Source organism: Lactuca serriola, chromosome 3, assembly GCF_051521515.1.
Source record: "Lactuca serriola cultivar US96UC23 chromosome 3, Lser_US96UC23_V15, whole genome shotgun sequence".
Classification (NCBI taxonomy): Eukaryota; Viridiplantae; Streptophyta; class Magnoliopsida; order Asterales; family Asteraceae; genus Lactuca; species Lactuca serriola.
In genome coordinates, this window is record NC_136410.1 from 126310831 (window position 1) to 126382919 (window position 72089).

Consider the following 72089-nt stretch of genomic DNA (forward strand, 5'->3'; position numbering starts at 1 on the left):
TTGTGGCCCCGTACTTTTATATATCTTAAACTTAGTTTCATTCTCGTCCAGATTTTTCATAAGGTGTCTTAGTAATAAAATTAAAAGGAACCATACAGGGTATATGGACTATCATTTTTATTTTTTGGTCTATATGAATTAAGGTAAGATAGAATTTTCTAACATACTTCTTACTATATTTATTTTCTAACATGTAATAGGTTAAAATCTTGTTTTTTGTTTTGATAAAACAAAAAATAGCGAAAACATCATTTCCACACTTTAGTTAAGATTATATTCACAATTTAATACAAATCCATAGTTGAATACTTGAATACACCCATCCACATAATCACTCAAAGTTTAATACAAAAACATTATGAAAATTAATATATATATATATATATATATATATATATATATATATATATATATATATATATATATATAAGCAAATGAATACAAAAATTCATACATTTATCATTAACATTTTAACACAAAAAACTTATACATTCATACTAGGGATGAGCATCGGAACCGGGTACCCGTTTTTGGAACTGGAACCGCCTCGAAACTGCCGGTTTTGAAAAGGGAACCGCCTTAAGCGGTTCCGGTTCTGGTTCTCATTTTTTCAGAACCATACCGGCTGGGTATCCGCCGGAACCAGTTTATATATATATATATATATATATATATATATATATATATATATATATATATATATAAATGTGTGTTACTTTGACGGATTTAAAATATATTGGTCTAATTTTGTCCATCTTTGGTCCGAATTAATTTCATTTGGATCGAACTAAATTGCGGTTTTTGTCGACAACTTGATTCAGCAATTTCTAGTCCTCATCTATCTGGTATTTCATCAATTTTAGAAAGATAATGTGACTGAGTTACCCGCTCCCGGAACCGGAACCGCCGGTTCCGGGACTGGTTCCAAACATTTAAGAACTGCCTAGAACGGTTCTGGTTCTAACTTTCTAGGAACCGCCGGTTCCGGTTCCGGTTCCCACCAAATGAGGCGGGTACCCGCCTATGCTCATCCCTAATTCATACACCAATCACAACCTAATACATAAAATATATACATTAACAATTACATTCATGACTTAAAATATACTATATTTTATTGATGCACTTTATCAAACACTTTGTGTACACAATACACATCATTTCCATAATCGACACACACATTTGATTTGACCACATTCACAACCAAGGTTATAAATGGCGTGAGGCGTGGCGTGGCAGCAAGGCCAAGCCTCAAGCTTAACGAGCATGGCGAGCCATGACGTTTTTCAAGGCGTGATGTAAGGCGGCGATTTTGTATTAATTTAATATACCACATAAATATAAATTTATATTAAATATAACTACTTTTTAGAAGAGTTAGATCAATAACTAATAACAAAAAGTTAACAAAAACCACAATACTTGTATCTTCGATTTGAAAAGACATAACAAAGAGTAAAAAACTATGTCTCAAACGAAAAAACACGCGCCATAACACGCCATGGCGCGCCATATCACGCCTTGCCACACGCCGTGCCTAACAGCGACGTTATGAAGCTTTTCGTAACGGTGAAGCCACGCCTCACGCCATGGCGCGCCTTTTAGAACATTATTCACAACACAATAAAGAAAAAAATATTCATTAACATCTACAAACTTACCATATTTCTCAGAGGCATTACATCATGTGTATCACACCCATGAAATCCATAAGCATCATATACATTATATCTAACTAGATCTAAGAGTTTCATCCTCTCAGGCTATGTGAAATCTCATATTCATTTAAAATATGAGGTCGCCATAGAGGATGGAGGAGGAGGACGTAGTAGGGTTGTGGTAGTGGAGGAAAGAAATGACATTATAGAAAAAGGAGGAGGCCATGGTAGGGAAATGTTAATGGACGAAAATGATAGTTAGGAAAGTGATGGTAGAGAAAAGAAACAATATTGGGGCCAACTTTAGCGGTGGTAGTAGCCGCAGTAGGTTGGGACGATGGTGTTAGGGTTTAAGTTTGAGTTCTTGGAGGTTGGTGAGAATGTTTAAGTGAAACAAGATCTAGATATGATTTTAGATATAATGTTATGGTTTTACATTTACCATAATTCCCCTAATTGTTTTTTTATCATTGATCAAAAGTTCTAAAAAGTTCAAAGGCTAATGTTAGTTATTCTAATTGTTTCACTTTGTTCCTCTCTCTCTCTCTCTCTCTCTCTATATATATATATATATATATATATATATATATATATATATATATATATATATATATATAAACACTGGTGTGTAGTGTATGAACGTTATGTTATTTTTTTAGTTAAAAAGATTGTATTGTAGTTTTAGGTTTAAATAGAAAATAAGTTGTTATTTTTGGTTAAAAGTGGTATGTTGTTTTCAGAAAAAAAAAAAACATAATATAATGTCGTTTTGGATCTAAAGTAAAAGCTTTTTGAATTAAAAATAAAAATATATATATATATATATATATATATATATATATATATATATATATATATATATATATATATATCTATTTCAAGATTATTTATTGTCATTTTCTTTCAAATAAATTATTAATCAACTTTTTTGTGTGTTGGTTCATGTTTTTTTTTTTTAGAAAAAACATCAATTTTGGTCCTTGTTTTTCTTTTCAGATCTGAAGTTTAGTCCCTAAATATCAAAAATTTCACAGATGGTCTCTATGCTTTCAAAATTTTTAATGTTTGGTCCTTATTGCTCACTTTGTTAAGTTTTGTTCGTTAACTGAAGGACATTTTCGTCATTTCACTACCACATGGACTATTTATGATGTTTTTTGTTATTTAAAAAAATAAAAATAAATAAATACAATTATTTAATATATAAAGGGTCCTCTCTCTCTCTCTCTCTCTCTCTCTCTCTCTCTCTCTCTCCTAAACCTAATAGCATCAACGATTTCATAACCACTTCTCAACCGAACAACCTTCGCCTTCCTCCTCTATTATCACACATCCTGATCAGCATATACCCACCACTCGTCTCCTTAACACCAACATCAATATCTCTACCACCATGTCCATTATTCTCGTCCCCAAACACATACAACAACAAAGAAGCATCAAAGCAGTTAGATTCCTTACATATTTGTTAAATTTGGAAGAGTTCAAAGCTAACATTCTTAAAGAAATTGGCAGATCTAGGTTCTTTAATTAACTCAAAAATAGAGAATAGAGAAAGGAGAAGCTGAAGTGGAAATGCGAATGTGGAAAGGGAAGATGAAAGATTCAGATCACGATCCATCAAAGGTTTATGGCGACTATTTTATGGGTGAAAAAAAAGCAAGTGAAACAGGGGTGAGTTTTGTCGATTTCTTTACACATGGGTTAAAATAAGATGAACATAGAAGATGAAGGTTTCGAACACAGAGAATCCAAAATAATGTTGATTTCTTCACTACATGTCTCTCTATGTTTATGTGTTTTGATTTTTAGTGTGTATGCATGTGTTTTGTTGTATGTGAGAGAGATGGGGAGAGTGAAGGGGTGGTTGCTGGTGGTAGGTTCTTTCTATGATGGTGGTTGGTCTCCATCTGAGCTTGTTCGATTTCATGGATTATGATTGAGGGAGAAAGGTGGTCGATTAGGTATAAATGTTGTCACCAACGTGTTCACTCGTTTATTTGGTCTATATATCCACCCCTTCCCCTTACCTTGCCCTTTCATTCATGTTTCAATTTCTGTTTCCCCACCTAGGATTTGTTAGGAAACTAATGATTCCACCCTACAATGTTTGTTGATATTGGGTGATAGGAATGACGATTTTTCTAAAGGAATTGGGTTAAAGTTGGATCCGAGTAATAATATAATTGGATTAGGAGCTAGGTCAAGAAGGTATGTAATGCTTGTTGAAGATGGTGTTGTGAAGGTTTTGAAGATCTTAAGCATGACGAGGGGGTGTACCAGTGGAGAGAGAGAGAGAGAGAGAGAGAGAGAGAGAGAGAGAGAGAGAGATGGTGGGACCCATTATATATTAAATAATTATATTTAATTTTTATTAAAATAAGACAAACTTCATAAATACTCCATGTAGTAGTGAAATGACGAAAATTGTCTTTAGTTAACGGTCAAAACTTAACAAAATGAGCAATAAGAACCAAACATCAAAAGTTCTGAAAGCATAGGATGCATCAGTGAAATTTTTTATACTTAGAGACTAAACTTCAAATCTAAAGAAAAACACAAGAACCAAAAATGATTTTTTTATGATGATAATTTACTGTATAATTTATAGTATAATGTTTAACTTTAAGTTTTATACTTTATATTTGATTGGTAATTATTGAGAGCTTTAATTTTCAATTAGCATTCAAGTTTTTAATTATAATTTATTATATAATGTGATAAGGAGGTTTAAATTAATGCAACTAAAACAAAATTCATAAGTTATATATGAATAAAAACAAATTATACATTTTCGAACACTTTAAATATTATATAGTATCTTGGTGGGTACATCCATATATCGATATGTCCTATTAATATATCATATGTCGTTTAATCGATACATATTGTAACAAAATATAATTATAAGTAGTTGATTGTACTTTAATCATCGAATAATGTTTTTAACAACATTTAAATTTTAAATTGCCACGGAAAGGATTTGAAATTGGGAGGTTAGCTTTAGAATTTTTCTTAGTATTTTTTTGATAGATTTGGAATGAAATTTGAAATCTTTATTTTTTGAAATTTATTAATCTAGGTTAGTTTGTAATTAAAAACCTTTTAAATGGATTTATTTTTATTGGCAAAATTACACTTCTTGCAGAAATTTGAAGTATTTTTTATTTGATAAATATATATTATAAACAGTTGTAAAATAATGTCGTTACCTTTTTATTGATTGTCTTTAGGATGTTCGTTTGGATTGATCGGTTTGATCTGATCCAATCAAGTGAATCCAAATTGATTTCGGTTTTCAAAATATGGATCTGAATAGTTCAAACCAAAATTCAAAGTCGATCCGATCCGATCCAATTACAATCAGGTTGGATCGTTTTTATAATTCGGTTTTTAAAAACCGAAACATTTTAAAACGACATATAAATAATATATTACACAAGCAGCAAAAACAAATTATTTAGTTGTGATTTGAAATTTATAAACAACTAATAAGAAGATATATTATAGTTAAATATTTTATAGGTAGAAAACTTTTGAGAGAAAATGCATATTAATATTTTTTATAGGGTGAAATGTTTTGAACTTATTTGAAAAAATAAATTACAAAATTAATAAATAACTATAGTTATAAATTATAAATAGATAAATAATAAATGTTTATTCTGTTTTTTTGAATTATTCGATTCTTATTTTATAAACCAAAACCAATCCGAAATCCAAAACAATAATTCGGTTTTGTTGAAAACCAATCCAAAAATCCGAATATCCGAACCAAATAGTCTAATCCAAATTGTCTAATTTGATAATTCGGTTTTATCCGAATAGTGAACAGCCCTAATTGTCTTTTTCAAAACTCTTTAATAGTTTTTCATTTACATAATGTTCTATATAGTTTGAGTATAAAAACATTATAACTTAATCAATTTTTGTTTACATAATGTTCTATATAGTTTTTTCCCCTTCAAAAAATGACATATCTATATTTTAAAGTATGTTTCTTGAGGTGATAATTAATTTTCGCCAAGGTTTTTTATTTAATTTATACATAGAAATTCAATAAGTTTTGCTATAAGATTATAAAGTAGAAAAGTTACAAGCTATACGGTATCATAGAAAAACGATATAAAATTTCATTCTATTCTTATATATTAACAAAAATATATCAAATAACATAATAAATAAATCATCTTAAAATCTTATCCTCTTTATAAATGAATGTTTTTTTTTACCACATATCAATCTCTTATGGGTTTTGACATTTGTCATTTTGTGGTATTTTTGAAATAAATATTATCCACTTGTCATTTTTTGGTTTGTTTCAACTTTTAAAATTAAAGTATTATACTTATATATGTAAAGTATTAAATATCATATATATGATATTAAATTGTAATAAATACGTTTCTTTCTTTTTTATTTTAAAGTTATACATTAAAAATAATTTATGTTTACACTTTAATGTTTAATCTTTTTTTAAATCAACCCGTATAATACACGTGTCTCACACCTAATATTCTAATAAATAAATAGGTTTATTCTCTTATTGACAAATATCATAATAGAACAAATTACTAAAATAGTCCCTGTGGTTTGGCTAAAGTTGCGCGTTTGGTCCCTATGTTTTGTTTTGCACTCGGACCATCCCCACGTTTTTTTAACTCCCCGCCTGGTCCCTGGGTCCGTTAGTCGTCAATTCCAAACGTTAAGTCCCCCCACGTGCTTCGCACATGAGGGGTATTTTCGTCATTTTATATACAAAATCTATTAGAACACCCTAAACCCTAATTCTTTCTATTTTCAAATACGCCCTTTCTTCGTCTCTTTCATTTCCTCTTCTGTGAAGAGTCGATCAACCCTAATGGAAAAAACCTGCAAGTGTGGTCAAGTTGGTGTGATACAAAGATCGACTACCAAGAAAAACCCTGGAAGACTTTTCTATTGTTGTACTGGGAAGGTAAGGGCAATTTTTTCTTAAGTATATCTATATATCACATACCTTTAACACACAACAAATTACTCAAAATGCAGGGAGCAAAATGTGGTTTCATAGATTGGGTTGATGAGGACAACTTTAATGGTGAAAAAACTGAAAAAAGTATCTCCCCTGATTTGCAGAAGTCATTGGATGAGCTTCAACATGAGAATATGGCTTTGAGGCTGTTATTAGTGTTCAATTGGGTTTTTTTGTGTCAATTTTAATTTACAAGCTTTAATTTATGCTATCAATGTACTTATCTTTTGTTTCATCAGGGCAGTAATGTAATTGAATGACAATGTATAAATGACTAGAATTGTCTATTGGAATGCAATTTTCTTTTGGAATGGAATTGATTGTTTTATAATGGAATGGAATTTAGTGGTTTGTAATGGAATGGAATTGAGTGGTTTGTACTGGAATGCAATTGACTGTTTTATAATGGAATGGAATGGAATTTAGTGGTTTGTAATGGAATGGAATTGAGTGGTTTGTACTGGAATGCAATTGACTGTTTTATAATGGAATGGAATGGAATTGACTGTTTTACAATGGAATGGAATTGAATGGTTTGTAATGGAATGCAATTGACTGGTTTTCTATTGGAATGGAATTGAATTGAATTGAATGGTATTGAATTAGAATGGAATTGAATTGAATGATTGATGGAATTGAATTGAATGATTGAATAGAATTGAATGATTGAATAGAATTGAATTGAATGGAATTAAATTAAAACAAAAACATAGCAACAGATTATAGCACTAATTGTTCATACCGTAATTGAAAATAGAGATACATTACAAGTCATACCATACATAGACAATAGGCCCCAAAAGTTATACCATAATTGTTCATAACACAGACACAAAACATAATGACAAATATAACAAACACAAAAGATCATAACACCATAATTGGTTCATAACATAGACACAAAATATGATAACACAATCATAACTTAAGCAATACTTTTCCCTTTCTTCCCAGCCTTCCTTGTCCTGCTTGAAATTCCATCACATGCACTCTGAGTTCCACTTTGCCTACCACTACCTACACTTTGAGCTTTCTTCCCAAAATTCCCTTTCTTGCTTGAAGTACCATCACCTGAACTTTGATCTTTCTTCCCATCCTTCCCTTTCTTGATTGAAGTACCATCACCTACACTTTTAGCTTTATTCCCAACCTTCCCTTTCTTGCTTGAACTAGCATCACATGCACTTTGACCTTTGCAGCTTCTTTTATTATGACCAAGCTTTTTGCATTTGAACATGTCACACTCTTGTCCTTCCTTGATGCCATACCACCCTTCACCATATCTTCTAATTCAACAGCTGACTTCCTTCTTTTCTTCCTTGGTCTTCCAATGGGGACATGATGAGTTGGAGGAAGCAAAGTGGTTGGACATGGAAACTTTTCCCACATCCTTCTTCCATTAATTGGTTCATTCTTGAAAGAATACATTTCCTTCCAAGTTTTTAACCAGTAAGTAGAATGAACCCATTCTTCAGGTTATTTTTTCTCATGTCCCATATAGCAACAAGAGCATGTTTACAGGGTATACCCGTGAGTTCCCATCTTCTACAAGAACATGTGTGTTGAACCATGTCTACCACACATTGGTCCATCCATGGACCACTCACCTAATATTTTCCATTCCCACAAAACTTACCCACACATTGAGCTGCATCAGATTTGTTTCTTTCAAGCACACGTGTTGCAGTTGGAGTTAATGGTCCAATAGCCTTATCAATTACCTTTTGGACACTCACAATCCTTAACATAAGGTACTCTCTAATGCACTCAAGGCATGTGATAATTGGTTGGTCGCGTGCTTTCTTAATTTGATTATTTATGGTCTCACACAAGTTATTCAGAAGCCCATCACAATGAGCCCTCCCTAAAATATAAATAAAAATTTATGCGATAAAGTGAATCATTTGGTAATAGTTAACCCAACAAAATTAAACAAACCTGTGAAGTGTGCCCTAGACCAATGTTGAGGTGGAATAGCTTTGACCCATTCGTAGCAGTCATTGTTTAGCTTTCATAACTCTTCCATAGCATGGTTGAATTCTTGTATTGTTGTTGTACTTGCATAGTTCCACAACATGTCCTGAAACACCTTTCCCCTCTACGTTTTATTCATGTTTTCATGAATGTGTTGCAGACAAAACCTGTGTTCTGCACGCGGATACAATGTACCAATTGCTTGCAACAAGCCCTGTACAAAAAGTAATCAACATTAGATGTAATGTATACAATGTGCAATAAGAACCAAGTCCATTGAAATTACTTACATTCTGTCTGTCAGATATAAAGGTAAAGTTGGAATTAGCTTGCAAATCAATGTCATCACCCAATCACCTTAAGAACCAATTCCATGAATTTATATTCTCAGCCTCTACGACATCATATCCAAATGATATGTACAATTATTTCCATCAAGACCCTAAACATAGTGAAAGAGTTAGTAATTTAAATAAAATGGAATAAAATGACACAATATATGTGTTTACATCTTACCACTACCGTGAGTATCATTCCAGGATAAGGCCCTTTCATAAAAGTCCCATCCAAACCAAAGTAATCTCTTTTACCAGCTAGAAAACCTTTCTTTAATGGCCATAGACAGATGTAGATCAGTTTGAAAGTTCTAGTCTCGTAGTGTAGTATATTGCCCTGTATAATCACCCCTTACTTGATTCAATGCTTCTGTTTTAGCCCTAAATACCTTCATCTTCAAAATATCTACCTGGTATTCACGTTGAAGTTGTTCTTGTAAAGCTCGTGTAGGGACTGTAGGGTTACTTTCAATCTGTTGCACTATTTTCTTTGCCAAAAACTTGTAGGTACAAGCTTTCACATTTCTTATTTGTAGACATCTATGCTCTTTTTCATAGATCTTGATCTTCCAGTCAACATCTTGTTCCCACTTGCTAGCATAAAGTACCCATGGACACTTGTTTTCTTCACTTTCTTTATTGCTTTGACTGGGCCCACATGGATCAGGTTGACCAAGGTCTGGGATAGTACCTTTATAAATTGCTCTCACTTTGTTTTTGTATTTTTTATGAAGTCTAGTTCCCTTATTGTCTCCACAGCATGTTGTCTTATTGCATCTTTCAATTCTTTAGATGAGGTGAATTTTTGGTACACATAGAATGGATCACTAACTCTTGATTCACTGTTTTCCATTGCCCTTCGGATTGCCTTAATTGATTTTCTTCTCCTGTTGCTCCCACCTTCATCAGATGATGACTCATATACGGATACCTCATTGTTTACAACCTTAATATCATCAATTTCCCTTGTTTCTGTTTCCTTGAAATTTGACCCTTCAAGATCACCCACCCACTCTATATCTTCATCAATATTAAAAAAAAAATCATTCTTGTCTATCTCAGGTTCATCTAGGAGGTTATCTAAGTCTACTAAGAACTCACTATCATCACTATCACCACTATCACCACTATCATCAACATCATCTCTATTGTCACTTTCATGAGTAATCCCTCCAGGTTCTTCATTTAGAATTTCGTCAAATTCACCAAATATACCTTGTGTTTCACATTGGGCATCAATTTGGTCACTTTCAGTTTCTTTTGTTGGCACAACATCTGGTTTACTTGATCCAATACAATCCACTGTTTCAGTTTCCTTCCATTCTAAAAATAGCCTTCTACTACATGAAGGTTGATCAACGATTTCTTCTATCCTAACTTTACTAGGGGTAGATGACATTGTATATGTATGCAACACTATTTTACCATGTTCAACATAAACTTCAATCAGTTTATGTTTACCCACGTATGTACCCAAATGGTTAATGTCACTATCACTAGCCAATGCAAACAACCTAAAGTCCAAATCTGAAAAGGGTCTTTTGAAGTGGTAATAAAGCAACTTACCCTCCTCAACATAGCCTAGGGTCTCCATCATCTCATCAATATCGTGTACACAAAACTCATCAATGTCCAATAGATCAACGTATCTTTCTTTGCCCTTGACGTACCTCATTCCAGGAAACTTCGTAAACTCTCCACCATAGAATAATCTGATGGAGCAGATAGTTGGATGACCAACTGTAAAAGAGAAAGCTTCAACTTATTAGCTTGAAATTTGTAAGTGATAAATTTAACTTTTGAAAATAAGGGGTTATCGTAATGTTTTTCAACGTCTATTTCTTCCATGTTTGCTCTAATCCTCCAACCCACCATTTTTACTTCGATGATTCTTGCAAAATTTTGAGGAGTTAGGGTTTCTACTCGGTTTTGATGAGTTACAGATTAAGTGAGAGAGAGTGTGTGTGAGAGGGAGGTGATCGTAAAATGATCGGAATGAAGAAATGATTAGCATTACATTTAGGCGCCATGTATAAAATAACGAAAATACCCTTCATGTGCGAAGCATGTGGGGGGACTTAACGTTTGGAATTGACGACTAACGGACCCAGGGACCAGGCGGGTAATAAAAAGAAAACGTGGGGATGGTCCGAGTGCAAAACAAAACATAGGGACCAAACGCGTAACTTTAGCCAAACCACAGGGACTATTTCAGTAATTTGTTCATCATAATATTAGAACTCCTCATTAATATTATATGCCACCTATCATGCCACTTGTCAACCTATTAATTATCAATTTCAAATTTCAAATTTTAAATATCCCACTCTAATTACATTAAATTAATAATTGATTCTCCACTTTAAATTTCAAATTTTAAAATTTTTCATTTTAATTATACTAAATTAATAAAACCAGATTAAAAAAAATAAAATTAATACAAATTCTAAGGTGATATAACTTCTCGTATTTGTTTAAATCAACGTTTATAATTTTATATAACTAAAAAAATATCTCTTAAGTAATAATTTATTTAAAATAACTGATTAATAATTTTAATTTTTTAACATGAAAATTTAATTAATTTTATAACTGTGGTTCTCACGGGTTATAAACTAGTCGTATAATATATAAATAAAATCATCACTTTGACATTTATTATAAAATTATATAAAAATATTGAAATAACAAATAAAGTTAGAAAAATAAGCAATTTATAGTCAATCTTCAAATTCTAATAAAAAATAGATTTAATCTCCTTTTATCATGTGTTATCTTATTATGTCTACTAATTAATATTATGTCAATTGTCAACTTATTGATTCTCCATTTTAAATTTCACACTCTAATTACATTAAATTAATTAAATTAATAACATTAGAATAAAAATTAAAATAAAATTAATACAAATTATAAGGTCATGTATTTATTTAAATCAATAATTATAATTTTACACAACTAAAAAATATCTCTTAGTTAATAATTTATTTAATATAATTGATTAATAATTTCCCACTCTAATCCTAATTGTTTTGTAACAATCAATCCATATTTTGAAGAATATTTTACTTCAAAATAATAAAAATGGTCCGCTTATAGAAAGAACTAATAACTATGTCGGTAGATAAAACGCAAGTAAACATTAATATAAAATCAAATAAAAAACATTATATTGTTGCAATTCAATGGTATCATTGGTGATACATGATAGTAGTAAAAAGACAGCAATGAATTCTCTTTGTGCTATATGAAATTGACAACATGATGTATCTTTTGACTTCAAACAAAATTAACCTCTTGTCTGCAAAAAACAAATGACTTGCGATGCATTGGTATGAGATAGCCGTTTACTTGCAACCCCATATCTAACCCATCGTTTAATTGTTTTTTTGCCTTCAACCTCGAAACTTTAAATCAATAACTATCCAAAATATAATGTCAGCATCAAATTTCAAAACAAACAATGCAATCAAAATAAATTCAACGAATAATTAATAGGATAATGCACGTTCTATATAGGCCTGATAGCTGCAGGCGGGAGAGTTAAAATAGAGATGAATGGTATTTTATGGAGGAGATTGTGGGTATAATCAACTTATTAAAATATGAATTTTGAAATTTGGAGACATATGAGGAAAACATATATTCATTCCTTAATACACTGTAACATACAATTCATTGATTTTTATTGATAAATACCGTAACAGATCATTTATTGATTTTCTGTGATACAATATAATTTAATGGGAGAGTTGAATGAGATGACATGCTTAATTGGCATTCAATGGATTACACTCTATCATTATGGGATGCCATATTAGCATTCAATGGATATGAAGTTTAATGACCATTGAACTCTTCAATGGAAAAATGAAAACATTTTAACAATTAAATATATATTCCATTGTAGGAAAATTAATATAAAATTGTATAGTAAGTAAAATAATAATATGTCAATCCATTAAACCGTAATGAATTTAATGCATTGTGGATGCTCTAATGATATGTTGTTTTTGCATATGTAATCTGTACATTAAGTTTGTCACACCCTGACTAATGGCGGAAATGCCGGGGTTGCGACTTAAACATTTGGATCATAGTCAACAACATATAATGATATAATAACAAAATTTATTCGACATTACATTCATCCGAAGTATGAATATGACAAAACACACTGTTTAATAGTCCAAAAGCGTTATACGCAGATTTCAGTTTCTTACAACATAAAAGAGACAAAAGGCTACTATAGAGCCAACAATTTATTTTCAACGTCAAACCCATCATCCTCACACGTGGTGAGAGTTCTTCTGGCCACCTTGAACACCTAGAGACACATACATTTTGAAAATACGTCAACAATCATGTTGGTGAACTTTATAGGTTTTCTTTTGACTCCGATGATTTTTATAATTCAAAATAATGTTTCCAAAGACCGGTAAATTATAAAGCATATTTTTCTATTCAGCCACTTTTTAAACAATAAATATTAGTTATTTTCATGACGATTTTTATTCTCTGGGTCTTGTCCGTTACGAAAAATTATATCGTAAGGAGAACTATATAACGTCCTAACACTCGACACTCTCGGTCCCAAATTGGGAGAATTGACTCAATCTAGATCTATACATCTTCGAGTAAAAATCTTCAATATATTAATTTGCCCATAACCGACACTATTCGTCGCTCCTCCACAAATCGCATAAGCGCAATAAACAAGCTGCACAGACACAATACAAATAAATATAGAGGAATCGAGATCGTTACTAACGTTTAAAAGTAGTCGTATAGTAACGAAGAAAGAAACACTTGACGCCTGTTGCCTCGTCAGACGAAGTTGTAGCTAGCAACCACAGACGGAAAATAACCATTCGTATAAATCTTTCCATAAGAATTAGATCTACACCAAAGTTCTTTATTATAAATCTATGCCGTGTACATAGACCTACAGTATATGATTCCTCATGGATTAACGGTTATAGAGCTAGGTGTCGATTCCAAGATCGGATCCTTACAAGGGAAAAACACACCATCAACAAACTCTCTCCTCCACCCCTTTCGATACATTCCTCCCACAAGCACACACGAGATACACAATCCGCGAAATACATGACAATAAAAATCCACCGCTTCCAATGATCGCCAACGCGAGTCTTTATTTATGATTTTATTTTTATCTAGTGCATTTAGTTAAATATTAAATTTAACTTAGCTTTCAAATAAAGAGACGGTATTGACTCAAATAATTTCAATCTACCAACCGATAGGAAAGACGTTCCTTTAGCATAGTCGAGTACTTCATACGTGTCGGTGTTACGTCGGTTGACCGGTTGTCGTTTTAATCGAATATTTTTGTATTTTTAATATTTACTTAATGTTGAAACGTATTATTTTCGTTTGTAAGTAAACTTTAGTCTTAAAAATACAAACACATATTTATCAACAAGATTTTGTAGTATACCATAATATATAACTACTTGTGGTTTATTCTCATACTCTTGATATCATTTTATAATTCATTTGCATATTTTTATTTTATCATCTCGTTTAATTCTTTACTATAAATACTTGATGAGAAATAAACTTAATGTCCTAATATACACAAGTCATATGGTTATACCTATCATGACAAGTTAAATTATCAAAATTTTGACATAAGTTCTTAACGATACTTTTATTTGTCCCGACAAATAATATAACACTAGATTACTCTTATCTAACTTTTTGTTTATACAAGTGGTTGTAAATAAGTGTAACATTTTATAAAATTTTTGTGTATGACCATTACTAACCACCACCTTTATTACAAACGTCATTTGTAAAAAAAATAGTATATGTAATAAACATTGACTCTAACAATTTTTGCATCTAGTACTAACTGTGTATGCATGTAACATATAAACTTTTTGCCATTTTATTATATCAAAATACCCAAGTATGTGTCTCCCCCTAAATAAAAAAATGTAAAAACGGGGCCATAAAGACTTACATTTGGAGCGTGATTTTCGGTTCGGTTTGGTTTGACTTCCCGGAAATTTCTTGTCGTAACTCTTCACCAACTCTTGGAAGAGGACCCGGAACTACTCCATCCCGCTGAAATGATGATTATGGGACTGTTTCTGGGTCGAAAAGGTAAGAAAATACGAAGTGTTTCCACCGTTTTGGTGGTTCTCGACAGCAAAAAGGTGGCAGGGGCTGTTTTGGCAGCCTCTTTGCCTCCTAAATTTTCTGTTTTTGAAGCTGTTTCGCACAAGGGACAGAGCAGCAGGTAGGGGCGAAACAGTGGGTGTTTGGGTTTATTTTGACAGCAAAGACATGGAAAAATTGATAGCTTTGTTGTTCTATTTTCTTTCTGGAGAAACAGGTGCACAACACCTCCGAATAGAGGTGTTCTTGGGGATCACGATGCAGAAAAGAAAGAACAGGTAGGCTAAGGTGTTTTGGTGAGTTTGGGGATGAAATGTGTAAAGGAAAAGAATTATAACATAGCTGGGTATTTATGCTTCAAGATGGATTTGGCTCATGGAGGAAAGTTAGAAGTTTTGTCATACATTCATCATGCATTTGTACTAGTAACTTACATGAGTGGAGAAATATGTGAAGGAGAAAAGAAAGAAGAAAGAAAACGTGAGGTGAATGTGTTTGTGTGTTAAAGTCTCTCATCTACATTGTACTTCAAAGTGAGACTTTAAAGCAACCTCTTTTAATGAGTGGTACTTGCTTCATAATGAGAATTTGAAGCATTTGTGGTTGGAAGGCCTTAATTACGTGAATAAGAAGAGGTAGACTCTTAGGAGTTGACTTGGCTTTCAATGCTAGTTCTAAAGATATTAAGAGTTAATTGTATGTACTAGTTCTTAAATTGGTGTAGTGTCATAAATGGATTCTTGGGTTTTTATGGATAACTTTTGAGACATCTAACCATATACACACATACATACATCTCATACTTATTTATTTTGTTATATTTTTGTCATATAATAATCAAGTCCGCTTATTATTACATATAACATTTATAAGGACTTAGATATTTTTATAAATATAACTCTTTCACTACATAAACATAATTGTATGTATCTTATTGATTTTATTAGCATATAACTAGTCACATTCCAATAATAATATATATTAAACGATTTTTATTATTATAAATATACACTTATTTTTATAAGAACATCATACATTAAGTCCTCCATCACAATTAGTTACGGTTGTCATTCGACGGACATCGACCTAATTTTTACGATTGTTACAAAGTTCTAGAGTTGAATGAGGTGACATGTTTAATTGACATTCAATGGATTACACTCTATTATTATGGGATGCCATGTTAGCATTCAATGGATATGAAGTTCAATGACCATTGAACTCTTCAATGGAAAAATGGAAACATTTTAACTATTAAATATATATTCCATTGTAGGAAAATTAATATAAAATTGTATAGTAAGTAAAATTATAATATGTCAATCCATTAAACTCTAGTAAATTTAATGCATTGTGGATGCTCTAATAATATGTTGTTTTTGCATATGTAATCTGTACATTAAGTTCTATAGTTTATACCTCTTAAACTTAGAAATTCTTCTTCTCTTTCTTCTTTACGATAATTTGTAGTCTTTTATAGAAAAAAAAGATTTGTTAAAAACTACTAATCCAATTCATTTCTAAACATAAAATTAAACAGATTAATCAAACTAAAATTTTTAAAGCAAAAATAAAAACTTATTTATTCATTGATAACTTAAATTTTTAGCTTTATTCACTTCAATCCGATAATTCAAAATTTATATTTTCCAACACCAATAACTCAAATAATAAATCACTTATCAATTCTAAATAATTTAAGACAAACAATTTAAATATTTATCTATTATTCCCATCCTTATCAAAATCTACAAACATCTATATGTTTTTTTTGGGTAACCATGATATATATCCGACCATTTAATATTTATCTCCCAACAAAATTTCTGTTAAAAAAACGACATATATATGTATATAACCCATGCAAACAAGAATTGACAACACCAATAATTTATGATCTCTTACTATTTGAATATCTATAAGATTGATGAGTCATGGGGGTATATGACCAGTCGACCAGACTGACAACGTCCATGAAGCCAAGCCCATCGTTTTCAATGCAGACACATCTGTGGGTCAAACAATTCAGCCTAAAAAACATCATCATTTCCTTATAATTACACACCTCAAATCCCATCTCATCATCTTTATTCACTTCCCTTTTCATACTCCTAATTTTCCAGATGCAGCACCCCTCTCATCAACCACAAGGTCTTCTTCAAGATCTCTTGATCACTTCGACCACATTTAATCCTAATGAAGAAGATGATTCGTTATTAGCGTCCTCTTCTTCTTCTTCTTCTTCTTCTTCATTCATGCAGCTCATCTCATCCTCTCTACAACCCACTAATTTTCCATGCTTCGAAGAAACTATCTTTCCCACGCTACCAAATCTCGACAACGAATTCACACAAATCTACGGATTCGAATACAATGATATACCAACGTCAATGGTTTCAGTCCAAGAAACGTGCCCAACGCTGGTGGATTCTGATAACATGGTTCATGATAAGCGTGAAGTCCAGTATGTTTTTAGTGAGGAAAAGAAGAGCAAATCTAAGAAGGTTGAAGGGCAGCCTTCCAAGAATTTAATGGCAGAAAGACGAAGAAGAAAACGGTTGAATGATCGTCTTTCAATGCTCAGATCAATTGTTCCTAAAATTAGCAAGGTAACAACAAGCTACATCCATGATCTGGATTATTATTTTTTTCATAAATAGATAAGTTTTTACTAATGTTCTTGAGATATAAAAAAAAAGAACAGATGGATAGGACATCAATACTTGGGGATACGATAGAGTATATGAAAGATCTACTCGAAAAGATTCATAACTTGAATCCTGATTCGAATAGCTTGAACTTGATGGGAGTCTCACAACTATCACAAGCTAAGTATCCAACAAAGGTGCTATTTTTATCCATATATATATATATATATATATATATATATATATATATATATATATATATATAATGCATAACGAACATACATTAATTTCTTGAAAAAAATATGTTCGTAGTTTGAAGTAGAGAGGAGAAACGTGGATACCCGTATTGAGATCTGTTGTTCAACAAAGCCGGGATTGGTTTTGTCAACGGTGAACACACTTGAAACATTAGGTCTAGACGTTCAACAATGTGTCATGAGTTCTTTCGGTGATTTTTCTGTTCAAGCTTCTTGTTTTGAGGTACATATTCTCATTATTTTTTTTGTTCATATTTGTGTGTTGTTTCGTTATAATATAAAACATGATATATATATAGGCACAGAAAAGTCGGGAGATGACGAGTTCGGAAGAAATTGAGCAAATATTATTCAGAAATGCAGGATATGGAGGAAGATGTCTCTAAAGAAGCATGGATATATGAAAAATAAAATCTTCAAGTTCTACTCTTGTTTATTAGCATGAAAATGTTTTTGCAGAATCTTGGGTGTTTTCCATCTTTGCAATTATTAATTTACTTATGAACAGCACATAGTACTCCACTCCAGATTCCAAAAAAAGTTAATATAAAGACATAATATTCCCTTTATAATAAAGGTACAAAGATGCAAATTTCAGCGGAAGAATTGAATTTGCAATTTACAAGAGACATGAATGTTTTATGGGGCCTACCCATGAAGAGAAAGAATGTTGTCAGGTTATAATTTTATATGAAAAATGTTTAGTTTTTAATTATTGATGTACCGGGTATACAGCACATATTAATTAATATATATATGAAGTGGTACGTATGTTGACTAGAAACTGCATAGGGTACAGATGACTTATGTGTCAAGATACAGTGTAATAAAAGCATATATTCAATCAACAATTCCAAAAAGCAACTGCAATCTAATAACATGCACTAATACACACAAGAGAGGTTTTACTTGTTTTTAGTAAAATTTTCTATTTTTTAGTCAGGCAAGATCCATAAGGAATGGAGATCTAGTACTATACATGGTACAAATTCGTAAGAAGAAAGGAGATACCCTAAGTTGTGGAAACTAGAGATATTAAACTACTTAGTCTTACAATGAAGCTTTGAGAGAGAGGGTTATGGAGATCATGATAAGACATGATACATTAGCAACTCAAAACTAATCCGGCTTCATACATGTGAGGTCAATGACAAAGGCGATCCACCTACTTATAGAGGTCTTATGGAGAAGTTTAGAGAAAGAAATATGGATTTGTGGTTAACTAAATACGTCCGAACTACGCTTGGAGACATAAAAATTATCCTTGTTGGAATTGGGATCCATCATGGTTTGGGAGTTAACCTTTACATCTTCGCTCATGGACAACGTATCTCACAAGATACATGGGGAGGTACCATGGTTTATGCTTTGTGTGGACGATATTGTTTTGATTGTATGGCTAAAACTGAGCTGAATTCCAGTTTGGAAATCTAGAAAGCTTCATTGACAGACAAGGTGCTTATGATTAACACAACTAAGACCAATTATCCATGGTGCTATTTTAGTGAGGAAATGAAAAAGAATAGAAGTGTGTATCATTAAGCAAGTCCTATAATTGAAGGAAAAGTACATGGGTTTTATAATTGATAAAGATGGGGTATTAAAGATGATATCACTTTCCATATAAATGAAGGATTGATCAAGTAGAGAGAAGCCATTGGAATTTTATATGATAAAAGGTTCCGGTTGAAACTTAAAAGAAAATTGTGTATGGTAGTTGCAGTGGCGAGTCTAGAACGTAAATCCACACGTTTCACTATTTAAATGAAATCGATAGAAATGAAAAAAAAACTATTTGTGGTTCTGGAGGCTGTGGAGGAAAGAAGGGGGAGTACGCGACAACCGGAGGCTATGGCGAAGGAGCGGCTGCCAGCGGTGGTAAGTCGCAAGTGGCAACCGACATAACTGATTGGCTGATGATCGATTGTAATGTTATCAGATAGTGGATTAATGATTGTGAAGCGATAGTTGAGGCTCAGAGAAGGAAATGACGTTGGGATCGACTACCGACTACTGATTAATGATTATGGTTCAATGATTATTATTATTATTATTATTTTAAATTTAATTTGTAATGGACTATTCATATTATATTATTCCCTCAAAAGTCTTGGACTATTAAAATTTAGAATATAAGTTTCATTTGTTTTTTTTTCTTGCCAAAGATATTAGGGTAATTCACTTCAATTATTTAAGATAGGTTATAAATTTAATAATATATTACTTGTTATATATATATATATATATATATATATATATATATATATATATATATATATATATATATATATATAAAAGGTGGGTCAAGTGACTCACCTTGGTTATGTATATTCGCCACTGGGTAGTTGTAAGAACAACTATGTTGTATGCACCTGAATGTTAGCTAACGAAGAAAGAGCACAATAGAAAAGTGGAAGTAATGGTAATGAAAATGTTTTGGTGGATTTATGGTAGAACCCTATTGAACTGACCAAGTTCCAAAATCATAAATCAAAAACTCGCTAGGAATGGAAACAATCAACGAGAAATTAAAAGAACAAAGATTATGGTGGTTTGTACATGTATGTAGGAGACAAGAGTGGAAACAATCAACGAGAAATTATCAGAACAAAGATTATGGTGGTTTGTACATGTATGTAGGAGACAAGAGTGGAAACAATCAGCGAGAAATTAAAAGAACAAAGATTGTGGTGGTTTGTACATGTATGTAGGAGACAACCGAATGTTATGTTCATAATGATGGGGATGATTATTATGGACGACAACAAGAGGAAAGGATGCTCGCAAAGAAAGTGGATATATATATATATATATATATATATATATATATATATATATATATATATTGTTATTAGAATTGAATGAGTTAGATCTTAACGAGGACAAGACCTTTGATAATAGGGCATAGAGGTATAAGATCATGGTAGTAAACTAGTATAGGAGTAGTTATTTGAGTTTAAACTCTGTGTGTACTTATAGACCTTTCAGGATGTCCTTTCTTTATGTTGGATATGAGTCTACCTTTTATTCCTTCTTTATTGTCTACTTGTAATTGCAAGTATTTGTTCCAACCTTTCGGCTAGTGTTTTTTTCACCATGCACTATTGTTAAAATTTTCTTACATTGTTTGTACATCTATCCCTTCCAAGATGACCTTTGTTTATGTTTGAATCTCTATAAGTGAGCCGTTCCTTCATGTCTTACTATATTACTATATGGGGTATTTGTTAGTATTTAGTTAGTTATTCTTATATTTTCTTATACGCTTAATGGTGGGCTAGCATTTAATATGAATGTGATCTCATTATATGTGCAAGTGTTTTGTCTTTTTCTTTTTATATTTTTCAAGGTTTTTTTAGAGACAGCTTTGACTACCCATCATATTCCCTCAATCCTTACCACATTCTTATGAGACTTGGGTTTTTTTTTTTTTTTTTTTTTTTTTTTTTTTTTTTTTATTGTTTGTTATTGCTTTTGTTATTTATACATGCTTTAAACAAATAAAGTTCACCATTTTATTGCTAAAATATTTTATAACTATCTTTATCCAAAAAGAAATGTCTTTTCTCTTAAAGTTATAAATGTGAATAATACTTTCTAGTTTCTTGATTGGTAAATCACTATATGTCTACATTCGTATTGCAACCGTCCTTGTTCAAAGTTTTATGTTTAGAATCAAATGGAAAGAATATTGGAGACTCTATGTTATGATTTGACAACTGATGGTCCTCACAAATTATTGATTGGAAAATATATAAACATAGTTGAGTTTCTATTTACTAAATAAACTTAAAATGACAAAAATACTTATTAATATATTAAAACTAAAGAGTCTCGTTTAACTTGGACACCATAATTGGACAACCTAAGATCAAAGTACCACATTAGTGGATTCTCCACTTGTGCTTTTTCTTGAAGAATCTTCCTTATTTCATGTGGGGGTGAAAGTTGTCTTTGTTAAAAATCAAGGATGTAACTAGCCGTGTCTATGAGAATCAAACTCTTAGATATTATCGGTAGTATAACATAATCATTTTCCTTTTCTGATAATTTAAACATGTAGTATAGATGTCATGTGTTTTGTAACATCCATCTACATTGGTAAAATAACAAGAATCCATTTTATAAATTCATGTAAGTTACTTCATTATATCCTAGAAAAAATGTAATATTATATATATATATATATATATATATATATATATATATATATATATATATATATATATATATATATATATATATATATAAGCATGTTCAAATGAGAATAATTCTTAATTTGAGAACATTTTTATAAACCTAATACCAATATTTCACACACTAGTACACATATATTCTCTCTCTTCTCTTTTTCTCTCATCTTAGTTAGATCTGAACCACCATGATAACCGTTGGACCACTGCCGGAACCACCGTAGCGCGCTGGAACCACCGGACAGATTTCGGAACCACGACACTGACGCCTCTTCACTCTCTCAAGATCTGCTTGTTGCCATCTTCCTCCACCTCCGGCCGTCGGAAACAACACTATACTTGTTCGTCATTCACATTCTCGTTGGTTGTCCTTGAAACCTGATCCGTCGCAGGGGACGATGAGTATCTTCAAAGCAACATTCATCTTTATCCTCATGCACTTGTTGGGGTTTTCTATGATTCAAGAAAAACCCCGGTCCATCCCTGTCTAACTTCCACAGTCGAGACAAATTAAAGCCTTCTGAAGCACATTCATCTCTTTAAACAGTAGCAACACTAAATTGCTCCCTTGGTAAAAAAATCTAAGTCGACACCAGAAAACCCGAAATCACTTTCCTGCTGATATGGTGAACACTTCATCTATTACCTCATTCCTCAACGGACGACCACCAGCTTGGTAACTTTCAAAGTTATGCAACTCGGATGATATGTCCTTGCTTACAGAGCTTACCATTATCTCTATATGTTCTAAAAAGCTACAATTATTATAGCTTTCCACTCTCCAGGCATCATAATGGCAAAAATTTCGTTTTCCCACCCTATACGTGTTTCTCTTATTTTCTAAACTGGATGCCTGAGATGGGATGGTTTCAGATATACTCGTATGCTTGCAAAAGTGAAAAACGATTCTTGCACTATAGGTATTCGATAAAATGTTCGAGTGAACATTTTTGCTTGATATGGCCATTTGCACCCCTAGAACTGTAGTACTTATCATACGAGTCATATACAAACTAAATTGATATACCAAACTCCAAAACACCATCATGTTGATTATAAATTGTTGCTCCGATCAAATGACCAAAGCATATCCTGTCATGCTGATGACAATTGTAAAGGAAACTCAACATCTTGGTTCACTATTCCGTAAGGGTGTTCATTTGGATGGATCGGTTTGATCCGATCAAATCATGTGAATCCAATTTGATTTCGGTTTTCAAAACATGGATCTGAATAGTCAAATCTAAATTCAAATCCGATCCGATCTAATTACAATTCGGTTGGATTGGTTTTTTATAATTTGGTTTTCAAAAAATGAAACATTTTAAAACGACATATAATTATAATATTACCCAACTTTACACAAGAACCAAAAACAAATTATTTAGTTGCATTTTGAAATTTTTAAACAACTACTAAGAAGATATATTATAGTTAAATATTTTATAGATAGAAAACTTTTGAGAGAAAATACATATTAATGTTTTTTTTATCGGGTGAAACGTTTTGAACCTATTTGAAAAAATAAGTTATCAAATTAATAAATAACTATGGATATATATTATAAATAGATAAATAATAAATGTTTATTCGGTTTTTTTGGATTATTCAGTTCTTATTTTATAAATCAAAACCAATCTGAAATCCAAAATAAAAATTTGGTTTTGTTAAAAACCAATCCAAAAATCCGAATATCCGAACCAAATAGTCCAATCCAAATTATCCAATTGGATAATTCGGTTTTATCTGAATAGTGAAGTTCTAACTATTCTTGGTTGTCTCGCTTATAGATAACCTCATTGACATCACTATTATGGGGGATTAACTTATTAGTTGGCTCTACAATCGCAATAGATTAAATTTAACTACTTGCTATCAGATGTAGCCGATATTCGTTCATGACACTGATTTTGAAGAAATTCCATGAGACATTCAACAAGAATTTGGTGGGTTACCGCATACATAACCAGGTTCCAAATGTTTTTACCTATTACAATCACCTTAAATGTAAAGCAATGTGGTTCTATGCATCCTAATTCCATCAGATAGCGCACATTTTTTTTCTCAAAAAACTTGCCACGAATTCGATTCAAGGGTAATTTATATATTGCTGAGTTTGTCTCATAAATTAATATTGTTCTGTTAAAACTTTGCTACTTAAGGAATTTTACTTGTTTTTCTTCCCAACCAAGTTCTTGATTGGATTTATCCTTTTTATTTAATGTTTTTTTACATATTCTGTTATGTTTCTTTATTAAATATCAACCAAGAAATATACTCCTCAAGCTACTTTAGTGAGTCAAAATATTTATTCATATATTACTAATATAGTTTATTTTCATCATTTTACTTGGCTATTGCCTATTGGCATAATTAACTGTGGATATTAATATGCTAAGAGGTTGATCGGAATGAGATTCAGTGATTGCAAAGTGCAAACAGACATGAAGTTGTGGTTTTTTTAAGGTCATCCATTGCAAAGTTCGAAAGACTTGGAAGTTAATATTTTATTAAAATATAATCATATATTTGATATATCTAGCTATTATAAAAAATCATATGTTAGTTTTATAATTATTGGCTTTTAACAATAAAACTATGTCGATAGTTTATAAAAATAACTAGGCTTGAGCAAAACTGGAAAACCAAAAAATAAAATAAATAAAAACGACAAAACCCTAACCAAAACAAAACCAATGACTAGAGTTTGTATTTTTAAAAACCAAAAACAAATCTTGTCGAAATAAATCATATGTGATTAAATATTATTGTGATTCAGTACATGAGACCAACTATTAAATCAAAAACCTAAACAATAATATTGTCCAAATAAATCATATATAATTAAATAAATATAATTATATGTGATTATATGTGTCTAATCACATATTATGTATGCAGACAAGTCATTTACATATCCTCAATTCAGTAAATATTATTGTGTATTTAATCAAATATGATTTATGGGCACAAGTTTCATTTTAGTGTTCTCGATTCAATCGTTGTTCTTTGTCTATATTAATCATATGTGATTAAATACATATAATCACATCTGATTAAATACATGAAAAAAAAAATTATTGAATCAAAAACGCAAAACCGAATCTTATCCATATAAATCATATGTGATAAGATACATAGAATCACATGTGATTATATACACGAGAACAACTATTGAATCAAGAAAGCGAAAATAAATATTGTCCATATAAATCATATGTGATTATATACATATAATCACATATGATGAAATACATGAGAACAACTATTGAACTTAAAACACGAAAATAAATATTCTCTACATAAATAATATCCGATTAAATACATACAATCACATGTGATTATATGTATCAAATAACATATGATTTATATGGTCAAGATTTATTATCGTATTCTTGATTCAATAATTCTTCTTTGTTCACATTAATCATATGTAGTTAAATATATTTAATCACGTGTAATTATATGTATCTAATCATATATGATTTATATGGATGGTGGGTCACGAGGGTGTGCAGGTATTTTGGCAATAGGTGGTTGTCACACCCCAAAACCGAAACGGCAGAAACGTTCTGGGGTGGAGGACGTCATGTTTAGTATCACAAGATATGTATACAGTAAGCAAGTAATGAACAACCATTTCATTTAGAAAGAAAGTGTTTACAATGTGTGTGTTCACAAAACAAAGAATTTATAAACGAATAACAAAACAAGACTTGAAGCTATAATGCTCCATCTTTTGAATTCCTAGCACGAGCACCTGTCTAATAGTCTCCTGAGAATACAAGTTATTTGAAAGAGTTGATCAACAATTAAGCTGGTGAGTTCATAAGACTTTAGTGATGTAGGTAAGTTGTAGAAAGTTGTTGAAAAATGTAGTTGAAATGTAGTAAGTTATAAGTTATGTTTTAGAAAAGTTCGCCTGTTCCTCTAGAAAATCCTATATTTCCTAATTTGATGAAAGATACATAAAATAGTTCTACAATCCTTTCTATGAGTACTAAATAGATACAAGTTATATAAAACTCAGAGTAAACAAACAATCGATTGTGCACATCTTCCCTAATTCCACAACCAAACAAGGAACAAGAAGTAAGGCAGATAGTACACATCTCATTGTTTGTTAGATCCTCATTGTATATAACCCTGGTGTATTAACTTGTTACTCATGAAGTTAATTGTAATAGTTCTTTTATATTTAATGAAAAGATCCTTTAAGAAAACCCTTATTTCTTATAATAAAATAATGACCATAGTGATTACTTCTATAATCACTTAGTTTATACTGGCTATATATAATCCAATATCGAATAGATAGTTAATTGGGTGAATCTGCCCTAAGCCCACAACCAAACAAGGAACAGGAAGTAAGGCGGAAAGCACACATCCAACTACCTGTTGGGTATTAATGATATATAATCATGATGTATACACTAAGGTATTATAGAGTCAATCACCTAAAGTCCTTTAAGTCTACACTGGTTTAATAAAATGGATTAAACCCTTTACTGGTGAGTTTCTAGCTGTGAGTACCAAAAGTTCTATTTGAAAAGTATGCTTTGTACTAGAAAACTGTGGATTGAATTAGTGTCCTATGATTTAACCAATACCTGGTATCCCTTATGATGACTTAATGTATACGGAATATATATATATATATATATATATATATATATATATATATATATATATATATATATATATATATATATAACTAAGATCAAATAGATAATAGGCTGGGTGAATTTGCTCTAAGCCCACAACCAAACAAGGAACAGGAAATGAAGCGGAAAACACACATCTTATTACCTGTCAGATCATATTAATATATATCCCTTGATGCATACATTAAGGAATCATAAAGTTAGCATTATGGTCCCTTTCTACTGAGTGTACTAGACCCGACTGTTCTGTTTGTCGTTTGTAAAATGTAAGTACTGTAGTATTGTATACAGTAACTACTGTTGTACTAATTGCCTTAAATAGATTATTAAGGTATAATGTGATGGCTAGATCCCATACTTAACGCTCTCCCTGTCAAAAGATTTTGGGAACCAAACGCGACCTCTGCAATCAATTGCAAGCCGTGAACATCAACATTAAAATTTTATGATCATGTATACCCAATATAACTATCACCTTTTGTTTAGAACAATGCGTTAGTGATTCATTGGTATAATTAGATCCTGTAAGTGTTCCAGGCTATAACATCTTAGTAAGTTCGTTCTGTTATAGTATCTTAGTATCTTCTCTTGTTATAGTATCTTAGTATGTTCTGTTGTATAGTATGTAGTATGTATGAATAGTATGTACTAGTGTATAGTATGTTTTCTCTGTTATCGTGTATTGTATCTAGTATGCACTGAACCCCTAAACTATACCCATTATAGTTTACTAGTATTCTACTTGAACTGTTATTGAAAAGACTCATTTTACTACCAAGTTATGCTTGTACTTTAAAAACGGAGTTTTGTTAAACTATAAAGCAACAAAACTGTAAAATAGTTTTTGAAATGTTTTGACCACTTATAGAAGACATAAGCAACATTTTGAAAGATGTTTATAACAAATAATAACACAATTATCATTTTGTTCAACTTGTATTCCCCCCCCCCCCCCCTTTAAAAGCATTTAAAACAGTTAAAAGATTCATTACGAGGTATGAACTCACCTGATGTGGGTGATTCAAACGGGTATGCGTGTAAGGATGAGAAGTTCCACGAATGAAGTCCCAAAACACAACAGGTCCTAAATGACATATAATGACATATATTGGCATGAATATAGTGTTTATAAGCAACTATATGAAAGGAAACACCTTCCGGGACTAGGAAACACTTTGACCAAGTGTTGGAATCACATGTGATTCAACAAGGAATGTGAAATGGCACTAAAATGAGTTTACTACCATGGGTTTACGGTCCAAGGGAGTTTACAACCGTAAACTCATGCTCACTCACATATAAGTGCAAGATTGAAGGCTAGGGAAGCTTTAAGGACTTTTGCTCTACACTAGGATGAGAAAGACCACCTTCATTGAGGCTTTTGATGAGTTTACGGCCCAAAGGAGTTTACAGCCGTAAACTCATGACCATTTATAGATTTGAGTGAAGTTTAAGGTCTTACAATCATCAAGGAAGGGTTCTGGGTAACCATCTTTGCATCTTATAGGGTTTAGGGCTAAAACATGCCCTAACATTGAGTTTACGGCCAAGGAAGATCTTGGGCCGTAAACTCATGATGTTCATGGGAAAATGTGTGTTTCAAGTCTTTAAGCATGAGTCCTAACTAGATATGAAGTGTAGGGAAGAGTACTTACTATCTAGGAGCTTGAAATGGTTGATATTGCCCAAGAACACTCGTGTGTGTTTTTGGCGTTCTTGGTGAAACCTGAAGATCTAAGAAAAGAGTGATTTCTATGGATGAAATCACATAAGGATTGTTGGATTAGTGTCTAAGTCCATAACTATCTTGGTATGTACTTGAACCGATGGTGCATGGTCCTTTTGGGTTGCCTTCACCAAAGCAACTTGATAGGATGAATTATGGAGAGAGAGGATTAATTATGATTTATTAATATATTATGAGAATAATATATTAAAGGAGAAATCATATTGTTTAATTAATATTAGTCAATAATTAATTAAGAATTAATTTTGTGGCTAAAAGACTTTAATTAAACTTAAGGGACTAGAACTATCAATTGTATGATAGTTGAATATTGGGCTAATGGACTCCATATTAGAGGGGTGGACGAATTCTATGGGGAAACTCATTAGAAATCGTCCTAGGCCTCTAAGGAGGGAGTCCATGGGTTTCTTAGGGCTTAAGCAGTCAAATTAGGGTTTCCTTGTTAGATAACCGTAATAGCCTCACTATTTAAGGATCCCTAGAGCACCAAAAGCGTGGCTAAGAGTTTCCTTAGGGTTTCCACACGTTTTTGGGTGCCTCCTCTCTTATCATTCTTCATCCTCTTGCTCTTGGTGTTTGTGAGCCATTAGAGGAGTGACACTTGTGACTCTAAGCTTTTTAAAGCCATTACAAGGAGGATTTGAGTTGTTATTGCTATATAACAACAAGAGGTATGTAATCTAATCTTCTTGGTGAATTTTGAAAATATTATGACTCATTAGGGTTTTATTATGTGTTCATAATGTTGTGTATCTAATAGTGAAAACATAGATCCAATTCCAGGGTTGCATGCACACATAGGATTGTTTGTATAAAACCCATCAGTGGTACCAGAGCCTTTGGTTAACTTGTTTTCAATTAGTATTATACAATTGTATGGACTTGACATATTAGGGTTTATTGCCAATAAACCCTAGGAGGCTAGAATTTTCGAGATTAGGGTTTCCAAACCCTAATTTGCGAAAAATTGAACAAGATTTTCAAATCCTTTCCATAAGCCCCAAGATTTCGAAATCTAGGGTTTGCAAAACCCCATGATTTTCGAAATTAGTCTCCTCCCCAAGATAAGATCCTAAATTTTAGGGATTTGGATTATCCCATATCTTGTAATTATCCTTTAATAGTTAAATATGGTAATTAAAGATTTTGGGATATCTCATCCCTTATTTTCGAAATCTATGTAGAAGTTTAAGGGATTAGGATATCTTAAATGTATAAATGGTAATTATCCTCATGATTTAGATAATCCCTTATGATTTAATAATTAAAATTAATAGTCTAATTCAAGATAATTATTAAATCAAGAGTTTTAATATTTAAAATTTTAATTTAAATGTCTTAAATTCGAAAATTTTAAGTGAGATTAAAACCTAATTGTTTTGAAAAGTTTCAAAACTTTCCCTCAAGTTTTGGAATTTAAATTGTTGATTAAAAGTTAATTTTGAAAGTCTAAATTCCAAAACCCTAATTTGAAAAGTTCAAATTAAACCCTTATGGTTTTATTAAATTAATTAAGTGTATAATTAAAAGAGAGTTAATAAATCCATAATGATTTTGGTTAATTAAAAGTATAATTTAAACCACCTAGTATTTTAAAAGTGTAAAATACACCCTTATACTATGTATAACATTATAAGTTTAATATTATATATGTATAACTAAAATGCTAGTCTTACCGTTAGTAGACCTCATTCACGAAGCCGATCTATACGAGAGTTATAAGGTTATGGACTATAAAATGGCCATTTAATGGGTATCCACTCTTACCCACTGCTTCCTTGATTGGTGGAGGGTCGTTAGCTGAACGGGTAGGATAGGGCAATCCTCTCTTCATTAATAAGTATAATGAATCTATGTAAAAGTAACTAAACACTTTTGCAAATTCCCAATCCTAGTTACTTTAGGCAAAAGTGAAATTGATGCAATCCCATGAAATTACACTTTGTGCCCTTGCGAAGACGTTAGTGGAACGTGTGTGGTTAACCGACACACTAAATGGTTCTAAGCAAAGGTAGAAAAGGGTGACTCAATGTTTGTCATAGTTCGGTGGAGCGTGTGTGGTTAACCGGCACATCGAATAGGTGACTGTAACATGTGGGGGCACCATGTAAGTTTGCATGGTTATTCACACCCGCTTTGTGATCCTCGATATCCCAGTCACAAACTAGAGGGGCATATCGAGATTTAAACATGCCATTGAAAAGTTCAATGAATCTCAAAGGATCTAGGAGTTTTCATAGATTTAAAACTTAAATTTCCTTTTCGTTTTTCATGGTGGAAATTGGTAAATCTTCATTTACCTACCTTCAAATATTCTGCAACTAGATTACGACATCCCTTTTCTAGGTTGTAGCGTATTGTGTTGGATCCTAGCCTTAATATATCATTTGGGTGATTTATTAAGGACTCAATCAATCAACTAACTTGAATTTAGTTTCTCCCGTTTTGTAGATGTCAAAGTACGACAACTATGGTATTCCCAAATCTCGTGGAACAAGCTTTCCACATGAAGATGATATTCCACGATTCGATCGAGGAACAAGAGATCATGCTTCACTTCCTCCACCTCCTCAAATTATTCTCCCTAACCCACAAGTTCGAAGGCTTGAAAAGTTCAAGCTCACTCAAGCCCTTTTGGCAAGTAAACATGGTAAACATGTGTGTGTACACGTCTTAGAGATGAAGTCATACATTGATAGGTTAAGAATGTTGGGATCCGTTGTCTGTGAGGAGCTGGCTGTTGACTGGGTTCTTCAGTCGCTTCCTAACTCATATAGTGAGTTCTTAAGAAAGTACTATATGATGAACCACAACGTGACCCTTATAGATCTCACCTACATGCTTATTGTTGCTGAATCAGCAATGATTTGGCGCACTGGAAAAGCAAAGTTGATTGGTGAATCTACCTTCTAGACTTCCATGGATATAGGCAATGGAAACGAAAGGCATGCCATGATCGAAAGGTTTGATCTGAAGAGAAAGGCAAAGTCTGAAGTAGTTCCATGTGCTATTCCAAAAGAGTCAACTTGCTTTTATTGCCAAGAGAAGGGGCATAAGAGACGAAGCTGCCCTATTTACCTAAGAGATCTAAGAGATGGGAGAGTCAAAACGTATGGCTCTTCTTTAGGTAAATTCCATTAACTAACTCTTTTAAGTTCCTATTCTAGATTCTTAATACACAATGTGATAAGATTGCAATTGATGTTTTGTATGATCGAAGAAAAGAGAGGAAACTTAAGGGAAGAAGTGAGCAGAATCTAATCGTGAAGAAATGGATTTCGATCGCATTACTTGAAGATTAGATTCTTGAGCTACTACTTAGAGTTAGAATAAGAGTGCTAAGAAATATGTATTAGCATAGTTTTTCAATGTATTGCATTGTAAGGACAAATTTTTCCGCAATAAAATAAAATTTTGATTTTATATTATTTATTTATCCTTGCGATGGCGTGTATGAAAAATTGATGTTTTGAATGTTTATATTATTAGCAATAATGGATTTGATTCTTAATTATGTGGAAATGTCGAGAATTTACCAAATAGGGAGAGTTTCTCATCACCCAAGTTTCAATTGGACAGAAACTTGGAATCATGCAACTTGGTTGCATGATGAATGAGAAATTTCATATTTGGAAATTAGACTAATTCGTTGACAAAGTGTCAAGTGAAGGACTAGGAGATCGAGTACACAAAGTTGTGCGTTGATCAAGTCTGCCACAAGAGTGACAAAGATATTCTTCATGATTTACTAAACGTTTAGTATATATGATTATACTTATAAGATTAAGTGTAATTCTGAATTGATTGAAAGAATTTAAATCAATGGCAGAACGAATAAGAAGAATCAAGTAGGCATAAAGATAAAAGTTTCTCTATTCTAAGAAGAAGGGAGAGTACCTTTTATTATGTTTTATGATAGGTCTTAATGATTAAGAACCATATCACAATTGATCCTCTAAGTGAGTCTTAGTACAATTGTATGTCTGAGAAGAGGAATCAAGAATGGAAGAAATGGTTAAATCAAAAAGGTCAATCATACTTCGTTCCAAAACAAGTCTTAGAGTTAAGATTGTGACATTGAGTGACAAGTCTTAAGAAGGTTTATAACATTCATCAAATGTGGAAAGTTGGGATGTCTTGGATAAGACAAAGACCAACTAGGACCAATTTTATGAAGTGTTTTGTCTTGATAAAATCTACACTAACTCTTGAATATTTGTTTGTCGAGAAATGTTTATTGACAAGAGAATCTTATATGTCAAGGAGTCAGTGGGAGTCTTAATGGCCTTGAAAGGTTTCAAGAACAAATCAAGAATAAACCTTATCGATCATCACTAGCACACAACTTGAGGTTTATAACCTATCGTGTTGACGTTATTTTGTTTCTGTGCCATTCCAATTGAGTTAATTATGCATGTGAGTTCTATGAGTTCTCATTTGAACGCATAAAAGGCAAGGACCTTGGTCAATGAAAAGTACATTGATAGGAAAGGGTGAGCTGCTTAAATTCTTGGAAGACATGGTGGGCACTAGTGTTACCATAAGGCAAGAAATCAAGATTAAGAGTTCGGTCCATATGAGTTTGGATTTGTCGCAAATTTTGGTTTTGACAAATTCGCATGGATAGGAACACATACACCATTAAAATCTAAGTGTCATAAGATTCCCTCCTTCTTGAAAATGACTGTGAGGAAATGCTTTCACTAAGAGAGATTTTAAGAAGATAGTGATTGTGAAAATTGCATTCTTAAATTCGATTATGGTTACGGTATCCCTTTCCATGATTCGAATTGTGAGATTTGGCAATTAGTCTAAAATGTTTAGACACATATATGAGCTATCTAAGGAAAAGGTGTATAAGCTAAGATAAAGGATTATCAAAGCATTAGGTATTCGAAATATGAACTTAAGAAATTCAATAGGTATTGTTTTTCTGGAAGTTAAGCTGTTTTCTGAATACATGTCAAAGCTAGTGGGAGCATAAGAGTTATGCTTATATGATAATAATCATCATGATAGTGGGAGCATAAAAGTTATGTGTGTATGATTATTATGGCAAGTATTGCAAGTTAGCAATATTAATTATAGAAAACAAGAGTTATACTTTGCAAAGTCGCAAGGGTTGAAAAGTTGTTTTGCTATTGGGTTGAAAAGGAGAGAATATTATGCTTCATTTCAAATCTAAAGGCTTAGGTTAATAAATTTAGTCAAGGATACATAGTGCGTTCTCAAAATTTCGATTATGAATATGGCATCCCTCTTCATAGATCGAATTGGGAGAACGTGGCACATTAAATATTATGGCAGAAGATTAATAAAGTATCGTATCTTTATGTAAGAAATTATGCATCGTGTCCCATACGCTTCGGTTATAGGATCGATTGCAAGTGCTATAATATTTGACTATTCTAAAATTTTCCAAATGTCTAGCGCATTTAGAGGGAAAAATGACAAGAATCGGTTTTGACTAAGATAATTAAACAACTATCAAAGGACGATCCAAAGCTCGTTGAGGATTGGTCGCTTGTGAGTAGTTGGAAGTATGGTATTGGATGGACCATATCGACATTATTATGAATAGATAAGATTCTATTAAGAATGAGTTGTCATATGGAAAATATGGAAATGTTTCCATATTGGGAGTTGGATATTGAGAATCTGTATCTAGATTAGAAACTTTTATGCAAGAAATGATGTTCAAAGGAATGTTCTTTGAGTGAGAGACATCATATCTATATAATTGTTTCTTATAGAGATTGGCTAAGTCTTGATGATTTTGAGCTATGACTTTACGAAAGAATCATTGCATAAAATGTTAGAATCTAGCATAAGTAACAAGAATTTGATATTCTTACACTTGTGATAGGGATTGGGAGTTGTGAAATGAGTATGATTGGAAATGTGTTCTTTTGATCTATTTCACAAAGTAAGGACCATAGGTAAACATTGTGTGCATGCTAAGAGCATGGGACAAGTGTAGTAAAAATTCAAGTAAGAATTTGATTACCCGAAACAACAAATAATGAGTAATTGATATGGTGATAAATAAAAGGTGTTTTATTTATACTCAAGGGTTTGGGACCATATAGGATTAGTATTATTCTTATGTTTCAATTTGCATGTTTTGACTTCCTGAATAATTAATTATTTCATAATAGTCGAATTATTCGAACGGACCACAGTCGTTCATATGTTGGAAGTAGGTATGAATGAAGACTGTTGTGAATTGGTGTGTGGATTGTCTAAAGTGTATTAGACATAAGAAAATGTTTGCTGCAACGTTCATGAGTGCTTATGAATATGATTTGAGCATTGGATTAAACCCACACTCGCTTGGATCACTTCATGGATTTTATCACGAGTGGTGAGACAATAATATCTTATATTCTTGAAACCGAGATGTGTGAGTTGTATCTTGCGAGTCGGTTACACATTGATAATATGTAAATGCACCAGTAACTTGGTGTCATAAAACATATTGTTGTGTGTGATTCGGTGAGTGAGTGCAAGCAATCATTGAATCAAAGTTTATCCGTTCCTTTTATCCAAAGTGTGATGAAAGCGATATCCGTGGGCCCCTCGATGATTTAGTGATGACACTTAAGCTCTTGGCCAAGCCGAGACTAATTTGATGTGTTCAATTGTAGTCTGTTGTCAGTCGTCATAAATCGGAAATCGGGAAACAACACATAGACAGAGATAATGATTTAAATCCATTACTCAATCTATACGATATCTAGAATGGAGGAATATATGATCTCTTATTTAAAGGACAAGTATCTGATAAGATCAGAGTTGACAGCGGATTTTGAAAGCTACGATTGCGGATCAGGATCTGAAGTCATATGCATAATAGTTATTAGACTTATCCAAGTGGGAGACTGTTGGATTAGTGTCTAAGTCCATAACTATTTTGGTATGTACTTGACCCGATGGTGCATGGTCCTCTTGGGTTGCGTTCACCAAAGCAACTTGATAGGATGAATTATGGAGAGAGAGGATTAATTATGAGTTATTAATATATTATGAGAATAATATATTAAAGGAGAAATCATATTGTTTAATTAATATTAATCAATAATTAATTAAGAATTAATTTTGTGGCTAAAAGACTTTAATTAAACTTAAGGGACTAGAACTATCAACTGTATGATAGTTGAATATTGGGCTAATGGACTCCATATTAGAGGGGTGGACGAATTCTATGGGGAAACCCATTAGAAATTGTCCTAGGCCTTTAAGGAGGGAGTCCATGGGTTGCTTAGGGATTAAGCAGTCAAATTAGGGTTTCCTTGTTAGATAACCCTAATAGCCTCACTATTTAAGGATCCCTAGAGCACCAAAAACGTGGCTAAGAGTTTCCTTAGGGTTTCCACACGTTTTTGGGTGCCTCCACTCTTATCATTCTTCATCCTCTTGCTCTTGGTGTTTGTGAGCCATTAGAGGAGTGACACTTGTGGCTCTAAGCTTTCTAAAGCCATTACAAGGAGGATTTGAGTTGTTATTGCTATATAACAACAAGAGGTATGTAATCTAATCTTCTTGGTGAACTTCGAAAATAGTATGACTCATTAGGGTTTTATTATGTGTTCATAATGTTGTGTATCTAATAGTGAAAACATAGATCCAATTCTAGGGTTGCATGCACACATAGGATTGTTTGTATAAAACCCATCAAGGATAATAGATTAAGAGATACATCAACAAATCTAGGAAGAATACTTACATCTTTTGAAGATCTAGGAAGAAAGTCTTGATGATACTTGAGAGGATTTGAAGAAATCGGCCAAGGAATGAGATAAATGACTAGAAATGACCAAATGCCTCATATCTGCTCTTGAGTTTACGGGCGTAAACTCATGGCCTTGTGGCTGTGAACTCATTTAGATGAGGTTATGGTTCGATTTGCTACACTTTGGTTCTAGCAGGTACTTTCTAACACTTATTCCTTAAGTGTATTAGGCTCGAAACTCCTTAGAATGACCTTTAACCGGGCTAGAACTCGGTACTAATGAGTTTGACACTTAGTTGAGTTGATTGACTGGGCTTTAAAAATATAAAAATTTCGGGTTGTCACATCATTCCCCCGTTAGATGGAATTTCGTCCCGAAATTAGCTTTCTTACAGCACTACAGGGGTTGCGCTCCTTTGATTTGCAGAATACTCACTTGTAGGCCTGGCAATCTTGCCCTTCTGTTCATGATAGGATTCATACTTTGTCCATCTATCATTACCTCGTGTATACAAGTCATATATAATTAGGATTAGTAAGACGGTTGGATGTCCGACTCTGCCCTAGGTCCACAACCAAACAAGTAACAGGAGATAGGCGGAAACACACATACTAGGTCTGCGTAATCATATTCATATACCACCCTCGTGTATACCCCGAATAGTGATAGGTGGGCTGTATTCGTCCTTAGCCTCTATGCTCGAACTTGGTCTGCTGGACGAGCGGTATTTCGTGACGGTCTGCGGACATCTGACGATAAGGCTTCGGAGGACAAAGTACTCTTCGCATGAGTACTTCGGGGTTTAGAGTACGAAAGATAAAACTGTGGTTTAGGTCTGACAGACGATACGAATGACGAAGGTTTCGAGAACTCAACGATCGAGGTGATAGAAACATATGAAATTAGTATGGTGAAGACCACGCCAACTCATGACGAATGATAGTAACAGACTCTTTACTGAACAACGTTTTGGCCAATTTGAAAGAAACGTCTCTTATGTGATGATGTATCCCTAATGTGTTCGACAATGTACTCCTAGTAAATGTTCTAGTGCTTTCTGTTTTCCCTTTTGATGTTAACACTCCTATGTATCGTACCGCTATGTGTGCATACATACAAATGAAAGTGCTTTGATAACTGGTGATGATACTTAATATCATCATCCTCCTTGGTACCACTACGATCGCCCGTCATATACAAGTTATGAATACTTAAGATGAATAAGATAGTCGACTAAGTAACTCTGCCTCAAATCCACAACCAGACAAGGAACCAGAATTAAGGCAGAATCACTCACTCTAAGTCTACAAGATCTTAGTTATGCACAACCCTGATGTATATGCTAAACCATCGTAGCTTCTCTAAACGGATCTTTTAGTTCTCTTGAATACCGTGACCTATTTCAATATGTGAGTGATTAAGATTACTTTTAATTGTATTCTCCTTAGTTTTAATCTTATATAAATATAAATTAATTTTTAAAGAAATTACTAGCTCGAAGACGTACCACTGCTCGTTGACGACTCTGGGGTTGATTCTCCTGTGGTGATCATCAGACTGCGTCCATCCGCGCCTGAGTTCCTTATTATCGGGCAGTCCCTCTGATAGTGTTCAGTCTCACCACAGCTATAGCAAGCTTGGTTTTCTTCAACTCCGGGGACTTGGGAGATCGGTTGAGCCGGTGCCCTGCAGAAAAGGACTGTGTGTCCCTTTCTGTGGCAGTTCAGACACTACATTTCCCGACATACTCCGGTGTGGTGAAAGTTGCACTTTCCACACGTCGGGAGGGTTTCAGCATATCTACTGGCAGGTGCTAGAGCAGCAGGTGTTGTAGCGGTGTACATAGTACTCACTCATTGCTCTTGCGGGGTGTCCTGTGTTGTTCGCTTCTTCTTCCTTTTGTTCCCCGACTTCTGATTATAGTCCTCTTCCCTCGGTGGCTCGGGAATAAGGACTTCCACACCATGGCAGACTTCGTGGTCGATGAGTCGCTGAGCCAGGCGTTTAGCACTATCGAACGTGGCTGGGTTAGAAGACTACACATTTTCTTGGGTCGGAGCAGTTAGACCCCAAGTGTATCTTTCTATCTTCTTGCTCTCCGGGATAACCATCCCGGGGAATAGAGCTGCTAGCTCGCTGAACCAGTCCGTGTAGGTCACTATGTCTGAGCCGACCATAGTGAGATCCCACAGTTCTTGTTCCAACTTTTGAATTCCGCCTAACGGGCATTATTCCTCCCGCATTAACTCTTTTAGGTTTTCCCAACCTATTGAGTTAGCCACAGATAGAGTCAGTGACTTAACATGGCTGTTCCACCATGCTAGGGCCTTGCTAGAGAAGGTGCAGGCAGCAAACTTCACTTTGCTTCCTTCTGGGCATAAACAAATTTCGAAGATCAACTCTGTTTTCTCGAACCATTGCAAGATGGCAATGATTCCTTCAGTCCCATTAAAAGACAATGGCTGGCATTTGGTAAAGTCCTTGTACGAGAACTCTCTCGAGCGTACGGGGACCTCACCCTAAGTAGAATCAGTAGGCATTCCACCTCCGCTGATACTGATGGGGTGATATCGAGCCATGGCTGTTGCCACAGCCGCAGCCACTGCAACGTTTATAGATGCCATATCTATTTGCGAAGGAGGTGGCGTTGGAGTTATCGGAGTAGTGCGTTTGTTTGATCTCCGAGGAAGCATCTTTGCTAAAAGAATACAAAGATGAGATGGAATAAGTCTAAAGCAATAGACACAAGTCGAAAGCTGAACAGACAAGAGTATCCTAGTTCTGGGTGTATCGGTTCCTAACTTCCACAGGGTTCTAGAAACAATTCATAAAAGAGTCTATACCTATCAAACTCTATGAGTATGAAATGGTTATCCTCGAATGGATATCTGTTGCATGAATAACTGTTACCAGCTGCATGTAAAGAACATAATCCTAACACATAGGGTGAGTAGTGTTTCCACTAACTCATTAAGTTAACTAAGATTATTATTTATTAGTGTGACGCATATGAAGTTTTGGTTACTCCGTTTGATTCTTCTTTGAATACTTCTCATGAACTTGTCCTTGTTCCTCCTTGAATCTTCTGTTGACCCCTATGAGGGAGTGGTTACATCTATCTGGGTTTGTCGTGCGAGAATGGATGTGACTAGGGAATCTATGAGATTTAAGGTAACTTTATGGGGTGATCCTTACAGAGTCCTTCTATAATTGTACAATGTATACAAGTTGTTTATAATTCAAGATTAAATAGACCTTCGAATAAGTGATCCTATTCCAAAACCACAACCAAACAAGGAACAGGTAATGAAGCGTAGAGCACAAATTCTAAGTCTATAAAATCTCAATTATATAAAACCTTGGGAGTATACATTGCAAGATTATAGACCTATCTGTAAAGGTCTTTTAAGTTATCACATAAGTTATTTATATAGAGCCTAAAATACTCCTATAGTACTTTAATGTAATGTACTTGATCTAGAATTCTCTTGACTGATGTTAGGTAAGTTTTAAGACTGTTGCAACACCACATCACTCCCAAACACATGTTGGTCACATCTCGAATGAATATAGTTGATCAGGCTATATTGATCCTAGCTATGATTACATAACTGTTCAGGTTTGACGACAATGTTCAACCTTTAAATACTTTAGTTTTGTTCTCCTCATAATACTCATTTTAGTATGTACATGTATAAGCAAGTAGGTATATTTTTATAACTTATCGTTATATTCTTAAAATATATTATTATCCAGAGCACTTAAGCCCCATTGTATTTATAGTTGTATATCGTTTGAAGATCTAGGAAGAAAGTCTTGATGATACTTGAGAGGATTTGAAGAAATCGGCCAAGGAATGAGATAAATGACTAGAAATGACAAAATGCCTTATATATGCTCTTGAGTTTACGGCCATATGAGTTTACGGCCGTAAACTCAAGGTCTTGTGGCCGTGAACTCATTTAGATGAGGTTATGGTTCGATTTGCTACACTGTGGTTCTAGCAGGTACTTTTTAACACTTATTCCTTAAGTGTATTAGGTTCAAAACTCCTTAGAATGACCTTTAACCAGACTAGAACTCAGTACTAATGAGTTTGACACTTAGTTGAGTTGATTGACTGGGCTTTAAAAATAAAATTTTTTCAGGTTGTCACAGTGGTTATAAGGTGTGGTGGTGGTGTATGGTAGGTTGTGATGGGTGGTAGTGGGTAGTGAAGGGTGGTGGTTTTTAGTAGTGGTGGTAGGTGGGTAGTGGCGTGTGGTGATGGTGGTAAGTGGTAATGATGGTGGTGGGTGGTGATGGGGGTGGAGGTGGTTAGTGGTGGGGTGATGGTGATGGTGGCAGGTGGTAGTGATGGGTGGGGGCGGTGGTGGTGGTTAGTGGTTGATGGTTGGAGGCGGTGGCGGGTGGTAGTTATGGGTTGTGGTTGCGAGTGGTGGTTGGATGGTGGTAGGTGGTGGGTGGTGATGGTGGTGGTGTGTGGTGTTTTTGGTGGGTAGCGGGTGGAGGTGGTGGTGACGGATGGTGTTGATGGGTAATGGTGGTGGGTAGTGGTGGTGGCGGGTGGTAATTATGGGTGGTGGTTGCGAGTGGTGGAGATAGGTGGTGGTTGGATGGTGGTAGGTGGTGGGTGGTGATGGTGGTGGTGTGTGGTGTTTTTGGTAGGTGGCAAGTGGAGGTGGTGGTGACGGATGGTGTTGATGGGAAATGGTGGTGGTGATGGGTGTAATTAATATATATATATATATATATATATATATATATATATATATATATATATATTGGTGGTGACGGATGGTGTTGATGGAAATGGTGGTGGGTAGCGGTGGTGATGGGTGATGGAGGTGGGTGATGGCTGTAATATATATATATATATATATATATATATATATATAATATATATATATATATATATATATATATATATATAAAAGAATCACAAATAAAATTTTATGGCAGTTATATTAGTTTTTGGAGAGTATTTTTTTGGGGTGAATAATTGTTCAATTATGATATTACAAGAACACTCTTAAGTCTTCATATTATGATATTACAAGAATCAAGAACACTCTTAAGTCTTCATATTATGATATTACAAAGGTTAAAACATTCAAACAATGTTAGAAAAATCCTCATAAAAATATAACTTTCCCCTAGAATATGTATTAGGGTTAATGTTTTTTCCATTATCATAAAAAAACATTTTCTCTCTAGGATGATGCTTTAAAGAGAGTAGAAAATGAGCCCAATGTGATATAATCAGTTATATTCCATAACAAACATATAATATTTCCTTTGTACTATATTGTGAGGCGAGGACACGTCGCAAGATATCTCATGGTTTTTTAGTGGCTAATCTTTCGTAAGATAGATCTCTTTGTCGAACAAACACGTATTCGATGTAATAAGAATTTGACCTTCACTTGATCTTCAATCAGATGACGCAAGGTCAAACTTATAAGGTGGTTTGGTGAGGACGTGCTTGAACCAAAAAAAATATTAAAATTTGTATACCGTCGTTTGGCCGATTTTGAAAGAGAAAATATTAACTAGGACAATATAATTGACATATTACCATGGCTTTAGGCTAGAGGGTGTGGCCACGGTTTAGGGCCGCGGTTTGTGCCACTTCGTCAGCTAGCATATGGCATTTCGCCTGATGTGTTAGACGAAAGTTTTAGGATGTCTGTTAGGACCGCACGAGATAGTCTCCACTATTTCTGCAAAACTATGATTCAGTTTTATGGTCCTAAATATTTACGTAAGCCTACACGTAATGGCATCTTGCAATTGCAAGCTTATTATGCTAGTGTGTATGGGTTTCATGGAATGCTAGGAAGCTTAGATTGTCTCCATTGAGCATGAGAAAATTGTCATATGTCATATCATGGGCAATTTACCCGAGGTGATCATGGTCACTCAACGGTCATACCTGAAACAGTTGCATCACAAGATCTGTGGATTTGACATGTTTTTTTTGGTTTTCCTGGTTCGATAAACGACATCAACGTTCTTAATCGTTCATCTATATTTAACAATATATACGATGAATCTGCACCAAATTCTTCTTTTGAAGTGCGTGGAATGCCATATAAGTATGGTTATTATCTGGTCGATGGAATCTATCCTAAGTATGCTGTGTTTGTTAAATCGTTTACGTGTCCACATGGTTCTAGATGAAAAAAATTCAAGAGAGCTCAAGAAAGAGCTAGGAAGAATGTTGAGTGTGCTTTTGGAGCTCTGAAGAAACAGTGGTTCATATTGAAAAAAGCAGCAGTTAATTTAGGCGAGGAAAAACTTCAAAAAATCATGTATACATGTCTCATATTGCATAACATGATTATTGAAGACGAAGGAAGAGCGATATGTACGTTTGACGATGAAGATTTCATACCAGAGACACAACCAATTGAAATTGGTGGCGAATAGTATATGAACATGAGAGCAGAGATACGTTGCACTGAAACATTTCACAATCTTTGCAATGAATTGGTGGAACACATTTACAGGGTTCAAATTTGGATCCACCGGATGACTCCGAAGACAAGTTCTCGGAGAACAACTTTTTGTAGTTTGCTTTAGTTATTATTATTTTTTTTGTGTTTTTTTAAGTTTCTAGGATCATTTTAATGTCATGTGTGTGTTTTTCGGGTCTCTCTCTCTCTCTCTCTTTTTTTTTTTTTTTTTTTTTTTTTTTGTAATGCAATGTAATGTTTTTTGAATATTCAATATAATGTTTTTTTTTCAAGTTATGAAAAATTATGATTTTTTTATTAAAAATGAAGTTTTAAGTAAAATAGCTAAAAAAAATAAAAATGTGGCATCACTCCCTTGGTGTGGCAAGAAACCACACTTGTGTGGTAAAAAATGACGTGACACTTATGTAACGGTGAAAAGAATGCGGTTGTAATGACACCACTCCCTTCAACTTTAAAGAACTTACTCTATGTAAAAAATCCTAACAAATGGCTATCTATATAATTGGTGGTTTAGATAGATTGAGAAGACTAATATGTTCGGCACATGGTACCAACTCAATTATTATATGGTTTGTCATAGTTTCTCTTACACAACTAAGTTGGGCTTAACAATCTCCCATGTAGATGATAAAAAAAAATAATACATAAAGAATATGAACCAAAAAGGAAAAAGAAACCTTATATCCTAAAGAACTAAAACAAAATGTCTCTTTAGATACTTTTATGAAATATTTTATTCATTTGATTTTTCTCTTATCATCAAATTCCACTTATTCAATTGTTTTCTCCTGTTTTTTGTCAACATCTGAACCATCACGGAAAAAATATTTAATAGTAGCAATGTCTTCGGGTTATTTGATGACCAGAATGATTTCATTTGTTGTTTCCATGCCAACATTCAAATCGAACATAAACTAAATGATATTTGGGAAGTGATTCGTACACAATATTTTTTTTCCGTACACAACAAATTATGTTTTATAGGATTGTATTGTACAACATTTTAAAGCATGAATTGTTGTGTATGGAAAATTATTGTTGTGTACAGATCAACTCCATATTTACGATAATGATCATTCTAGTTATTAACTGTTTTGTAGAATGTCGTACGTGGTAAGGAGGATTTTAGAAGCTTTATGAAAATATATTTATTCTAGATATGGAAATTCACATTTGTTTTAAGATGAATGTCATAGTGTATAGTATCTTATATTATAGTATCTGATACGTTTTAGGCGATTATGTAAAAAATTTAATCATAAATGTTGTATTTTAAGATAAATTATACTTAATATGCTTTGAACTGGATAAATATAGTTAAAATCGAAGTTGTGAAAAAAAAAAGATTGAAACAAGAATGAAGCTGATAAGGATCAAAAAAATATTTTCCATTAAATTCAGACTTAGCAATGTTAAAATGTTGTTGTGGGCGTCTTAAGAAAAAAAAATTTAACACTGCTCGAATGCACTAAAGGATAGCATAGGTAAGTAGGGTCGAATCCACATGTATACAATCTAATGGTCGATGCATCTTTGCGAAAGGAACATACTACTCATAAATGTAAAAAGGAGGATTTTTGATTAATGATTAAAAACTAAATAACAGTGAAAATAACTAAATGAAAGTCATTAATAAAAACGAATTCAGTTTTGTTGCGAATTTCGTAATCATGCAATCAACATTGACCTTAAAAGGTATTAGCATTGAAAACTACTAACAAGCTCTAGTAAGTTTTCTTTTACTTAGTTAATTAACCAAAACAAGTTCTTCAGTTAATTCTAACTTTTTACTAATTCAATTAAACAAACTCTTAATTAAAATTAGAAAGTTTCCTTAAGATCTGTAAAATTCTCAGCAATATTCAATACTTCTCATAAGCTTGGAAGCATATAAATATGAAATTCAAGTTTATATCAGAGTTAAATTCCAACATGGAACCAATCTGATACTTGTTACTTATTACCAGTTGATTAGAACAATTACGGATTCCATTGACTGATTAACTAGAGTGATTTAATCCTAAATTAGGTGATCATGCTAAAAAGAATCAAAATCAAACATTCATTAAGCATAAAAATGAAAAATCTAGATAGAATCACAAATCAAAAATTAGGTCTAATGAAAAGAAGGATTAAACTACTAAATCTTACTAAAATAATTAAATGAGATGATCAGCAGCCTTTAGATCATCATAAATTGATGAAAACAGAGAGAAATCGTCTCAAGAATTGTCTGAAAATGATTTTTCGTTATTTGTGAACGTCGAGGTTTTAAACTAATCAAATAGAAGGTGTTTATATACGAGCCAACAACAAAAAACACGAAAAAGTGAAATACATCATCGTGTTTTTGGGAAAAACGTGATCATTTTAATTGTCTTTTTTCTCCGAAGTCCTGAATTCTCTGTTTAATGAAGTATGTTGCTATATCGGACACTATTATCAAAAACACGATCGTGCTTTATGGAAAAAACGATCGTGTAAGTCCTTTGAATTTCTAAAACATGATTTTTGCCTTGAAAAAGTTGCATAATAAAAACATGATCACATGTCTAAAAACACGATCGTGAAAACTCAGAAACGCGCGTTTCCAATGCGAACTCTTCAGCTTCAGCAAGCTTGACCCAACTTCCACCTCCCTCGGGTATATTAGATCCATTAAGCTCCTATAATGCATCTAAAGGTACACACAAAGTACCGCTCGACTTGGATTATCTGAAAAAAAAACATAAAAACTTGAGTAGTACGGGAATTCTAGCGATAAACATGAGCTGAACATTAATTGAACCACTGCTTATGAAAATGTGTAAAATATGATACACAACATTACTAAAAACTACTATAAAAGATGCATAAAATGATATCTATCAAGTGACATGAAGTATTAAAGTAGAAGCGTGATGAGACATCCAAATTCGAGAACGATCGGGAAAAATGACATTTCGTTGCGTTGCAACTACCTCTTCACGATATAATTTCCATGATTCTATAACTATTCACTTTTTATTCCATAATTCAAGGTGCAAACATATCTAACTTATACCAGAGAAACCCTACGAATAGTATTCGTACAAGAACCCTTTTGGGTCGAATTGAAGGTTAAAGAACATGATTGGAGCATTTTTTTGAAGATCAAAGCTTGGAAACATCGTTCGATCATTTGGTTTGATTTAAACATCATGTTTAGTAATACTTTTATGATTTTTTCTATTTTCTAGCTATGAGAATGGGATACAACTTTTGCTTCCGCTTAGATATGCTGGGTTATGAGCAAAACATCGATCCTATGGTCCACATGCAAACCCTAAAGATTTAGATCCAGGTTTTTCTAATTGTACATGCAATAATCATCCAAAGCTTACAAACCCTAATACTAGAATACAAAAAATCGAAATCAACATCTAATAAAAAAGTTAGAATGTTACCTTTGATTGTAGCTTGACAATCTCGAACCTTTGATAATCTAGCACCTCAAATGTGATGCCTCTAATGGATCACAAACACCAAAAGCAATTGGAGAATCTTAGAGAGAGGGGGAGGAGGCTCAAAGTCGACTGGCTATCCTTCTTAGGTTTCAAGTGGCCGATTTTGGTTACCCCAAGGGTTCCTTATATAGCTAAGCAGTTAGGGTTTCATTCAAAACCCTAATCTAGTTGCTTAGTCCTTAAGCAACCCAAAGGATCCTTCCAGAAGGCCCCTTGGACGATTTCTATGTGGACTCCCACATAGAATTCGTCCATTGCTTCCTTATGGATCCTAAGCCCAACCTTGTAACTATCTTATAATTACAGTATTAGTCCCCTTGATTTAATTAATCTCTTTTGACCATAAAATTAATTTTAAATTAATTCTTGACCAATATTAATTAAACAATATGATTTCTCCTTTAATATATTATTCATATAATATATTAATAAACCATAATAATCTCTTTCTCCATTATACATCCAGTCAAGTTGCTCTGGTGAAGGCAACCCAAAAGGACCATGCTACAACCAGGACAAGTACATACCAAATATAGTTATGGGCTTAGACACCTAATCCAGTAGACTCCTACTTGGATAAGTCTAATAATAATAAATGCAAGTATGAATTCAAGATCTAATTAGCAATCGTAGCTCTCAAAAGCCGCTGTCGAACTTTGACACTTCCTTTAGATAAGGGATCGTATAGTCCTCAGTTCTCAAGATATCGTGTGGAAAACTACATGGAACATAGTCATACTTATTGTCTAGCAGTTTGTTTCTCGATCTCTGATTATTCTGACATAGAACATAATTGAACACATCAATTCAGTCCTGAATGGGCCTGATACGTAAGTCAAACCAAATCATCGAGGTGACCAAGATATCTCTTCTACCCTCGTAGGATAAAAGGAACATATAAACTTCGACTTATAGGCTTTTACTATCTACTCATCAAATCGTACACAACAATGGGTTTTATAGCATCAAGTTACTGATGCATTTACGCATTATCAATGCACAACCAACTTGTAAACAACAACCCGTATATCTAGGTTTAAAGACTATATGATATTATCGTCTCACAATCACTCATGATTAAATTCCATAAGCACTCATGAACGTTTCAGCAAACTTTTGCTATGTCTAAACACTTAGACAATCTACCAGCCAATTCATGACAGTCTTCTTTCATACTTACTTCCAACGTATGATCGACTGTGGATAGTTTAAATAATCTTATTATTTAGGAAGTCAAAACATGCAAAGTGAAACAATAGTAAATAATTAACACAAGACAGTAACATTACTTATAAATAAAACACATTTATTTAATCATCAAAATGTCAATTACAATTTATCTATTACAAGTTTCTAAAACCTATCTAATCACTAAAACTAATATCGTACTTCAGCCCAATGTTCCTAGCATGCTACAAGTGCTTAAACCTACTCAGTCCCTTCGTAAGGGGATCTGTTGGGTTCTCTTATGACGATACCCTCTTTACTACGAGGAGTCCCTCTTCTACCCGATGTGTAATGAAATGATATTTTCTGTCGATATGCCTGGATCTGCCATGATCCCTCGGTTCCTTGGTCAAGGCAACCACACCTTCATTATCGCAGAAAATCTCCATAGGTTCCTTTATGGTCAAGACAACTCCAAGGTCTCCAATGAATTTCTTTAGCCATATCGCCTCTTTTGACGCTTCGCTCACTGCTATGTACTCTGATTCGCACATTGAATCTGTTGGGTTGTGAGCAATACATCTATCCTATGGTGTACATGCAAATCCTAATGCTTGGATCTAGTTTTTCTATTTGTACATCAAATAATTATTCAAGTCTTGCAAACCCTAATCTAGCATATAATAAAACTCGATTTGTATAACTAAAACCATGTTAGAAACATACCTTTGATTGTAGCTTGAAGATCTTGAGCTTTTGAGAACCTTAGCACCTCAAATGTTGTGCCTCTAATAGATCACAAACACCAAAGCAAATTGGAGAATCTTAGAGAGAGAGGGGAGGGTAATTTCGGCTCTTGGAACTCTTTTTAGGGTTGGTGTAGCCGAAATCATGAAGCTTAGGGACCCTTTATATAGGTGAGGAATTAGGGTTTCAGTCAAAGTCCTCATCCGGTTGCATAGGCTCTAAGAAACCCACAAGAAGTTTCCAGAACTTGGCCCCTTGGACGAAATCTTATGGGCTATCCATAAGAGATTCCGTCCACCCTATCTTTAGGGTTCCACAACCCAATTAGCAATTATCCAACGATTACATGCTCAGTCCCTTTAATTCAATTAACCTCTTTTAACCACAAAATTAATTCTAAATTAATTCTTGACCAATGTAAATTAATTAATATGATTTCTCCTTTAATATATTATTCAAATAATATATTATTAAACCATAATAACCACTTTCTCCATTATTCATCCAGTCAAGTTACTCTGGTAAAGGCAACCCAAAAGGACCATGCTACAACCGGGTCAAGTACATACCAAATATAGTTATGGGCTTAGACACCTAATCCAACAGTTTCCCACTTGGATAAGTGTAATAAATATAAATTCAAGTACGACTTCAAGATCCGATTAGCAATCGTAGCTCTCAAAAGCCATTGTCGAACTCTGACATGTCCTTTAGATAAGGGATCGTATAATCCTCCGTTCTCAAGATATCATGTAGAGAATTACATGGAACATAGTCATACTTATTGTCCAGCAGTTTGTTTCTCGATCTTTGATTCGTCTGACATAGAACTTAATTGAACACATTAATTTAGTCCTGACCAAGCCCGACACAGAAGTCAAACCAAATCATCGAGGGGCCCAAGATATCGCTTTTAGCCTCATAGGATAAAAGGAACATATAAACTTTGACTTATATGTTTGTACTATTTACTCATCGAACCGTACACAACAATGGGTTTATAACATCAAGTTACTGATGCGTTTATGCATTATCAATGCACAACCGACTCGTAAACAACAACTCATATATCTAGGTTTAAAGACTATATGATATTATCATCTCACAATCACTCGTGATAAAATTCCATGAACTGTTTCATGTGAGTGCGGGTTTAACCCAATACTCAAATCATATTTCATAAGTACTTATGAACGTAGCAATAAACGTTTTCTATGTCTAAACACTTAGACAATCAACAAGCTAATTCATGACAGTGTTCTTTCATACGTACTTCCAACGTATGATCGACTGTGGATATTTTAAATAATCTTGTTATTTAGGAAGTCAAAACATGCAGAGTGAAACAATAGTAAATAATTGACATAAGACAGTAACATTACTTATAAATAATACACCTTTATTTAATCATTAAAATGTCAATTACAATTTCTCTATTACAAGTATCTACGGCTATCTAATCATTAAAACTAATATCGTCCTTCAGCTCAATGCTCCTAGCGTGCTGCAAGTGTTTAACCTGACTTAGTCCCTTTGTAACGCCCCGATTCTCAGGTATTGTTCAATTATAGTTTCTTGGTTTTGGCCCTACTCAACGAGTTGGTTATCCTACTCGTCGAGTAGCAGCGGGAGTGGATCGCGACTTAAGTGACTGACTCGGCGAGTCCACTAGTGGGACTCGGCGAGTAGGATCTGGCAAGTGAAACCCTAATTTCCGGGGTTTGTCTCCCTATTTAAAGGAGACTTAGCCTCCCTTGGGTCTCTTTGCAGTCTTAGAGAGCCCCTGATTCGAGTGTGTGTGCTTGTTGAGTGTGTGAAGCTTGAATAGAAAATTTTGAAGGAGAAGGCTTGAAGGAAGACGAGGTTGGAGCAAGTTAGGTGGGGAAATCATCACTATTTTCAGTTGTCATCTTCCAGAGGTATCCTAAATTATCAACTCTTCTGTGAGTTTTCCTTTTATTGAAGTTCTAGGGTTTTCTATGGACCTTAAAGGTTGATAAGTTGAACAATGAGTTGGATCTGAAGTTGTAACTTCAGATCTGAACCCTCTCTAAGCTCTAGAAACATAAAGTCTCAAGAATTGATCATATATGAGGTCCCTTTTGGGCATGAAGCCCCATTAAGAGCTTAGAATTGGCATTTAGAGCCTTAAATGCAATGCATGTACGTAAAGTTTGTGACTTTACGTAATAAGTATACCATAGAAGCCTAGATCTATGAATTGGAGCCACTGCATGGATCAGAATAAGTCGGTATGGGAAAAAGACCAAACGGACTCGACGAGTCACAAGGATGACTCGGCGAGTCTGATAAAGGAAGGCGTGAAACTCGACGAGTTGGATGAATAACTCGGCGAGTCAGATGAAGATCGTCATGAAACTCGGCGAGTTGATGAACAACTCGGCGAGTCAGATGAACTTTCCCAAAGATATGACCACGTATGCACCCGTCAAGCTTCGCTTAGGAAACCCGACGAGTGGCTTTAGAGTTTAGTCGAAAAACAAGGGAAACTCGACGATTCACTCGACGACTAGGCGAGTGCACCGGAAGCCAAGGAAACTTGGCGAGTAGCCGAGGGAACTCGACGAGTTAGGTCAGCATGGACTGTTGACCTTGACTGTTGACTTTAACCATTGACCTATGTTGATCTGTTGACTTTTGAGGACAATTCTAGGAGGATCAGAATCTTATGTATGCAATTCGTAATAAATATAGGTGGTGGGATTCGCGACAGTAGCCCGAAGGTTGGAACTAATTTCTGTGAGACGATGTTTCGAGGTGAGTTATCCTCACTATACTAAGGGGTCTAAGGCACCAAGGTCGGCCCAATGGATTTGATATCCTATTAGTATTTGATATGTTGAGTTGAGTTAGTAAGGTATGCTGGTTGATATGCTAGTCGGGTAGATCTGTAGGACTGCCTGTGATACTGATTGATTACCTGTTAGTGTATTTATCTGTTACACGTCGACATGTTGTGTGGGGTGGATTGAGGTTGTACTGCTCCGTGCGGTAGCCAATAAACCCCATAGTATTCCAGATATGAGCTGAGGGCCCGGTAGGCATTCCATACTCATACTGAGGACTCGATGGCATTCCAGATACGAGCTGAGGGCCCGATAGGCATTCCAGACCCGTATTGTGGGCCCAGGGGTAGTCCAGCTTGTAAAGCTGTGGATCCAGTACATGCTGTTCTGTTTTGATTAATATGATATGTTATTGTTGATGTTGCTATGTGGACTGTATGTGTATCGGTATTTTGGGGTGACTTACTAAGCTTTCGGGCTTACAGTTTCAGTTTATGGTTTCAGGTACCTTAGGGGATCGCAGCAAGGCCAAGGCATGATCGTACAACTCCTCCTACTATGTTATGTTTTTCTGGGAAAAGACTCTGATAATCAATGTTTTGAAAACTAAATTTGTAATGTTTTGATGAACATGACATGTTTTTAAAAGTTTAAAATTGCTTGAAATTTTGGATGTTACAAGTTGGTATCAGAGCCTTGGTTTGAGTGAATTGGAGGAACATTCGTGTGAATCCAGTCTCAAATCAAGGAAGATTTTCAAAATAGTTTTTAAATGGTTTTCAAAATAAGTAAAGGAGGATGCAGGGTGTACGATCAGCCGAAGCCAGTAAGCAGACCCCAAAATACCATACATTTATTTGACATTGCGATAGGTTTTAACAGCATGCTAATACTAGGCTAGGGATCTTCAGGAATTGCATGATAAAATTTCTAGATTACGTGATGCCTGCTAGCCTAGGGTTTCCCTTACGTGAAATTGACATCATTACTGTAGTGATTTAGTGTATGCATCGCAGTTATACATAATTAAGACCTTATAGCCTGAGAATGTCTGATTTAGCCTTATGTTCTGTTCTTGTTTGATTGGGAGCTTAGGGTAGAATTGTATATTCAAAAGTCTATCGGGTCCAGCGTTATGTGTGACTAGCATGCACTAGTGCTGCAGGGTTGGTGGAAGTTTCGTGAGTAGGAAGGTTGTTGGGATGAGTCCACCGATTTCGAGTCGTCTAACATCCTTTTAGGAACCAGACTTGACTGCTCGATGTGATTATATGTATTGTTAGGGCGTTGTGGTGATACTTGGAACAAATAAGGGTAGGTGTGGAAGGTAGTATGGTATGTACTACTGAAAGCACAGGACCCATACACGTGACAAGGAAGTCACAACTCCCGGGGATTTGTTGGGGGTTAGTCCCTAGTTGTTGTGTATGAAGTTAACTAATACCTTGGGCTGTGTTTCAGAATGGTGATGACTAGGCGCTTTGTGACTAGATCCGGGTCAGGATCAGGGTCGGGATCAGGAGAGGCCGGACAGGGGGAGCTGACAGCACCCGAGACGATCGGCCTAATGAGGCCGGATGAGATGGACAATAGGATTCGAGCAATCCTGCATGGCGAGGTGGTTGTGTTGTCCCGGGCCAGATTACCGGAAATGTTCGGGTCAATTAAGACCACCATGGTGGAGTATTTCGATGAGCGTTATGCAGCCCTCGTAGAGATAGCCACCACAGCAGCTGCATCAGCTGTAACTACGGCAGGAGGAGGAGTTGGTAGGGGTTTTCAGTACCGGGATTTCAACAACACGAAGCCCCCTACTTTTGATGGGACACAGGATCCCATCAAAGCTATGAGATGGATTTCAGATGTAGAGGGGTGTTTCTTCACCTGCTCGTGTCCTACTGACCAAAAGGTCAGGTGTGCTCTTAACCTGCTTAGGTCCGGAGCCAAGGATTGGTGGAGACTTACGACTGGGGCGTATACTGATGATCAGAGAGCTGCTCTTACGTGGGAGCAGTTCAGGGATATGTTCCGTGCTCATTACATCCCGAGGGTTGAGCGGGAACATTTGGCACAGGAGTTTCTGAGTCTGAGACAGGATGGAGAGTCGGTGACAGAGATCACCCGTATGTTCACTGAGAGGGCGATGTTCTGCCCAGAGTTTGCTTCCGAGCAGTCTCAGATGACCCGTTATCTGAGTATGCTCAAAACTGATATCCGACAGTTCGTATCCACCCAGCGACGTGATACTCTACTAGAGTTACAGGAGGCCGCCAGACGGCGGGAGTTGGAGATTGAGCTGCAGCTAAGGGAGCAACAGCCGGCCCCGGTACTGTCACAGCCAGCGCCGAAGTGGCCTAAGACTGTCGATGCTAGGACCGGGGGTCAGCAGGGCTGCACTTGTGGGAAGTGTGGCAAAGGTCATTCTGGGGTATGTCAGGCTGGTAGTGGGTGCCACAAATGTGGCAAGGAAGGGCATTATGCGAATGATTGTCGCCAGGCTGCCCCAGTTCAGGGTATGAGGTTGTGTTATCACTGCAACCAGGTTGGCCACCTGAGGGCCAACTGTCCGCTACTTACCGCCATGCTGGTGCAGGCTGCAGCACCGGCTACCTTGAGGATCACAAATGGGAGATCAGATAGGACAAAGCCTCCGAAGGCTCAGGGCCGTGCTTTTCAGCTTACGGCGGAGGAGGCCAGAGCAACACCAGATGTGGTTGCTGGTATGTTTCTATCCTCACCTTGTTCTATTTATCTGTCATATGCTTATCTGTTGTACCTGTAATTAGGTACGTTTTTGGTGAATTCGTTGCTTGATTTGGTCTTATTCGACTCGGGGGCGAGTCGGTCCTTCGTGTCTCAGTCTTTTAGTGGGGAGTTTTGTACGCCTATGAGCAAGTTAGAGTGTCCGTTGCGATTGTCCATCACTAACGAACACGGGGTTTCTGCTTCTTCAGTTTATCGAGGATGTGACTTGGAGATTTTCGGGGTGTCTTTTCCGATATATTTGATTCTGATTCCCATGGGGAAGGTGTGCGTGATTGTGGGCATGGATTGGCTCAGTAGGTTCGGTGCCATGATCGATTGCGAGGGTCAGCGAGTGGTGGTTCGAACCCCAAGTGGGGGAGAACTGGTGATATATGGTGAGGGCACCAGAGTAGGTTCAGGTTTTTGCTCAGCTACCAGGGCTCGACAATACATTCAACATGGGTTTATGGGTTATCTAGCGTATGTGGTAGATACGCGAGTTAGGGACCAAATTTCGGTCTCCGATGTACCAGTGGTCAGGGAGTTCGCATATGTGTTTCCAGAGGAGTTGCCAGGGATACCTCCGGAGAGGCAGGTCGAGTTCAAGATCGACCTGGTGCCAGGTGCGGCCCCTATCGCTAAGGTGCCGTACCGATTGGCACCGCCTGAGATGCAGGAGCTGTCGCCGCAACTGCAGGAACTGCTGGGCAAGCAGTTCATTCGACCTAGCAGCTCTCCATGGGGAGCGTCGATCCTTTTCATTCAGAAGAAGGACGGCTCACACCGGATGTGCATTGATTACCGGGAGTTAAACAAGCTAACGGTGAAGAACCGTTATCGACTCCCGAGGATAGACGACCTCTTTGATCAGCTGCAGGGCGCATCTTGGATTTCCAAGATCGATTTGAGGTCCGGATACCACCAGGTCAGGGTTAGGGAGGAGGACATGGAGAAGACCGCATTCCGAACTCGTTATGGGCATTACGAGTTCGTGGTGATGCCGTTTGGGCTCACCAACGTGCCAGCAGTGTTTATGGACCTGATGAATCGGGTCTGCAGGCTAATGCTCGACCGCTTGGTCATAGTGTTTATGGATGAGATCTTGGTGTACTCCAAGACCCGAGAGCAGCATGAAGAGCATCTGCGAGAGCTATTGGGGGTCCTGAGGCGGGAACGGCTGTACGCCAAGTTCTCGAAGTGTGAGTTTTGGTTGCGAGAGGTCCAGTTCCTCGGGCATCTCGTCAACCAAGAGGGGATTTTGGTCAACCCAGCCAAGATCGAGGCGGTTATGCAGTGGGAGGTCCCTAAATCCCCCTTGGATATTTGGAGCTTTTTGGGACTGGCGGGATACTACCGGAGATTTATACGGGATTTCTCGAAGATTGAAGTACCCCTCACTCGCCTCACGTGGAAAGGGGTGAATTTTCGGTGGGGTCCCGAATAACAGGGAGCGTTTGAGACCCTCCGCCAGCGCTTCTGTGAGGCGCCAGTCCTGACACTCCCAGAGGGAGTTGAGGATTTTGTGATGTTCTATGATGCCTCCATCACAGGGTTAGGGGCGGTTCTCATGCAGAGGGGACATGTGATAGCCCACGCATTGTGGCAGCTGAAACCGCATGAGACCCGATACCCTACGCATGATTTGGAGTTGGGGGCGGTGGTGTTCGCCCTCAAGATATGGAGACATTACCTTTTTGGGGCCTGATGTACCATATACACGGATCACAAGAGCTTGAGACACATCATGGATTAGCCGAACCTAAACATGAGGCAGCGCAGGTGGCTTGATATAGTCAAAGACTACGATTGCGAGATCCTTTATCACCCTGGTAAGGTGAATGTGGTTGCAGATGCTTTGAGCCGCAAGTCGGCGGGGTCTTCCACGCTCGCAATATGTATGAAAATAGTTGTGGACTCCCTGCTTGTGAGCTTGATCAGGGATGCCCAGATAGAGGGCATGCGACCGGAAAATTTGAAGAGGGAAAGGATCAAGGGTGAAAACACCATGTTTGTGCCAGATGGTCGGGGGTTACTGACCAGGTATAGTCGGGTTTGGGTTCCGATTTCTGGCGGGATCAGGCAGATGGTTATGGAAGAGGCTCATAAGTCTCACTTCTCCATCCACCCGGGGCCACCAAGATGTACCAGGATTTGAGTTTGAGCTATTGGTGGCCGGGTATGAAGTGCGAGATCGCTTGGTACGTCGAGAGGTGCTTGACCTGCAGGATGGTCAAGGCGGAACATCAGAGGCCGCATGGTAAGCTGCAGCCCCTGGAGATTCCCATATGGAAGTGGGAGCAGATCACGATGGACTTTATCACCAAGTTGCCAAAGACGGTAAAGGGATTCAATGCTATTTGGGTCATCGTGGATCAATTGACCAAGAGTGCCCATTTCTTCGCCAAACGGGAGAGTTCGTCGGCCGAGGTATATGTTTGCGAGATCGTGTCTCGCCATGGGATTCCCGTTTCCATTGTCTCGGATCGGGATGTCAGGTTTACCTCCCTTTCTGGAAAAAGTTTCACGAGGAGTTGGGCATGCGGTTGCACTTCAGCACAACATTCCACCCTCAGACAGACGGCCAGAGTGAGCGGACTATTCAAACCCTCGAGGACATGTTGAGGGCGTGTGCCATCGACTTCGGTGGGAGATGGGATTCTCACCTACCGCTTGCAGAGTTCGCCTACAACAACATCCATCATTCTAGCCTCGGCGCCACGCCATTCGAGCTGTTGTACGGGCGGAGATGTCGCACCCCGATTTGTTGGGGGAAGGTGGGTCACAGGGTAATGGGTCGGACGGAGGTGGTTTTGCAGACGACCGAGAAAATTCAGCAGATCAGACAAAGATTGCAGACAGCTCATAGTCAGCAGAAAAGTTACGCCGACAGACGCCGATCAGAATTGGAATTCCAGACCGGCGACATGGTACTTCTGAAGGTCTTGCCCTCGAAGGGTGTGATCCGTTTCAGGAAAAGGGGGAAATTGGGCCCTCGATACATTGGGCCATTCAGGATCATTGCACGGGTTGGTAAGGTGGCTTACAGACTAGAGCTTCCAGAAGAGCTTAGTCGGATCCACAATACCTTCCACGTATCGCAGTTGCTCTGTGGTATCATTGGATGATGTTCAGATCGACGAGGCCCTGAACTATGTAGAGAGGCCTATGGCCATTTTGGAAATAAAGACGAAGATTCTGCGGAACAAGGAAATACCTTTAGTAAAGGTACAGTGGGAACATCAGAGGGGATCCGAGTGGACTTGGGAGCTGGAGGCGGAGATGCGCGAGCACTATCCAACATTGTTTAGTCCAGCAGACTTCAAGGACGAAGTCTAGTTCAAGTGGGGGAGAGTTGTAACACCCCGATTCTCAGGTATTGTTCAATTATAGTTTCTGATGGGTTTTAGCGATAAGAACTTTCCTATGTGCGCATGCAAAACCCTAATGCTTGGATCTAGGCTTTCTAATTAAACATGCTTTGAATCCAAGACTTCTAATGACTAATTAGGTATGAGAACAATACAAAATCAGATCTAGAAGTTTACCTTTGAATCTCTTGTTTGATCTTGTTGTCTTGGAGCTCTAGAGTCACAATTGTCACTCCTCTAATGGCTTACAAACACCAAATAGCAAAGAGGATGATTTGAGAGAGAGAGGCTAGGAGGAAATCGGCCAGGGGTTCTCTATTCTCAATGAGGTGCCGATTTCCCTAAGCCATGGGGTCTATTTATACTTGTAGACTCCTTAAGGGTTACAACTTAAACTCTAGTTGGATAATCTTCTCTTAAAGCAATCCATATCCTTACCATAGATAGCCTTGGACGATTTTGAGCTATCCTTAGCTCTTGAATTCGTCCAACCCCTATCCAATAAGGATTTACAGTCTAAGGTGTAACTATCAATCAATTGATAGTTTATACCCTCTTATTTAATTAATCTCTTTAAGTCACCAAATTAATACCAATTAATATATGACTTATATTAATCAAATAACAATGTTATTATTCTTTATATTATTCTCATAATATATTAATAATATTTATTCTCTCTTAATAAATCATCCTATCAAGTTGCTATGGTGAAGGCAACCCAAAAGGACCATGCACAATCGGGTCAAATACTTGCCTAATATAGTTGCAGCCTTAGACACTATTCCAACAGTCTCCCACTTGGATAAGTCTAGTAACTATATGCACAAGTACAATTCGATTTGCAATCGTAGCTCTCAAAGACGCTGTCAAACTCTGATCTAATCAATCTTGTCCTTTAGATAAGGGATCGTACAGTCCTCTGTTAGATATCATGCTGACAATTCTATGGAATGATTAGTCAAGCATTTAGGTTTCTCGATCTCTGATTTATTTGACATAGAACTTAATCGAACACATCAATTCAGTTCTGACCGGGCCCGGTACATAAGTCAAATCAAATCATCGAGCGGCCGAGATATCACTTTTACCCTCTTAGGATAAAAGTTATAGATAAACTTCGACTTATATGCATTTACTTATTCATTAACCAACTATAAACAACAATGCGTTTTATGACACCGGGTTACTGATGCGTTTTCGCATTATTAATGTACAATCAATTAAAAAATAACAAACCATATATCTAGGTTTTAAGACTATATGATATTACCGTCTTGCGATCACCCTTTTACATCATATTCCATAAGGTGATTCCAGCAAGCACGGATTTGTTCCAATGCTCAAAACCAGTTCATAAGCACTCATGAACGTCGCATCAATCTTTTGCTATGTCTAATACCATTTAGACAATCTACGCACCAATTCACGATGTTGGGATTAAAACCCTAATTGAGATTTGATGAACAAGATGCGAAAAATAAGAACAAACACAAATACGAATATTATGTCGAATGATCACTCGATTTATTCAAATATGAGGAATAAATTACACTTAAGAAATAAGAATCTAACTCTACAAGAAACCTCACAACGTGGCGGCTACATTTTGCCTCACTCTTAACCCTAATTGTGAATAATACATGACTATTTATAGGGAAAAGACAAGTCTTGGGCTTTTAACCTAGAATTCATCAAAGGGGCCCATTGCCATCATCCATGGAGTGCTTTCAAACCCTACAATCTCCCCCTCAAAGTATGGAATGGATGACAATGCTTTAACTTCCAAAACAAGCATCTAGCAAATAAAAAGATCTGCAACGAGGAATATATGAAGCAATCCACGAATCTTGATTCTTCAATAGTCTTCAAACACGGGCTCTAGGATATATAAATAAAGCACTAAAGTAATGTCTTTAAACTTTATTTTCGAATGTAATCCCAAAGAATCTTCATGAAAACCAAACCCGCCATAAAAACCCATTTCAGAACAAAGAAACCGAATCACTTCTTGTCTTTGAAGAGCTCCCCCTCCAAGTCACAATGATCTTGAAATAAGCTAATGATATAAGCCATCAAAAAATATCATGTAACAATCCAAACTTTAAGATTCGTAACGCCACTTGATCGAGAAAATACAAGAAGTCGGATATATAACAAGTCCTTAGCAGAGTTCGATGAAAAACTTCCGCTGTAAAGGATACTTCTTTGTAAAAGCTTTAGAAGAGCTCGATGAAGAACTTCAACTGTAAAAGCTACCTTCATAATTCTACCACAAGCTTTATCAAAAATCTTCAACTTTGAAAAGTCACAAATCCAATTTCGAATGGCCATACCAAATTCTCCCCCGATTTATAATCAAAAACATGATTATAAAGCCTTCAAATGGTCATGAGAATGATCTTGAATGGATAAAAATTTACCATGCTCCCCCGTGACAAAATGATATACACAATAATGTATAAAATCCGAAAAAAGTCGTGAAAATTTGACGTTATCACGAAAAACGACTTTCCGAACCGCCAAGACTTGATGGAATCCATAATTTTCTGTTCACGAAAAAATATATGCATAAAAGAATTCAAAACTGTTCACCAGCCCTTAAAATTGTAAACTTTCTCGAAAATGGGCTGAAATTATCACTTTCCAGAAACTCAGGGGCTGAAATTGTAATCATGCACCAATAAACCCCTTTATTTGCAACAAAATCTGGAATTGGTCCAAAACCGCCAAAGCATGAAAAGTATAGGGACCAGATCGTCAAGTTCTTGAAGTTGTAGGGACCAAGTGTGAAACTTTGAGTTATCTTCATCATTTGAAACCTGATAAAAGGATGCGACTGGAATGGTGATTTTAAACGAATGGTCACAGACGAACCTACAAATATGACTCCAATTAGTTTCATCTACTTTCGTTCCGAGCACAAGCGACTGAATCTAAGTTTGTTCCAAGATCGTCAATTATACACCCGAAGCGAACCCAACCGAGCGTTCGGTTCCATTCGTTTCCATTTGAGACATTCGCTTCCAGGTCCGTTCCAAGCTTCATCAGGCGAATCACCTTTCACTTTTGGTCCTTCCTCCGTTCGCTCCAACCATTAACAAGCGAACCCAAGTTCGTTGTTCCAGGTTTGGTCCTAATTCATCAGCATTACCCCAAGGCGAATCCACTTACAGGTTCGCTTATTGTTCTCACTCTGCATTCGCTTCAAGCCCATTCGTTCCAAGTGCAACACATGAACCCAATCACACTTCCAATTGCGAGTCAAGAGCAACTCTGATTCCGAATCAAGCCATTTTACTTCACAATTCTGAATCAAGATAGTTCTGAATAGATGGTCCAATTAATTTAAGTTCCGATCGCGAGACTCGCTTGACAATAAGGTTCCAAATACAAAAGCATTTCCAATCAGAAAACTGAGTTCCGATTCCTAACAGTCCACATAACAATACTGAATTATGTTCTAGTTCTGAACCCATCCAAAAGAAATACTGATACCAATTTCACAGATTCTAAATCGACATAAATTCTGAATATTGTTCAAGTATCGAGCACATCCATATCGATTCCATCATCCAGATTTCAAATGGTTTTGATTTTGATTTTTTTTTTTTAATTCTGGTTTGACTATCCAAATCAAGATACAATCTAGTTTAACCGATCGGCATTTATTCATCATAAAACTTCAAAGATTGCATTCAACAAAAACCCAATCGATTCTCCAAAGGTCGATTTCTTCTACAAGTCATCAGTAATTTTCAAAGATCAATACAGATTGTAAAATCAAATTGACTGTAAGAATAGGAATGAGAAAACCGATCAAAATGTGATCTTGGATTAAGACAAACCAAAAATCGATTCATCAAAAATAATAATAATACAAGCACCGATTGTTAATCTTTGATAGACCAGAAGAGATCAAACAGATGGATGAACTGAGTAACAATACGCAAAGAAAGTGACGCACACGGGAACAAGAATATAATATTAGGGCTAAAAGAATGGATCCGAACAGTAAAGATAAAACCTTTGGGCCATATCAAAAGTGGTATAATAAAGCGATTTTGGATCAAACAATTGACCAGATCCAATCAAAACATACAAACAGAACACACGGCAAATTAAAAAAAAATACCCAAAAGAACGGTATAAATCTCCATGAACAGTGATTTGAACAAAAATCTCGATTCCATACCGCCAAAACACCAAAATCTTCAATAACTTGTGCAGAAAATCATGAAAGCAAGAACCGATACTTCAAAAATCAATAGATCTTCAAAGACCCGCTCTGATACCACTTGTTGGGATTAAAATCCTAATTGAGATTTGATGAACAAGATGTGGAAAATAAGAACAAACACAAATACGAAGATTATGTCGAATGATCACTTGATTTATTCGAATATGAGGAATAAATTACACTTAAGAAATAAGAATCTAACTCTACAAGAAACCTCACAACGTGGCAGCTACATTTTGCCTCACTCTTAACCCTAATTGTGAATAATACATGACTATTTATAGGGAAAAGACAAGTCTTGGGCTTTTATCCTAGAATTTATCAAAGGGGCCCATTGCCATCATCCATGGAGTGCTTTGAAACCCTACACACGACAATCTTCATTCATATCTACTTCCAACATATGAACGATTGTGGACAATTTAAATAATTCGATTATTCTTAATAAACTCAATTATTCTGGAAGTCAAAACATGCAAAATGAAACAATAGTTCAACAATTAACATAAGATAGTAACATTACTTATAAATAAAACTCCTTTATTTAATCATCAAATGTTAATTACATTTATCTATTACACGTTTCTAATACTATCTATCTAATCTATGCTAATATCATCCTTCAGCCCAATACTCCTAGCATGCTGCAAGTGCTTAACCCTACTCAGTCCCTTCGTAAGCGGATCTGCAGGGTTATCTTCTGATGATATCCTCTTCACTACGAGTTGTCCTTCTTCTACACGATGTCTAATAAAGTGATATTTTCTGTCGATATGTCTTGATCTACCATGATCTCTTGGTTCCTTAGTCAAGGCAACCGCTCCTTCATTATCACAGAAAATCTCCATGGGCTCCTTTATGGAAGGTACAACTCCAAGATCACTGATGAAGTTCTTCAGCCATATTGCCTCCTTCGACGCTTCGCTCGCTGCAATGTACTCTGATTCCACGTTGAATCAGCTACAGTTTCCTTCTTGGAACTTTTCCAAGTCACTGCTCCTCCATTCAGGGTAAAGACCTAGCCCGACTGCGAACAGTAGTTGTCCCTGTCGGTCTGAAAACTGGCATCACTATACCCTCGCACCTTCAAGTCGTCACTCCCTCCGAGGACTAAGAACCATTCATTCATCCTCCGAAGGTACTTAAGGATATTCTTCACTGCAATCCAATGGGCTCTTCCAGGGTTCCCTTAATATCTACTAACCATGCTCAAAGCAAAGGGTACATCAGGGCGAGTACAAGTCATAGCATACATGATTGAGCCAACTGCGGAAGCGTATGGTACTCGGCTTATTTCTGCTATTTCAGCTTTGGTACTCGGACTTTGAGTCTTACTCAACTTGGCATTACTTTGTATTGGTAATTCTCCCTTCTTCGAGTTTTCTATACTAAAACGTTTTAGTACCTTCTCTAAGTAAGTGTTCTGACTAAGTCCAATTAGTCTCTTACTTCTTTCTCTTACTATCCTTATTCCCAAAATGTAAGAAGCCTCTCCGAGGTCCTTCATAGCGAAGCACTTCCCAAGCCAGGACTTAACTTCCTGCAGAGTCGGGATGTCGTTTCCTATGAGTAATATGTCATCGACATATAGAACGAGGAAGCTAACTATACTCCCACTGGCTTTGACATATACACATGATTCATCTTCGCTTCGTACAAATCCAAACTCTTTGACTTTCTCATCGAAGCAAAGATTCCATCTGCGAGACGCTTGCTTAAATCCATAAATGGACTTCTCAAGCTTACACACTCTATTCGGATGCTTCGGATCCACAAACCCCTCTGGCTGAGCCATGTAAACATCCTCAGCCAAATTTCTGTTAAGGAAAGCGGTCTTGACATCCATTTGCCATATCTCATAATCATGAAATGCGGCAATAGCTAGCATCACTCTAATATATTTTATCTTCGCAACTGGTGAGAAGGTCTCTTCATAGTCAACTCCGGGAGTTTGAGTAAAGCCCTTTGCAACCAATCGCGATTTATATGTGTGTACTTTTCCATCCACGTCGGTCTTCTTCTTGAAGATCCACTTGCACCCAACGGTCTTACGTCCGGGCACATTATCAACCAAATTCCAAACTTGGTTATCATACATGGATTGGATCTCGCTATCCATTGCCTCTTTCCATTTAGCAGACTCCGGGCCTGCCATGGCTCCCTTATAGCTATTAGGTTCATCAATTTTTATTAGTGTACCATCACTAATATACGTGTCCCCTTCGGTAGTAATATGAAAACCATAAAACTGGGGTTGAAATCTAACTCTATCGGAACATCTAAGAGGTAAGGATTCGTCAATCGGTTCAACCGGAGTTTCCTCCTCGGGTTGAGTGCCAGCGGTAGAGGTTCCTTCATCTATCGACTCTTGAATCTCTTCAAGCTCGATTTGCCTCCCACTGTCTCCTTGGCCTATGAGTTCTCGCTCTCGGAAAACTCCTCTCCTCGCAACAAAGACAACATTGTCCTTCGGTCTATAGAAGAGATATCCAAAGGATTTCTGCGGGCAGCCGATGAAAATACATCGCTCACTACGAGGTTCGAGCTTGTCGTGAGTATCTCTTCTTAAGAAAGCCTCGCAACCCCAAACCTTGATATGTGCCAATAAGGGAGCTTTCCCTGTCCACATCTCGTGAGGTTTTTTGGCAACCTTCTTAGTAGGGACTCGGTTAAGGATATGGGCGGCAGTCTCTAAGGCATACCCCCAAAAAGAGACAGGTAGTGAAGCACGACTCATCATAGAGCGAACCATGTCCAACAAGGTTCGATTATGCCTTTCTGCCACACCATTCAACTGCGGTGTCCTAGGAGGCGTCAATTGTGAAGGTATTCCACACTCCTTGAGATAATCGTGGAATTCAAGACTTAGGTACTCTCCTCCTCGATCGGATCGAAGCATCTTGATTTTCCTGCCCAATTGATTCTCCACTTCATTGTTGAACTCTTTGAACTTTTCAAAGGTTTCTGACTTTTGCTTGATTAAATAGATATACCCATATCTACTATAATCATCGGTAAAAGTCATGTAGAAGCAGTTCCCATCCTTCGTGGTTGATCTAAACGGTCCACATACATCGGTATGTATTAGGTCCAATAGACCCTTACCCCTTTCATACGTACTCGTGAAGGGTGATTTAGTCATCTTTCCAAGCAAACAAGACTCGCACGTGTCATCTTCCCTAAGGTCGAATGACTCCAACACTCCATCCTTTTGGAGTTGGGCTATGCGTTTCTTGTTGACATGTCCAAGATGATAATGCCACAAGGATGCTCTATCCATACTATTGGAAGAATCTATGTTTAAAACATCATTTCCTAAGTTATCAACAATCATAATAGTTTCATAAATTCCATTACATGGTATAGCTTCAAAATAAAAGACACCATTTAGATAAGCTAAAATAGAACCATTCTCATTATTAAAAGAAAGTCTAAAACCTTGTCTAAACAAACCATGAAGTGAAATGATGTTTCTAGCCATTTCTAACGAATATCAACAATTGTTCAAATATAAACATAAACTATTCCTAAGCAATAAAGAATACACTCCAATCTTGGTCACAGGCGACGATCTTCTGTTCCCCATGATTAGATTGATCGTTCCTTGCTCCACATCCCTACTTCTTCTTAGTCCCTGCACATTATAGCAAATGTGGTAACCACAACCAGTATCAAGAACCCAAGAAATAACATGATTAGAATCGTTAGATTTAATTGTGTATATACCTGCGAAAGACGGCTTGATCTTTCCTTCCTTGATGGCTTGCTGTTACTCTGGGTAGCTTCTCTTCCAATGCCCTATCTTGTGGCAGTGGCTGCACTCTGCCTCCTTTGGGTTAGGGCAGGGCTTAGCAGGATCAACTTTGGTCCCACTAGAAGAGGCACCATCTCGGGCTTTAACCTTGCAATAGTTCTCAGATGAGGCCTTCCTCTTCTTTCCCTTCCCTTGCCCAATAGCCAAGACAGGAGCAACGGGTTGATTGGGAGTTGGTGCAATAGACTTGTCCTTGAAGTTGCTCTCAGCGAACCTCAAGAGACCTTGGAGTTTGCTTAGGGTGACCTCCTCTTTGTTAATGTGGTAGGTCATCCTAAATTGATTGTAGCTCGGAGGCAAAGAGTGAAGCACCATGTCGATCGCCAAGTCTTCCCCAAAGTCAACATTTAACTTGCGAAGATGGTCGACATACCTTTGCATCTTTTGCAGGTGCACGGTAAGAGACTCTCCATGACCCATCTTAGCGGAAATCATGTTAGTGAAAATCTCATAACGCTCTTGTCTCGCGTTTTGGTGGTATCTCTCCAATAAGTCTTGATGCATCTCGTACGGGTACATGTCCTCATAGGACTTTTGGAATTCGGAGTTCATGGTGGCTATCATGATGCAATGTACCTTCGTTGCACCTCGCTCATGAGTTTCAAAAGCGGTCATTTTAGCCGGAGTAGCGATCTTAGGGTTGATTTTCTCGAGCTTCTCATCGAGGACATACTCCTTATCCTCATAGCGAGCAATGGTGCAAATGTATCTTATCCATTCGCTAAAGTTCGTTCCATCGAAATTGACCTTTTGACAAAGGCTCATCAATGTGAAAGAACTAGCAGCAGCGTTGTTTGCGTTCGACATCTACAAATAGAAAGGACAAAGATAGATTAGAATATGAATCCCTAATTATCACCCAATAAGAAAGATTAGGGCTAGGATCCAACAACAATATTTACATATTAGAAAAGGGATGCTGTAATCCAACATGCAAATAATATGAAGGTAAGTGAATGATGATCCACTAATTCTCCACCATAAAAACCTAACTATAAGTCCTAAATGTATTGAGAATTCCTAGGTTCGGATGAGATTCATTGAAACTATTCAATGGCATGTTTAAATCTCGATATGCCCTTCTTGTTTGTGACTGGGATACCGAGGATCACAAAGCGGGTGTGAATTACCATGCAAATTCACATGGTGCCTTCATTGTAACGATCACCTATTCGATGTGCCAGTAAACCACACACGCTCCATCGAACTATGATAAACAATGAATCACCCTTTGCCACCTTTGCTTAGAACCAATTAGTGTGCCGGTAAACCACACACGCTCCACTAACTTCTTAGCAAGGGTGCAAAGTGTAATTTCATGGGATTGCATCAATTCACTTTTCCTAAAGTAACTAAGATTGGGAATTTTTTTTAAAAAAAAATGTGTAGTTACTTTGTATTTCATATTATACTTTTAATGAGAGGATGAGGTTGCCTTATCCTACCCGTTCGGCTAACGACCCTCCACCGATCAAGCAAGCGGTGGGTGTGAGTGTACACCCATTAAGCGCCATTTTATAGGCCGCAACCTTATACCCACCTTATAGATCGACTTCGTGAATGAGGCCTACTAACGGTAAGACTAGCATTTTAGTTATACATACATACATATATATATATATATATATATATATATATATATATATATATATATATATATATATATTAATCTTGTAATATTATATTAGTATAGGGTTGTATTTTAAACTTTTAAAAACTTTGGGTTTGAAATTTAAATTGTCTAAATTAAAACTTTTAATCACAAAACATAAATTTCAAAAATTGAGGACAAGTTTTAAACATTTAAAACATGGAAGATCAAATAACAAATAATTCTAATTAACAACTAATTTCCTAATTATCTATATTTGATTTATTCAAGATTTCTTGCAAGATAATTACCAATTTAATCAAAATAATTAATTAATTATCACATAAGGAAATTAAATATTTTATTAGTTGATAAGTATCTTTAATTAGATCAAGATTATAGTCATATATATCAAAAAATCGGATTTTGGTTGATCTAATATGATTAAGGTAAGTTTCCATAAGATAATCATAAAGAAATCCCGAATCTGGCCTTTCCTGACGCTTGGACTCGCCTAGTGCACCAAGGGACTCGTCGAGTCTAGCCAACTCGCCGAGTCCACTATGGAACTCGCCGAGTCCATGACTCAGAAACACAAAAATCGAATTTTGCAGTTAAGTTTCAAACAAACAAGCAACAATTTAATAGAAACCAAGCTAGGCTCTGATACCACTGATGGGTTTTAGCCATAAGAACTTTCCTATGTGCGCATTCAAAACCCTAATGCTTGGATCTAGGCTTTCTAATTAAACATGATTTGAATCCAAGACTTCTAATGACTAATTAGGTATGAGAACAACACAAAATCAGATCTAGAAGTTTACCTTTGAATCTCTTGTTTGATCTTGTTGTCTTGGAGCTCTAGAGTCACAATTGTCACTCCTCTAATGGATTACAAACACCAAATAGCAAAGAGGATGATTTGAGGGAGAGAGGCTAGGAGGAAACCGGCCAGGGGTTCTCTATTCTCAATGAGGTGCCGATTTCCCTAAGCCTTGGGGTCTATTTATACTTGTAGACTCCTTAAGGGTTACTTAAACTCTAGTTGGATAATCTTCTCTTAAAGCAATCCATATCCTTACCATAGATAGCCTTGGACGATTTTGAGCTATCCTTAGCTCTAGAATTCGTCCAACCCCTATCCAATAAGGATTTACAGTCTAAAGTGTAACTATCAATCAATTGATAGTTTATACCTTCTTATTTAATTAATCTCTTTAAGTCACCAAATTAATACCAATTAATTTATGACTTATATTAATCAAATAACAATATTATTATTCTTTATATTATTCTCATAATATATTAATAATATTTTTTCTCTCTTAGTAAATCATCCTATCAGGTTGCTATGGTGAAGGCAACCCAAAAGGACCATGCACAATCGGGTCAAATACTTGCCTAATATAGTTGCAGCCTTAGACACTATTCCAACAGTTTCTTGGTTTTGGCCCTACTCGACGAGTCGGTTATCCTACTCGTCGAGTAGCAGCGGGAGTGGATTGCGACTTAAGTGACTGACTCGGTGAGTCCACTAGTGGGACTCGGCGAGTAGGATCTGGCAAGTGAAACCCTAATTTCCGGGGTTTGTGTCCGTATTTAAAGGAGCCTTAGCCTCCCTTGGGTCTCTTTGCAGTCATAGAGTGCCCGTGATTTGAGTGTGTATGCTTGTTGAGTGTGTGAAGCTTGAATAGAAGATTTTGAAGGAGAAGGCTTGAAGGAAGAGGAGGTTGGAGCAAGTTAGGTGGGGATATCAGCACTATTTTCAGTTGTCATCTTCTAGAGATATCCTAAATTACCAACTCTTCTGTGAGCTTTCCTTTTATTGAAGTTCTAGGGTTTTCTATGGACCTTAAAGGTTGATAAGTTGAACAATGAGTTAGATCTGAAGTTGTAACTTTAGATCTGAACCCTCTCTAAGCTCTAGAAACATAAAGTCTCAAGAATTGATCATGTATGAGGTCCCTATTGGGCATGAAGCCCCATTAAGATCTTTGAATTGGCATTTAGAGCCTTAAATGCAATGCATGTACGTAAAGTTTGTGACTTTACGTAATAAGTATACCATAGAAGCCTAGATCTCTTAATTGGAGCCACTGCATGGCTCAGAATAAGTCGGTATGGGAAAAAGACCAAACGGACTCGACGAGTCACAAGGATGACTCGACGAGTCTGATGAAGGAAGCCGTGAAACTCGATGAGTTGGATGAATAACTCGGCGAGTCAGAAGAAGATCGTCATGAAACCCGGTGAGTTGATGAACAACTCGGCGAGTCAGATGAACTTTCCCAAAGATATGCCCGTGTATGCACCCGTCGAGCTTCACTTAGGAAACCCGATGAGTGGCTTTAGAGTTCAGTCACTCGATGACTCAGCTAGTGCACTGAAAGCCAAGGAAACTCGGCGAGTAGCCGAGGGAAGTCGGCGAGTCAGGTGAACATGGACTGTTGACCTTGACTGTTGACTTTAACCATTGACCTAAGTTGATTTGTTGAATTTTGAGGACAATTCTAGGAGGATCAGAATCTTATGTATGCAATTCGTAATAAATATAGGTGGTGGGATTCGCGACAGTAGCCCGAAGGTTGGAACTAATTTATGTGAGACCACGTTTCGAGGTGAGTTATCCTCACTATACTAAGGGGTCTAAGGCACCAAGGTCGGCCCAATGGATTTGATATCCTATTAGTATTTGATATGTTGAGTTGAGTTAGTAAGGTATGCCGGTTGATATGCTAGTCAGGTAGATCTGTAGGACTGCCTGTGATACTGATTGATTACCTGTTAGTGCATTTATCTGTTACATGTCGACATGTTGTGTGGGGTGAGTTGAGGTTGTACTGCTCTGTGCGATAGCCAACAAACCCGAAAGTATTCCAGATATGAGCTGAGGGCCCGATAGGCATTCCAGACTCATACTGAGGACTCGATGGCATTCCAGATACGAGCTGAGGGCCCGGTAGGCATTCCAGACCCATACTGGGGGCCCAGGGGTAATCCAACTTGTAAAGATGTGGACCCAGTACATGATGTTCTGTTTTGATTAATATGACATGCTATTGTTGATGTTGCTATGTGGACTGTATGTGTATCTGTATTTTGGGGCGAATCACTAAGCTTTCGGGCTTACAGTTTCAGTTTATGGTTTCAGGTACCTCAGGGGATCGCGGCAAGGCGAAGGCGTGATCGTACAGCTCCTCCTACTATGTTATGTTTCTGGGAAAAGACTCTGATAATCAATGTTTTGAAAACTAAATTTGTAATGTTTTGATGAATATGACATGTTTTTAAAAGTTTAAAATTACTTGAAATTTTGGATGTCAAACCCTTCGTAAGGGGATCTGCTGGGTTCTCTTCTGACGATACCCTCTTTACTACGAGGGTCCCTCTTCAACCCGATGTCTAATGAAATGATATTTCCTGTCGATATGCTTGGATCTGCCATGATCCCTCGGTTCCTTAATTAAGGCAACCACACCTTCGTTATTGAAGAAAATTTCCATAGGCTCCTTTATGGGGGGTACAACTCCAAGGTCTCCGATGAAGTTCTTTAGCCATATCGCCTCCTTTGACGCTTTGCTTGCTGCTATGTACTCTGATTCGCATGTTGAATAAGCTATGGTCTCCTGCTTGGAACTTTTCCAAGTCACCGCTCCTCGATTCAGGGTAAACACCCAGCACGACTGTGAGCAGAAATTATCCCAGTCAGTCTGAAAACAAGCGTCACTATACCCTCATACTTTCAAGTCATCACTCCCACCGAGGATAAGAAACCATTCCTTAGTCCTCTGAAGGTACTTGAGAGTATTCTTTACTACGGTCTAATGCGCTCTACCTGGGTTTCCCTGATATCTGCTGACCATGCTCAAAGCGAAGGCCACATCAGGGCAAATACATGTCATAGCATACATAATTGAGTCAACTGCGAAAGCATAAGGTACTTTGCTCATCTATGCTATCTCAGCTTCGGTACTCGTGCTTTGAGTCTTACTCAACTTGGTATTGCTTTGGATTAGTAACTCCCCTTTCTTGGAATATTCCATGCTAAAACATTTTAACACTTTATCCAAGTAAGTACTTTGACTAAGTCTTATTACTCTTTTACTCCTATTTCTCAAAATCCTTATCCGAAGAATAGACGCAGTTTCTCCGAGGTCCTTCATAGCTAAGCACTTCCCAAGCGAGGACTTAGCCTCCTGCAAGGTTGGTACGTCGTTTCTTATGTCATCCACATACAATACGAGAAAGCTAACTATACTCCCACTGGCTTTGACATATACACAAGACTCATACTCGCTTCTTGAGAAACCAAACTCTTTGAAAAAATATTCCATCTGGGAGATATTTGTTTCAATCCATAAAACAGATTTCTCAAGCTTACACACTCTATTACGGTGCTCTGCATTGACAAAACCCTCTGGCTGACTCATGTAAACATCCTTAGCCAACTTCCCATTAAGGAAAGCAGTTTTAACATCCATCTGCCATATTTTATAATCATGAAATGCAGCTATGGCTAGCATAACCCTTATAGATTTAATCTTCGCAACTGGTGAGAAGGTCTCATCATAGTCAACTCTGGGAGTTTGAGTAAAGCCCTTCGCAACCAATTGCACCTTCTACGTTTGTACTTTCCCATCCATTTCGGTCTTCTTTTTAAAGATCCATTTGCACTCGACTATCTTACAACCCGGTACATTGTCAACCAAGTTCCAAACTTGATTGTCATACATGGACTGAATGTCGTTGTCCATAGCCTTTTTCCATTCGCCGACTCTGGGCCTGTCATGGCTTCCTTGTAGTTTTTAGGTTCATCCAAATTTATCAGTGTACTATCACTGATAAACGTATCACCCTTAGCAGTTATATGGAATCCATATAATACGGGTGGAACACTAACTCTACTAGAACGTCTAAGAGGTAGGGAATCGTTAATCAGTTCAACGAGAGTTTCCTCCTCGGGTTGACCACCAGTGTTAGAGGTTCCTTCATCGCTTGATTCTTGAAGCGATTCAAGATCAATTTTTCTTCCACTGTCCTCTTGGCATATGAGTTCCCGCTCTTGGAAAACCCCTATTCTCACAACGAAGAAAACATTGTCACTCGGTCTATAGAAGATATATCCAAAGGAATTTTTTGGATTACCGATAAAAATACATCGCTCGCTATGAGGCTCGAGCTTGTCGTGATTCTATCGTCTTATGAAAGCCTCACAACCCTAAACCTTGATATGCACCCATGAGGGAGCATTCCCTGTCCACATTTCTTCAGGT

At 36.1% G+C, this 72089-nt stretch overlaps 1 protein-coding gene across 1 annotated transcript; it reads left to right on the forward strand.

The window, feature by feature from the left end:
- The first annotated feature begins 17099 nt into the window (after window positions 1–17099).
- Window positions 17100–18893, forward strand: LOC145093131 (transcription factor bHLH93-like). Its single transcript, XM_079031202.1, has 4 exons — window positions 17100–17737; window positions 17833–17973; window positions 18089–18256; window positions 18333–18893. Exons 1-4 carry the CDS (start codon window positions 17252–17254, stop codon window positions 18417–18419), a joined length of 882 nt encoding a protein of 293 aa, XP_078887328.1. The 5' UTR covers window positions 17100–17251; the 3' UTR covers window positions 18420–18893.
- Window positions 18894–72089: the final 53196 nt, after the last annotated feature.

Coding starts and splice junctions, on each gene's coding strand:
- LOC145093131 (XM_079031202.1), top strand. CDS start 17,252: ATGCAGCACCCCTCTCATCAACCACAAGGTCTTCTTCAAGATCTCTTG. Junction 17,974..18,088: donor AAGCTAAGTATCCAACAAAG/GTGCTATTTTTA, acceptor ATATGTTCGTAG/TTTGAAGTAGAGAGGAGAAA. Junction 18,257..18,332: donor TTCAAGCTTCTTGTTTTGAG/GTACATATTCTC, acceptor ATATATATATAG/GCACAGAAAAGTCGGGAGAT.